Here is a 58353-nt window from a genome sequence, read left to right as displayed (position 1 = left end):
AAATTTCTCAATCTATTCCAACCATTCCACTGTCAACACATTCCACCATTCTGGAAATTCAAACTATAGTTTTTCCAACAAAAAAATTCCAGGATTTTCCAGAATTCCTGCTTTTCCAAAGCCCTATTTCCACCGTTTTTTCTGGCGACTACTCTTACCACATTTTTCAACCCACTTCAACCGTTCCACCGTCAAAACATTCCTCTTAAACAGGACAAAAAAAATAATTGTTTTTTGAACTGGAAAAATTCCCAGTTTTCCCGAAATTCCAGGAATTCCGTAATGCCATTTCAACATTCAACATGTTACTACTTCAACATTTCTCGACCGATTTGAAAATTTTCAACACCAACCATTTCAACTCATTCAGACCATTCAAGTTTTTAACCATTTTCCAAAAAATTCCCGCCATTTTCAGAAATTCCCTTTTTTTTAAAAAATTCCCATTGAAATCAATGGGACATTTTTCCAAGTTCCACAATTCCCTAATTTTTCATCTGATTCAAACTGTTCCAACTTCAAAATATTCAGCCTGTTCCGGAATTGTGTGCTCTACTTCAACAATTCTAAAAAAATTCCCGGATTTCCCCTAATTTCTTTTTTGTTTTGCATTTTCCACATTCAAAATGAATTGGCCATTTTTCAAACTTCCATAACTCCCACATTCTTTAACCCATTCAAACCATTCCACCTTCAACACATTCAACTCATCCTGGACATTCAAACTACCATTTTTCCACATTCAACAAATTTCCAGGAATTCACGTTTTTTTGGTAACCTATTTCCACCCTTAAGTTCGACTACTCCTTTCACATTTTTCAACCCATTTCAACCATTCCACCGTCAAAACACTCATCATATTGAGGACAAAAACCAAGTTGGTTAAGGAAATTTCTCAATTAAAAAGTGTTACTAATTCAACATTTCTTGACTGATTTAGACAATTCCAACACCAACCAATTCAGCTCATTCAGGACATCTATGCTCCTAATATTTTTTTTTTAAACCGCTTTTCCCAAAATTCCCAAATTTCCAGGAAGTTCCCATTGAGATTAATGGGACATTTTTCCAAGTTGCACAATTCCCACATTTTTCAACCTATTCACACCATTCTAACATCAATACATTTCACTCATCCTGGACATTAAAACTAACACTTTCCCAAGTTCCAAAGCAAATTCTGGTTTCCCTGGAAATTTTAACTCTTCAACATTCAAACCATTCCAACATTCAAACTATTTCAGCGTTTAAACAATTTCAACATTTAAACCATTTCTACATTCATTCTATATTCCATTAGCATTTCAGTTCAGCGTCTGCTTTTTAAACTATTCAAACTATTCCAACATTCAAACTATTCTTACATTCATACTACATTCTTTCAGCATTTCAGTTCAACTTCAGCATTGGAGCATTCACACGCAATTCCTTCAGGAGTTGCCTCTTCTAGTTTATTGTTTTATTTGTATTTGATCATTATTTACTTGCTCATTTGTATGTTTATTCACTGATTTATGTATTTAGTCATTGCTGTGTTACAGAATTTGCGTAATAACAAATGTGTTAGTAATTGGTGATACGAAAATAAGCTCTGCTTCTTCCTACACCTTTTCAGACATGTTTTAATGAGATACTGTAATTATGTATTGTACTATATTGTAATTGCATACATGTTTGGAACAAACTAACACCATAAACAATATTTACCCAGCAAAAGAGTTTTGGACAACAAACGTGTACATTTTGTTGTAATGATATAGAACTCACCGACTATTAACTTTTGTCAGATAAAAATAGTTGAGTCATCCCTGAACAATGTAAATCTTCTTTTAAAACCTGTCTTTACGTGACTGTCAACACATTTCTGCTGTAATTATATTTTATTTGCCACTTCTCCCAAACAACAAATAAGAACTTATCACACGGTATTGTGTCTTGCAATGTCCGGAAATGTTAATAAAATAAAAATAAACTCTCCCAAAAGATTTTAAAGACGACTTTCAATCCTATTTGAAATCCATAAACATCTTGACAATTTTGTCAATTACACAAGTTTGTGTGTGTCAATTATAAAAGCTTTTGTGGACACAAAATGTATGTCACTGAAATTTTTGTATTTGTTTTGTGTTATTCGATATCATTTTAGACGTTTGAAAAAATCAGTTTGTTTTGGAATTCAGTGAGTAAAAATACAGTGTAAATAAAAGAGCTGCAGAAAAACTCTGTAAAAAAAATCGTTGTGTAAAAATTCAGAGTAAAAAAATTCAGTGTAAAGAAATTCAGTGCACAAAAACTGCAATGTACAAAAAAATCAGTGTATAAAAATTCAAGGTAAAGTGTAAATAATGTGTTGTATAAAATATCAATGTATAAAAATTCAGTGTAAAAAATCAGTGCAGCTAAACTCAGTGTAGAACAATTCAGTGTAAAAAAGTATTGGTGAATAAAATTTCAGTGTAAAAAAAAAATTGGTGTGTAAGAACTCAGTGTACAAAAATTCAGTGTAAAAAAATTCAGTGCAGAAATTTTTGGTGTAAAAAATTCTGTGTATGAAAATTGAGAGTGTAACAATTTAGTGTAAAAAAATAATTGTATAAAAATTCACTGTAAAAAAATGAATGCAGAAATATTTTTTGCTTCAAAACTCAAGACCCACTTATGGTGAATTTAAGACTGAAGCACTTCATTGGCTGGTTCTGAGACAGGATCGGTTGCTTCATTCTTAATTGATCAGAAGTGAGTCTTGAGTTTGGAAGCAAAAAATATTTCTGCACTGATATTTTTTCACACTGAATTTTTATACAAAAATGGGCCCTAGTGTGTGGATGTGAGTGTGAATGTTGTCTGTCTATCTGTGTTGGCCCTGCGAAGAGGTGGCGACTTGTCCAGGGTGTACCCTGCCTTCCGCCCGATTGTAGCTGAGATAGGCTCCAGCGCCCCCCGCGACCCCAAAAAAGGGAATAAGCGGTAGAGAATGGATGGATGGATGGATGAATTCAAAAACACTATATTTTAACACACACCATTTTTAAACACACACACATTTTGGTCACAACTTTTTATTCAATGAAAGTGTAAAAATTGGCGGGGCTCTCCCTTAGAGATAGGGTGAGAAGCTCTGCCATCCGGGGGGAGCTCAAAGTAAAGCCACTGCTCCTCCACATCGAGAGGAGCCAGATGAGGTGGTTCGGGCATCTGGTCAGGATGCCACCCGAACGCCTCCCTAGGGAGGTGTTTAGGGCACGTCCGACCGGTAGGAGGCTGCGGGGAAGACCCAGGACACGTTGGGAAGACTATGTCTCCCGGCTGGCCTGGGAACGCCTCGGAGTCCCACAGGAAGAGCTGGACAAAGTGGCTGGGGAGAGGGAAGTCTGGGCTTCCCTGCTTAGGCTGCTGCCCCCGCGACCCGACCTCGGATAAGCGGAAGAAGATGGATGGATGGATGGATGGATGGAGTGTAAAAATTCACTAAATTCAAACACAAAAAAATCAGTTACCTAAATTCAGTGTAAAAAAAAAAGTTCATAATAAAGACACACATTTAACTAGTCAATCTCTTTGATAAAAAAGCTTGTTGTTTATAATTGGATTTTTCATTTGTTTGTTTTTGTTGTGTACACATCTATTGTTCCCATATCTTTATGGTGATTTTTTTGCAAATTTTAATGCAGTGTTTCTTTATAAATAAAATAAATATTAACAGTATAAGATAAGAAAGCCTTGGTTATGGATAGTTATTGTTAATTATTTGATTTAATTTAGACGACCCCGACTTAAATTGCTGTTAATATATTTATTTGCTTTTTCTGCATTGTTTGACGTTGACCAGTGACGTCATTGGCGTGACTTCCGCTTGTCTACCGTAATAGAAGCTACCCAGACTAATCGGCGTATTTGTACGTATAAAGTGACACCAAAGTTGAAGCATAATGTATACTAGACCAAATAATTGCATCTTGGTTTACAAATGAACAAGACACGTATGTAAACATGTTTAAAGTGGATTAACGGTCATTAAGTGACTCCGCCTACCGGTGGTTGACCGAGCGCCACGTACTGGCTGGCTTTGAGCGGCGAGCGGGTCGCCTGATTGACAGGGACAACGGTCCAATCAGCTCTCACCGCGACCGCGACCCCGAGACCCCGTCCAATGGTGTTAGCCGGTGGGCGTGGCGTCGCCATGGTGACAGCGGCCAGCATGTCCGAAGCTGCTCGCGGCTCGTATTGGAGGCGGCAGGTGACAGCAGTAAACAAACAGCTAGCAAGAAGCTCTCTAAACAGTCCAAAGTGAAGCTCCAAGTAAGTCTCGCCTCACAAAATGAACATTCTTTTACAGCACCTGTGTTTTGACGTCACAAATGTGACGTTTAATTATGCCGTGAAGCTTTTGTTGCTTTTAATCTGTTTTAGCGAACCAACATATGGGACAGGTGCTAGTTGTGGCAAGTTAGCACGTCTGCAAGCACAGGATCATGTCAACAGTTGTTGTTTTTACCTGTTCATTCAACTAGATGGTGATGCTGGGCGGTAAAGCGCTGGCCCACTGTGCCCTGGTTCTGCTCAGTCTGTGGCTGTGCATCCACTCAGTGCCCATCAGTGTGGACAAGAGCAAAGAGAAGCCCCAACAGGAAGACCTGAAAGCCCCAGAAAGTGCTGTGAGTCACACAGGTGCGGCGTCCAGGCGAGTTAAAAAATACTAACGCTTTTCGTCCACGTCTCAGGACACCGGACTGCATTATGACCGCTACCTCAGGGAAGTCATCGAGTACCTGGAGAAAGACCCTCACTTCAGGGAAAAGTTAAAGAACACCAACATGGACGACATCAGGGTCAGTCTGCGATTTTACCCAAATGGAAAAAAAACAAACATCTGTTGACTCACACGCTGTACTGAACTGTGTCCACCCCCGCAGCAAGGCAAACTGTCCAAAGAGCTGGACTTTGTCCACCACAGCCTGCGCACCAAGCTGGACGAGCTGAAGAGGGAGGAGATGACCAGGCTGAGGATGCTCATCAAAGCCAAACACGACATGGCGGCAGGAGACGGTAATTAAGCAGTGGCGTGCCAGCAAGGCCTTCTCTGCTGGCCTAACATAACCAGAAATCATGATCATAATTAAAGATAAAAGTCATTTTTTTATTTACTTTCCCTAAATATCTAAAAGTATTCATATTCTCTTCATGTCATATTATGCTCCTTCCAGCGTTGTTGTTTTTAGGTTAGAGTTTGTATCCAATCAGAATTCAGCTAGCTTATGTTGCCATGCTGTACCAAATCTGCCCGAAACCTTCCGTATCAACAATGCTGGCGTCCGTGCACTCGAAGTCAGTGGTTCTTAACCTTGTTGGAGGTACCGAACCCCACCAGGCTCCTATGCGCATTCACCGAACCCTTCTTTAGTGAAAAATAAAATGTTTTTTTTTCAAATTCAAGACAAAGTTATATGTTTTTGGTAACACTTTAGTATGGGGAACATATTCTAAGTAACAAAGACGTAGTTTAGAGTTATTTGATGAAGGTTAGGGTTAGGGTTAGAGCAGTGGTTCTCAAATGGGGGTACGCGTACCCCTGGGGGTACTTGAAGGTATGCCAAGGGGTACGTGAGATTTTTTTTTAAATATTCTAAAAATAGCAACAATTAAAAAATCCTTTATAAAAAAAAATTATTGAATAATACTTCAACAAAATATGAATGTAAGTTCATAAACTGAACATCAAATCAAGTAGGCTATTCCATTCATTATGCAACAATGCAATATTCAGTGTTGACAGCTAGGTTTTTGGGAACATGTTCCATAAATATTGATGTTAAAGATTTCTTTTTTTTAGAAGAAATGTTTAGAGTTAAGTTCATCAATTCCAGATGGATCTCTATTACAATCCCCAAAGAGGGCGCTTTAAGTTGATGATTACTTCTATGTGTAGAAATCTTTATTTATATTTGAATCACTTGTTTATTTTTCAACAAGTTTTTAGTTATTTTTATATCTTTTTTTCCAAATAGTTCAAAAAAAGACCACAACAAATTAGCAATATTTTGCACTGTTATACAATTTAATAAATCAGAAACTGATGACATAGTGCTGTATTTTACTTATTTATCTCCTTTTTTCAACCAAAAATGCTTTGCTCTGATTAGGGGATACTTGAATAAAAAAAATGTTCACAGGGGGTACATCACTGAAAAAAGGTTGAGAACCACTGGGTTAGAGGGTTAGGGCCAGGGTTAGAGGGTTAGGGTTATAATAAGGCCTTGCCGAATAAGGCATTAATAAGTACTTAATAATGACTAGTTAAGAGCCAATATGTTACTAATTTGCATGTTAATAAGCAACTAATTAATAGTGAATATGTTCCCCATACTAAAGTGTTAGCATGTTTTTTTTTTTACTGGTGCACAAAATGAACCGTGCATGAACATCACCTTGTTCAAAGAACAAAACCAACACTGTGCATAAACTCACAACAAATTACACACCTGCAAATCAGTCTGACTTCTGCTGTTGCCGTATCCGTAATACGCCGCTAGGGAGAAGTTTTTATTTACACGATGAATCATGTGTGTCTTGACCTCCGCCGAACCCCTGAGCCCGACTCACCGAACCCCAAGGGTTCGATCGAACCCAGGTTAAGAACCACTGCTCTAAGTGAACGGGAACATACAGTTGACAGACAGTTGCGATAGCCAACCAGATCACAAGTTGTTGTCAGTAAGGCCTTCTCGCTGGCCTAAGGCGGATATATATTGTGACGTAGGTAACATAAGAACTCCATTACCCAGCATGCCACAGTAGTGAAGCGCATGCGCAGTAGCTGCGTTCAGCCATGCCGGCAGCGGGATGTTTTTGATGAGCACCTTGTGGAGTAAACTTTAAGAACTCAGCCAACACGCCTCGTCTGCATCTTTTATGATTAGACAAGACAACACATATATTTGCAAGGCCATTTTCAAGAAGGATATTTAAAGAGAAACTACATCTTGTGAGACCATGTCGGCCAACCCCGGAAGTTCCAATGGGTTCTACAGATTGTGAGTTCAGATATTTTATTTCTTTATTTTTTCACGTTTAATATGTCTTTTTGCCATTTTAATTTTGACAGTACCAAATAAGATATGTTTTAATTGCTGATGCAGGTTTATTGATTTTTAAACGCGCCATAAAATAACCCTTTATGTACACTGTTGGTGGTGATCCAATGCCCAGTAGTGCGTAAATGTGTTTTTGTTTAGTATTTCTCCAGCAATGGTCATGTGGCGACATAAATTATGTTTTTTTGAGAGGATAATCATTGAAGTCTGACATCACTGAAGGCCTAGGTGGGAAACGCACGGCCCGCCACTGTAATTATGGAGTGATTGTTGCACAAGGCAAAATGTGGTAATGAGACGCGCGCAGTGTTGAAACAACGGACGTTGTTTGGAAATGAAATACAGGAACGTCAATGTCAACTTTTAAAAAAAGAACGTTAAGAAGAGAAAAGAAAGTAACAGAGGCAGGAGTCAACATGTGTGTAGCATTTTTAAAGGAAAACATTCACATGCAACTGTCAGTTTTGGCTTAAGTCAGTATTATCTTCTGTTATGTCGCACCCCCCACACTCACACGCGGCGATAAATAGTATAATTTGTCTATTAAATTGTTATAAGAACACCTCTGCATAACATTGTATCCTTATTCGCAGGCAGGAAAACACACCGGCCTTTCCTCGTCTCCCACTGTAGTCACAGTGAAGCCTTCGCCATACTGTAGTACGGCAACAAAAAAAAAGCATGTTCCTCGAGGTCACACGCCCGCCCAGTGGGGCCAGCTCCACTACTGGCTTAAGTCAACATGGAGAGACAAAGCTAGAGACGTTCCCACAAGGACAAACACTACTTAAAGGGGAACTGCACTTTTTTGTCATTTTGCCTATCGTTCACAATCATTATAAGAGACAAGAAGACAAAAGTTTTTTGTTTTTTTGCAGGCGAACATGTACAAATTGGCTCGTTCGAGGTGGCTAGCAATGCAGTGAATAAGAGCAATCAATTCTACCTCTAAAATACTTTAAAAGTGCATTTAAAAACAGTCAACAATACTTGAATTTACATTCCATAACCTGCATAATAACTTAACTGTAGCGACATTGTTTTTGTAAGAGCGAACACTGAGGAACTTTTTCTTTAGCGTACTAACACATCGGCATGTTTCGGTGTTAGCCGTAAAAGCAAACTACGGAAAGTGATAAGCTAGCTTCAACGTCAGTACGAAAGGCGTTTGAGTTTGTAATGCACAACACAATGCGATAGGACACCAATTTGTACTAAATGAAAAACATGCACAATCATATTGCAGTATCTGCAAAGTATTATTTCATGTTTTGTTTGTACACAGCTCGCCAGACAGCATATGTACTGTAGTTGTAATAACACGCATGACGTGCTGCGTGTATCATGATCGATATTTAAAGTGTGACTCACTCAATGGACAGTTGTGCATTTGGTCGGAGACGTTCCTGTTGATTTTCGGTAAGCAATCCATTTATGTCGAAATAGCTCGTGTCCAAGTTCCACATAGCGTCAAAGTCACTTTCACCTCACTCTCTCGGCTTCTGTCTGCTCTGACATCTCACCCTTATTTCGTGCTGGTTTCTAGAAGCAGCAATTCCTCCTCAGTATATTCAGCTTCAAAAAGATAAAGTTGTCAATCCTCATTTGTCCAAAAATAATCGTCTTCGTTGTCTGTTATTGATTCTGGCATGATAAGAACACACACGGCTTTGTTTTCAGAAGTAGGAACACACATTTGTTGCCAGAAGTCTGATGTGTGTTGCTATGGAAACAGAAACTGATTAAAATGACCAAAATACAGTAAATATTGTACATATTACATATTGTTATGAACATGTCTGTTACTACATTATATATATATATACTTGCAGAGTGTATATAAAACGTTGGAGGGTTTTGAAGTTGTCTTAGAGGGCTTTGAAGGCTACAAAAGGTGACTCATTAGCCGCATCTTCCAAGCGATTTTTATCATCTTTAAAATAATTTTTTTTTAAAAGACATGCGTTATTGTCTCTGATTGTGAATGATAGGCAAAATTAAAAAAAAAAGTGCACTTCCCCTTTAAGTTTTGACATACAGCGTAATATACACATAATATACATAGGTTATACAGAAAAAGTTGAATAATTTATTAAAATATACTCAATAAATTAAATAATTTGTTTGTGAATAAGTCAAATTTAATAACTAATAATTATAAAAACAATCAAGCATATTCAAGAAATTTTGGCCCTAAATTAAAGATGCCCTAATATACAAAATCTATTTTTCTTACCTATTTGTACACACCGTTGTGTATTTGGGATCTGAAAATGTAATTGCGTAGATATTTATAAAATAATCTTGCCTTCCTTTTATACTTCCGCCAAATGAGCCATTTGGATTTTGCAAAACCTGTGACGTTTTTTTGCACTGACGACACCACTGGATTATTCATATATGATATAAATTCACCCAGGTGCTTTGCGGGAGTCCGCCATCGTTGAGACGGTCAAAAAGTGGCTTGAAAACAGTCCGCAAAAAAAACATAATCTATGCAAAATTTTGACCAAAGAACCAACGTTACATGTTATGTAGACCACAGGGAAGTGTTATAAATGTAGAAAAATTAAACATGATAGGACTCCTTAAAATGAAATACAGGAACGTGAATATCAAGTTAAAAAAAAAAAAAAAACTTAAGAGGAGAAAAGAAAGTAACGGAGGAAGGAGTCTGAGTTATTTATTTTTATTTTTTAAGAAAAAAACAAACAAATACAGCTGTGTCAGTTTTGGCTTGAGTCAACATGGGAAGATAAAGCTAGAAAGTTCCCACAGCGACAAACACTACTAAAGTTTGGATATACATTATAATATACAAATATAATATATATACGTTATACAAAAAAGTTAAATCATTTACTTTAAAAATTTAATAATTATTTTGTTAATTGTAAATACTTTTTTTAAGCATAGTCAAAATTTTGCCTAAATCAAGTGTTAAATTAACTCCTATGTATGTCTTATAATGTATGTATTGCAGTACTCTATTTGGCTTATTTTCTATTATGTTGTTGTGGTGATTGATAAGGATATTCACCAAGCAGGACGTCTGTTTCCGGGCTATGGGTGAACGATACCAACAACACGGCGGCTATTCTCGGCGTTATCTTCACCGCAACAATCAAGTTGACCAACTTTTCGCAGAACATCGTACATTTCCATGCACTCCATCTTCAACTCCTGCCTCCTCAATAGCACATCTCCACGTTTGTGAGCCTTTGACGCGAGCGAAGGCTGGAGACGTAGCAGTGTGTTATTTAATGCTAGTAAGAATGCTATCAGCAGCTGTCCAAGCAACGTTAAGGGGGGATGATCTCTGTTGATGCACTTCATCTTCGGTATCATCAGTTTCATCTGTAAATGTTTGAGCGATGTGGAATGACAAAACGGCACACGCAATGCCAACAACACGGCTAATGGTCGTAGCTGCGACAATCAAGTGAACCAACTTTTTGCAGAACAACTCGCGCCCGTGGTTTCAGCCCAGTTCTAATTTAAAGGAAGTACCCAGGAAGTGACAAAGTATTTCCAGGTAGTTGCTGGGTTGTAGTGGCCTGGTGAGGCTTAAAGGATCATCCAGGCTCCCAGTGAGTACAGTAGTCTGTCATCATCGGCGGTCACTTGAAAGAGTATGACGATCCTCCTGGTAGGGGTGTGTCCCTTTATGGAGGATGCCTGTGCGTGACTTAGTTTAGCGTGGGGAGACTGGTGCACAGACAGTCACCACACGATCCTTGACAGAAATCGGGTCAGGGTCCAGTGGCATGGAGTCCAAGATGACTGGGGATCCTTTTCTGCTGCAGCCTTTTTCCGCCATCACAGCCATTGTGGTAGTATCTTAAATCTACCGTCTTCCACCTGCTCCGCCGTTGAGGTCTTCACCGTATCCCTGGCTAGGGGGCAGTCAGGTACTAGGCCTTTGCCAAGGGCCACTTGGGGTAACAGTAGTAAAGGGGTTAACCTCCTAGTGCCCCAAGACCCCATAGAGGAGCCTCCACTGCCGGATGCACTTTAAAGTCATGCCCAGGACACAGTCTACAGTAGAACACACCCAGGGCTACTATTTTGGGTGAAACGAGTGCAAAGGTGACCATATGGGTCTTATTTCATGTTTAGAGGGCTGTAATTATGTTTAAAAAAAAAACATATTTAGAAGGTTACGTTTTTTTTAATGCTCTATCTATAAGTAACTATTTATTAATAACAATCTTACCTCCAGAAATGTGTTTTAATGACCAATTAGCCGCGATAAACAAGAGGCGACTGTAAATAACAGAGTTGTCAAAGCTAACACGCTAACGCATGTGATCAATTACAAAAATAAAGCGCTTCAAAATAAAGCCACACCGGACATAAGCAAAAAAAATGACGTGAATTTAAGTAAAATATTTGAAAAATGTTCGGGCATGACATTCTGACAATTTAATTGCAATATTGTTTTGTTTTTTTAAGTGTATTTAAATTATGGAAGCAAGTAATTTATTGTGGTTAATCAAAATTCTAAAGTTTGATTGTGATTATGAAAATAAATAGTTTGACAACATTTAAGATAACATAAGATTGATGTATTTATTCAAAAGAAGAATACATTTATTTGTCTGTATATTTATAGCAGTGGGGGACCGATGTCCCTGAAGTCCGGATACATGCATAGAATAATACAGGTCCAATATACAAACAAATTACAATTTAATTAATAATTAATAAATACATGATAAAATATATTGTTGCGTTTGGACCAGTTGGACAATGGGCATGTGTTTGGGCTGGAGGGACAAGACTGCGAGAGTGGGAGGGAGAGAGACTTGATAGAGGAGAGGGTTTTTCCATTGGAGGGGGGCAGACCATCTTAGCTGCGCGATTGAATGTTCTATGCTGGACTGGTCTCATTTATATTTACAAAATTTTGCAAATATATTACAAAATACCTATTCTGTCTCTGGTGGTTCTTTTACTCAGCTCTGACAATATATATACTTTATTAAATAAGTTGTTCTTACAGGCTGGAAAGTGGACCACCAGGCTCTGCTGAAACAGTTTGAGCACCTCAACCACGACAACCCGCACTCGTTTGAGAGCGAGGACCTGGGCCGCCTCATCCAATCGGTACTGTCCGCCATCGTCAGAGTGTACCAGGCCGCGCATCAGAGCGTTTAGTGACACGCTGCTTCCCCGCAGGCCACACAGGACCTGGAGAACTATGACAAGGAACGCCACGACGAGTTCAAGCGCTACGAGATGTTGAAGGAGCACGAGAGGAGGGAGAAGCTGAAGAGCATGACGGAGGAGGAGCGGAAGAAGGAAGAGCAGCACCACCAGGACATGAAGAAGAAACACGCCGACCACGACAAAATCAACCATCCTGTAAGTCACTAAGTTAACACACTTAACCCTTAAGGATCCCCCAAATGTGGTGAACCTTAAAAGGTCCTAGGGACCCGAAAGGGTTTCAGCCATAAAAGTCTTATACATCATTCTTTTTTTACCTTCGATGTTTAAATATCTAAATCAACTTCAGATCTGTCTGTCAATAAAGTTTTTTGAACATTGACCGTTTTTAATAAAAATCTTGTGGACCCTCAAGGATCCCACTCATAAAAGTGTTAAAAGTAAGTCATATATCGATATTTTCTTATACTTTGAACACTTGAATTCCTTGATCAACTTCAGATCTATTTTTATTTTATTTTATTAAATTAAAGTGTTAAATATATATATATATATATATATATATATATATATATATATATATATATATATATATATATATATATATATATATATATATTTAACAATGGTACAGTCAGTCTTCGCTACATAGTGCGTCAAATGTTTTTTTTTTTCATGTTTTAATTTTTTTTAAAGCCTTCTCTACCATTTTTTGGTCCTAAAGTAAGCATTTTCAAGCACAAAAATGACTAAATAAGCTAAAAATATAAATATTGCCGTAGTATTGGCCACTATAGGAGGCCAACCAATCAGAGATCGCTGTTTTGTACCGTGGCCACTGATTGGCTCATGCTCCGGCAGCACTACTGTATGGGATTAAAGGAGTGTAAAGGTGTTTTTGTCTAGAGGGTTCTCTCTCATAGTGTTAAAAAAAACTTTTTTTAGAAGGTCGTAAACATGTTTTTTTTGCCTTAGCTATTAAAATGTCTGATTTATGAACAAGGGATTCCTACTTCAGAGAAATGTATTCATCGTGGTCATGTCTGTAACTGATAAACAGCAACAAACTAGGGATTACTGTCCATAAAACCTCATGTTTGACGTCAATTAAAGGTGTGTGTGTGCGTGTAGGGAAGTGAGGACCAGCTAAAGGAGGTGTGGCAGGAGTCTGACGGTTTGGATCCGGACGACTTTGACCCAAAGACCTTCTTCAAAATCCACGGTATCCTCAGAAGCCATACTTTTCAGACTAGTTTGTAGATCATGTGATCACCGTCTTTACGCACAAACATGATATTGATGTTCTTGGAGGAACATGTGTTCATATGTCCATGGCTGTCACTGCACAGACAGCAATGGTGACGGTTTCTTTGACGAGAACGAGCTGGAGGCCCTCTTTGCTAAAGAGGTGATTGTCTTTAGCGTTTGTGTTCTACTTTATTGGCTTATTAAGTGTCATCTTCCGATGTGTGTTTGTGTCTGTCTGTGTGCTGAAGCTGGATAAGGTCTACAACCCCAAGAATGAAGAAGACGACATGGTCGAGATGGAGGAGGAGAGACTGCGGATGAGAGAGCATGTGATGAACGAGGTATTATTGATAGCTACATTTTTATGATCATATTTCTCATTATTGTTACTAGAATTTGAAATCCCGTTAGGAAAACCGGGAATTTTAGAAAATATTGATCCTACCACAATTGCCCTAGATGATATGAATGGGTTGGTGTTAGAATTCTGGAATCGGTTGAAACATGTTGACGTACAGTAGTAACAGTTTGAATTTTAATTGGTATTTTGGAATTTCGGGAAAACTGGGAATTTGTACGGGAAAAAAAAGATAACTTTTGTTGTCCCCACGAAGAGGAATGTTTTGAAGGTGGAATGGTCAAAAACGGCTGAAAATAGTGAACTGTGAAAACTTTCCAGAAAGAGGTGAAAATAGGGCTTTGTAAAACCGGGAATTCCTGGAATTTTTGTTTATTTGGAAAATGGTACTTTGATTGTCCAAGGTGAGTGGAGTGTGTGGATGCTGGAACGGTTCGAATCGGTTGAGAAATGTGGGATAGGCAGTCGATTGTATATGTCCCATTCATTGTCAATCGGGAGAAAATTACCGGAAATTCTGGGAAAACCAGGAATTTTGGGAAAGGGACAACATCTTTTGCGTTCCACATACGTGAAAAGCAGTGTGGGATAGTGGTTAAAAGGTTGGAATAGAGGAAAAATGGCACAACATTTTGAGAACTTCGGGGATTGTATAACTATGAATCCGTCCATTCATTTAAATGGGAATTCCCTGGAAATTTGGGAGTAACAGGAAAACCGGGAATTTTTGAAAATAATTCCAAGATTGTCAAAGGTGAGTGGAGTGTGTGGATGGTGGAACGGTTCGAATCAGTTGAGAAATGTTGGAATTGTTCATGTTCGAAAAACGGCCCATTCATTTTCAATGGGCCAAATTACCCGAAAAACCGGGAATTCTGGGATATTTAAAACCATTTTTTGGGGGGGCATTCACGATACCCGATCAAGCCGAAGGTTTTGATACTTGCAAGGTCCCGATTGGATGAAAACTGTGGGCTGTGGAGCGCGGCAAAGTTTTTGGGCGGAATAACGATAAATAGATGATTTTTTGGTCCCGACGGGTTTTCGCTGATTTTTTTTTTCCGTGATTGTCGCAAACTCGCAGCAGCTTTTTCAGAATGTTGCGGCAAAAGTTGCGACATTTTGAGGCACATTTAAAAAAAAAATTGAATCAACTTGTGAGTTTATGAATTTGTTTTCGATATTTCAATGGTTCCTCGTAACAATTGGAAAACAGTGTATTGATGTTTTACTCTTTTAGTAGACACTAGATGGTAGTACACACTCAAATCAATGTCAAATTACTATACTGTTTTAATTCATTGTCTTACCGTGGATGAATACATGTTAAATACAAAATGTAAATGTAAACTCGAAGGGAAATGGTTGTGTAATACATTACCCAGAAGGCCTAGCGCTGTAGACAGGAACAGGATGTAGGTCTGAGCTATGCAGGACGACGACAAAGAAAAAGTGCATATATTGTTGCACCTTGTTGTTCCTGCTCTGTCTAGACAAGAAACAAACATAAGTTTTGATTCGACAGTTGACGTGCACGTTTGAGCGCCGCTGAGAGACAAGTTCGATTGGAGAAAATGAAAATCCAAATCTCGGGTTTCCCAGAAATCCACATTTTCTGGTCCAAAAATTTGTATTGGACATCAAAGTTCTTTTTTCCCCCTCTCTTTCAATTTTCAAACCTTTTCAGCAATGAAACAGTCCCAAGTTCTCCAAAGTCTGCAGGGTTTCCTCACTTTTGGCCCCCTGTCCCAATATTTTAGTGTGAGAGCATGACGTGTGGGTCTCTCGCTCAGGTGGACACCAACAAGGACAGACTGGTGTCGCTAAGTGAGTTCCTGGCCGCCACAAATAAAGAAGAGTTCCACCAAAAGGAAGAGTGGGAGGTATGACGCCCGCCTTTTTTAAAATGTATTCTTTACAAGCCAATCAGAGGCTTCTTCTCCTTCCTGATGCCTTCTACTTCACCAGTGTCAAGCTAAAGATTCAGGCGCCAGATCTGGCCCGCCACATCCTTTTATATGGCCGTAAACGCCTTAAAGAAATATGCGTCAATAAAGTATTTTATCTTTTTTTACTAAAAGTATTCGAACAAAATACATGTGCCGCATGCATTTGCACCCAAACGTTATTTAGCAATGCAACAGATATAGTTTCATACATTCAAAAAAAAAAAAGTTTTCCGTAAATAAATACCTAAATATCTGCTTGACTTATGGTTTTAAAGCAAGTTATCCATCACATTAATGTTACACTGTAAAAATTCTAATAGATTTTAAGGTAAAATTCAGGTGACTGAACTGCCAGTTTTTTACCTTAAAATCTGAGCGGACACTTTTTTACTGTAAAAATGGTACAGTTTTTCTGGGAAAAGACAAATGTAGAGTTTTAAGTAAAAAACAAACAAACATTGGTACTGTTTTTACATTTAGTAATATGCTGTAAAAAACAAACAAAAAAAGAACACTTAATTTGATTGTAAAATTCTAGCAATTGAGCTGACAGTTTTTTTTTTACTGTCAAATTTACGGTGATTTTTACAGCATATTACTCTAAATGGAGAAACGGTACCACTGTGTTTTTACGATAAAATTCTGGCAACTGAGCAGCCATTTTTTTTATTGTAAATAAGGGTGAGAAAGTTTTTACATTTACAGTAATGCACCGGGGAAACAACAAACATAATTTTACCGTAAAAAACATTGGTATGGTTTTTACATTTACAGTAATATGCTGTAAAAAAAACAAAAAAAAAAAAACACTGTAAATTTGACTGTAAAATTCTGGCAGCTGAGATGCCACTTTTAGGACTGTAAGATTTACTGTGATTTTTACAGCATATTACTGTAAATGGAAAAACAGTACCACTATTTTTTTTACAATAAAATTCTGGTGACTGAGCTGCCATTTTTTTTACCGGTACTCTAAAAAGGACAGTGATTTTTACAGCATATTACTGTAAATGGAAAAACAGTACCACTGTTTATTTACGATACAATTTTGGCGACTGAGCTGCCAATTTTTTACTGCAAAATCTATGGTGATTTTTTTTACAGAATATTACTCTAAATGGAGAAACAGTATGTACGATAAAATTCTGGCAACTGAGCGGACAATTTTTTTTTACTGTAAAAACTGGTGGAACCGTTTTTCAGGGAAAGAACAAATGTAGAATTTTACCGTAAAAAAAACAACTATTGGTACCGTTTTTACATTTACAGTAATATGCTGGTAAAAAACACCATCAATTTGACTATAAAATTCTGGCGACTGAGCTGCCAGTTTTTTTACCGTAAAATTGAATGTGTTATTTCATAGCACAAAGAAACAGTACCACCTGTTTCAGGATAAAATTCTGGCAACTGAGCAGCCAATTTTCACTGTAAAAAAAGGAAGACCCTTTTTTCATTTACAGTAAAACACCAGGGAAACAACAAACGTATAATTTTACGGTAAAAAAACATTGGTACGGTTTTTACATTTACAGTAACATCCTGTAAAAAAAAACACATTTGACTGTAGAATTATGGCAACTGAGCTGCCAGTATATACCGCAAAATTTACGGTGATTTTTACAGCGTATTAGTGTAAATGGAGAAACATTACCGCTATTTTTTTACGATAAAATTCTGGCGACTGAGCTGCCAATTTTTTACTGTAAAAACTTAAATTTGACTGTGGAATTATGGCAACTAAGCTGCCAGTTTTGACCATAAATCTAACAGTGATTTTTACAGCATATTACTGTAAATGGAGAAACATTACCGCTATTTTTTTTACGATAAAATTCTGGCGACTGAGCTGCCAATTTTTTACTGTAAAAACGGTGGTACCATTTTTCAGGGAAACAAACGTAGAATTTTACCGTAAAAAAACATTGGTACTGTTTTTACATTTGCAGTAATATGCTGTCTTTAAAAAAAATAAAAAATGACTGCAAAATTCTGTTGTCTTAACTGCTATTTTTTGCCGTAAAATATACATGTTCTTTACAGCATATTACTGTAAATGGAGGAAGAGTACCACTGTTTTTTATGATAAAATACTAGCAACTAATAGGCCAGTTTTTTTGTAAAACATGGTGGTACGGTTTTCGGAGAAACAACAAACGTACAATTTTACCTTAAAAAAATATTGCTACTGTTTTTCCATTTACAGTAATATGCTGGAAAAACACTGTATATTTCACTGTAAAATTCTGCTGACTGAGCTGCAGTTTTTTTCCGTAATTGAGGCAATTTTGTAATAATATCATTCCCAGTTAGATACGGCCCTCAGAGGGCAGCCATAACTGCGATGTGGCCCCTCAATGAAAATAACTTTGACAGCCTTGTTCTACTTGGACAGACCTTGGAGCACAACTCCCTGTTCACAGAGGAGGAGCTGACAGCGTACGAGCAGCAGCTGGCCAACGAGGAGAAGATGATCATAGACAAGGCGGCTGACCTGCAGAAGCAGAGGGAGGAGCTCCAAAAGAAGCAGGAAGAACTAAACGCTCAGAAGCACGATCTTCAGCAGGTCCCTAAACACCTCACCGGCATTGAGCTAATGTCCGAAGAGCCTCACTCTGCTGCTGTGCTCTCCTTCCAGGCCGTGGATGATCTGCAGAGGAGGAAAGTCCTGGGCTTAAAGTCCGAGGACACAGGTCAGTAATGATGTCGCTGCCAGAACTTGGCTCCATGAGTGCATTTAGAGTCTTCTTTGGCTTTTTTGACAAGTCGACCTGTAAATGTATTAAAGAGGGAAAATGTAACGATAACCGTAGAACCCAAAAGAGTCTGGCTGCTCATCCAGAACAGATTGGGTTGGACTTGAGTCATCTGAGCTTTTTGGAGGCTGTCCAGCAGAGGGTGCCACAGATATCAAAAATGAGCACATGCTGAAAGTAAGTACATAGTGCGTTATAAAACGAGTAAAACAATACCATCAATCTTCTACCGCTTGTCCCTTTCTGGTTCGCGGGGGTGCTGAAACCTATCTCAGCTGCATTTGGGCGGAAGGCGGGGTACACCCTGGACAAGTCGCCACATCAACGCAGGGCCAACACAGATAGACAACATTCACACACTAGGGCCAATTTAGTGTTGCCAAGCAACCTATCCCCAGGTGCATGTCTTTGGAGGTGGGAGGAAGCCGGAGTACCCGGAGGGAACCCACACAGTCATGGGGTGAACATGCAAACTCCACACAGAAAGATCCTGAGTCCGGGATTGAACTTAGGACCTTCGTATTGTGAGGCACATGCACTAACACCTGTTCCACCGTGCTGCCCAACACATACAAATACAATATTTGTTTTTCAGTTTGTGTTGAAATCTTGTGCTTTCTGAGGTGAAGGTTACTAGGATTGATAACCAATTCATAACAAATCAAGTTGATTCAAAGTCATTGAGACAAAAATAAGCATCAAAACATTGCAACTTTTGCAGTCAGGTTGTGAAAAAAGCTGTCGCGAATTGCAGCACTTTATAGGACACAACAATCACAACAACCAAACAGTGAAGTCTTGGAGGGACAGACTAATCGTAATCCATTACTCACCGCTTTTTCTTCTGTTCTTTTTAAGAGTGAACTGCGTCACTTTATGTTGGAATATTGCTGTGTGAGAAGAACTGTATTACTTTGAGTGATATACTGTATGGTGGCTACAGCTAGGCTCAAATGTCATTTTTTTTGGTGTGTATTTGTGTTATAGCGGAGTCTGTAGTAGCTAAATGTCATTTTTTTTGGTGTGTATTTGTGTTATAGCGGAGTCTGTAGTCGCTGGAGGCGGACCGGCGCTAACCATCCAGCAACAAGACCCACCTGTGCCTGGACAGTCTTAACGGGCCCAGCTGGCAGGGAGTGTGCATGTGTTTGTCTCGACTGCAATGTTTCCTCCTTTTCCTGTATTTCCCTTCTCTTAACACCACTGGTTTAAGACAGGCCGACATGAGCCAATACTGCAGGGGTGTCCAAAGGTATTATTGGCAATATTCTACACACAAAATGAAACATGGTGGAGGAGGATTAGGGCCGCATTGGGGGGAAAAAAAAGGTGACAAAGTTATCAAAATAATCATACTTCATTGGTGTCTTACACTGGAGTGGTTTAAGTGTCTTCAGTAGAAATTAAAATATATATTATATATACATAGGTATACATATTTATGTCTTATATATGTAATAAATATATTTAATATATATCGTGGTTGTAATGTGAGAAAATATGGAAAACTTTAAGGGGGTAAATACTTTAACAAGATTTATATATGTTACATATGATATATATAAAATTGTGTGTGTATATATATATATATATATATATATATATATACACACACACACAATTACACTGTATATATATATATATATATATATATATACATAGTGTAATATATACAAAATACCTGTGTATGTGTGTGTATATATATATATATAATTATATATTTATAAAATATATATGTATATGTAATATATATTATATAATCTCTATATATAGAGATATGTCTCTCTCGTATTTTTCCTTGAATGAGGGAAAGTTTGGACACCCTTTCAGTTTGGAACAAACCTGTTTTCTGTACACTGCCATCATGCAAACTCAGAAGAATGTAATTGATTTCAAATATGTATTTATTCATGCCAGCTAATGGCGTTTATTTACGCCTAAAGTCTGACAATCATGTAGCTGATGGAAGAATTGTCTTTATTATTATTTTCAAAGCGGCCGCCAAACTGCACACCTTTTGATTTATTTACCACAAAGTTTCCATTTGGCTTTTATTGTTATTAAGTTCAATATGGCTACCGTTGTCATGACAACCACAGCAATGAAGACTACTTTAATACCAATGTTTGCAATGAGTGCCAATGTCTTGTGCAACTAGCACTTCCTGTACATTCCACCATGTCATGTCTCCCCGTGGCAATAAAGTGAACGAGGCTGCAACTTTTCACACGCGCGTACAAACCATCACCAAAATCATCACCTAGCAGTGCAGCGACGTCCAACACAGGCGGCGCTAGCGCTACTGGGCGTACATGTAGCCCAAGCGCTCAGCGACGTAGGCGCCAAGCTGCACCGGCGGGTACTTGTCGGATCCGTCAGCGCAGACGACAACGGCTTTGTCGTCCGGCATGAGGAAGAAAGACAGAGACTGCCGTGTGGTGGAGTCGCCAGCAGGGGGCAGCACGACTCTGTGGACCTGATGGACAGATTGAACAGCCAATGAGGAGCCTTCATTCAGAGAAGAAAATGCAAATATATAAAGAACACTAAATGAATGAGAATGGGGGGAAAAAAAAGACAAAGGGAGGTTAAGGACAACTCTGACAGCACAAAGCTAACAACATCTGCACACGCAGGAACTAAGTACACTTATTAAAGTGCACTGAAGGAAGCATTCTAGTGCAGCACGAACGCGACACATATTTTGTATACGCTCACTTTCCACAAAATGAGCATTAAAAAAAAAAAAGAAGTGAGATTTCTGACCAGAGAGACAAACTGGCCGCTGGTCCAACGCTGCATCATGTCAGCGATGTTGACCAGTATGGCCCCGGGGATGCAAGGAGCAGTGATGAACTCACCAGAACCTTCCAGCACCTGGAATGTCAGAAATAAACAGGAAGTTATGTCACATGTAAATCAGTCAGACTAAGTTAATATTGTGGTATTATTACCACTGCTTCACTTCTTTTGTATGACACTTCCTGTTAGCATGTTACCTCAAACAACACTCCACGGTAGGATTTAGTGTTTACATTTCACAACTGTTTATCTCGCGCTCTGCAACCAAACGACCTCCAACGCTTCAATTGATGCCAAGCAATTTTTTTCCCAGGTGGGGTCATGTTTTATTCCCGGTTTACTTTCCAGTCTCTTCAGGATTTTATAGGCTTTTTGTGTGATTGTTGCGGCCTAGAACGCCCGAATTCACAGCAGCTTTTTCAAAATGTTGGGCCAAAAGTAAGGATGGTTTGAGGCTTTTTTTTCCCTCTACAATAACATTTTACCAATTTGTGATTTTATGAATTTGTTATCAATGTTCTAGGTGTTCTTGTTTCCTTAACCTCAAAAAGAACAAAAACAACTACAATTAATTTTAGCTAATAATAGTAACAATAAGGGGTGTGTATCTTTGGGCTCCTGACAATTTGAACCGATTACAATCCCTGGGGTGACGATTCAATTCAGAACTGATTCTCGATTCAACATGATTCTCAATGTAATATTTGATATAATTATAATGAAACTTTTCCAAAACAGGTTACAGGTTAGAAAAGCTCTTTTTGGTTGCATGGAGATGACCTAAAAACATATTTTAGAAAATTGATTATAAGAAATAAGTGTGTGGTTATATACATATACACTATAATATTCACACATATATATACACACGGTATATACACACACATACATACATACATACAGACACACATATATACTGGCTGCAGTGTCCTCAGCTGGTTGTTCAGGGGAGTGTGTAGGTCACATTTATTTGTACATCTGGTTTGTGGTAGGAATGTCTCATCGACACAAAAGCAAAAAAGCTATCCACATATGCAAATTCAATACAAATACAAAATCAAGCATATTTATATTCAAATCTCAAAAATATATATACAAATACCGTATTTTCCGCACTATAAGGCGCACCTAAAAACCACAAATTTTCTCAAAAGCTGACAGTGCGCCTTATAACCCGGTGCGCTTTATATATGGATAAATATTAAGATTCATTTTCATAAAGTTTCGGTCTCGCAACTTCGGTAAACAGCCGCCATCTTTTTTCCCCGTAGAAGAAGCGCGCGGTGCATGCTGGGATATGTGACGTTTCATTTCCATTTGTGTGTTTATGTAAAGACCCCAAAATGGCTCCTATTAAGTGTGTTGTCTGTCTAATTATAAATAATGCAGACGAGGCGTGTTAACTGAGTTCTCAACGTTTACTCACAGCGTGCTCATAACCACATTCTAACTCCCAGCATACAACAACGCTTCTCAGGGCTACCGTGCATGCTCGTCACTATCGTTGCATGCTGGGTAGTGTAGTTGTTATATTTGCTAGCTCATAACATCACATTAAGAGACACGCTTACGCGCTTAATTCAATACTCGCCGTCATTCCGGGTAGATTGACAAAAGACCTCCAGCCGCTAGATATTGGTGTCAACAGGGCATTCGAAGCTAGACTGCTAACTGCGTGGGAACAGTGGATGACAGAAGGCGAACACACGTGACGTTCACCAAGACAGGGAGGCAGGGAGACAGCGCCAGACGACATTTTGGATCCCACATTCGCCCAACTTTTCAATTCGGACAACGAAGGAGAATAATTCGAGGGATTTATGAATGAAGAATAACTTCAGAAAGTGAGCGTTATGTTTATTTTGTGTGTTGTGACATTAACGTTCGAGCAACATTATGTTGCTATTGCTCTGCACTATTTTGAATTTTACTATGTTTGTGATTGCACATTTGCGTACATTTTGGGAGTGAACAGAGTTGTTAGAACGCTGGTTTTTAATATATTATTAAAGTTTGACTGACCTATCTGACTGTTTTTTTTTTACATTCCTTTAGCGCAGTTAGATGCGGCTTACAACACCGGGCGGCTTATAGGTGGACAAAGTTTTGAAATATGCCGTTCATTGAAGGCGCGGCTTTTAACCCAGGGCGCCTTGTGGTGCGGAAAATACGGTACACGTTTATTTATACAAATTCTTGATTTATTTGTATGTCACATTTTTATATTTACAAAATTTGTATATATTTTCAAATCTCAAAAATATATTTACAAATAGTAGTTTATTTATACAAATTATTTACTTATTTGTATATCACATTTGTATTTGAATATTTATTACTATATGCATATGTATTAATATCATATTCCATCCATATATAAATTGATGTGAGACAATTCTACTTCCATAGCTTAGTGCTGTAGGACAGGCTAAAGGGGAGGACAACAATTGTGCATTTAAGAAATAGGTAGTGGATATTGTTACATGTTAGATGGTAGGTTGGGGACTGCATGTTTTCAGAAAGGTTTCCTCACCTGCAGACCTTCAGAATCCTGGAACAACAAGGTAATGCTCCCGTAGTCGGAATGCTGGCCACATCTCAGCTGGCCCTCCTTGGCCACTTCTCTGTGGACCGGAGGGTAGTAGTTGGAACGGAGCGTTGTTGGGTTCTCATCATCTGCAGAATAAACATACTATACATGCTTTCATCAGGATGTCACTCAGTTTCTGTTCACCACAGCTCTCCCTGGTGGCCGCTATGCTAAAAACAACAACATGGAGATGTGAGGACCGGCACGTACTTCCAATCAGGCGGTGAGCGCTCAGGAACACGTTGGGGTCCAGGTCCAGACCGTGGGCTATCACCTTCAAAATCCGCAGACTTAGCTCTTTGCAGCGCTGGTAAAAGGCAGTCATGGTCTCCTGGAATCCCGCCACAACCTCAGAGGGGGGCCATTTCTACACAAGATAGTGGAATAGGATTCTTGAAACTTTTGGCCTGAAGTTGATAAATTCTCAATGGAATCCACATTGTATTGGAGCCTCTGAAGATACAAGACCCAAAACAGATGGTAGATAGATGAGAAAATCCATGATCATTAGTTGGTTTGCTTATGCTGAGTCACGATTGGCTAAGGTTTGGGCAAAACATTCCGACAGGCCAATCAGAGGCGAGATAGGGCGGAGCGTGACGCTTTAAAACCAGGAATCAAAATCAAAACAGTCATGAGGCGAGGGTCTTGTTGAAATAATTATGTTTCTTCCACGGCGCAACAATATGCTATTTATTGGTACTTTTATTCATTGAAATAATTTTTAACATTTTATAACCTGTTTTGTTCTGGCTAACTTGACAGTGCACAGATGTGTGAGCAAACACTGGTATAAAAGTTACAAAGGAATCCAGTCCTGGCTCAAAAATATGTTCCCTTTTATTTATGTTTGTTCTTGTAAAAATGGAGTTTGCTCATGTCTGTTTTACACTTTTCCCTTGGCCAGGTGATTGTTATTTTGCCCCCAACTTTCTGTTGAAACAGTCATTTATCCATTTGTTGATGCCTCCTAGTAGTAATAAGTGTACCTACCATGTAAGGATTAAAAAAAATAGCATGTATCAGCAGCAATAATTGTACTATTAGTGTACTGACTTTGCCAGAATATCAACAAAATAGCATGTACAGTATTAAGTGTACTTACCATGTCAGAATGTTGAAAAAGTAGCATTTAAGTAAGTGTACTTACTGTTTCAGCACGTTAAATAGGTATCAGTAAGTATTGTTGTGATAAGTATACTTACGATGTCAGAATGTTAAAAAGTAGCATGTACAATGTTATTGTGTTAAGTATACTTACAATGTCAGCATGTTAAAAAGTAGCATGTATTAGTTAGTATTTTAGTGCTAAGTATATTTACTATGTCAGCGTATTATTGTGTTAAGTATACTTACTATGTCAGCATGTTAAAAAGTGTAGCATGTATCAGTTAGTATTATAGTGCTAAGTTTATTTATGTCAGCGTATTATTGTGATAAGTATACTTACTATGTCAAGATGTTAAAAAGTAGAATGCATCAGTATTATTGTGTTAAGTATACTTACTATGTCAGCATGCAGCATGTACAATATTATTGTGTTAAGTATACTCACTATGTCAGAATGTTAAAAAGGAGCTTGCACAATATTATTGTGATAAGTGTACTGACTTTATCAGGATGTTAAAAAGGAGCATGTGCAGTATTATTGTGATAAGTATACTTACTCTGTCAGGATGTTAAAAAGTATAATGCCTCAGTATTATTGTGTTAAGTATACTTACTATGTCAGCATGTTAAAAAGTGTAGCATGTATAAGTTAGTATTATAGTGCTAAGTTTATTGTCAGCATATTGTGATAAGTATACTTACTATGTCAAGATGTTAAAAAGTAGAATGCATCAGTATTATTGTGTTAAGTATACTTACTATGTCAGCATGCAGCATGTACAACATTATTGTGTTAAATATACTCACTATGTCAGAATGTTAAAAAGGAGCTTGCACAATATTATTGTGATAAGTGGACTTACATTATTAGGATGTTAAAAAGGAGCATGTGCAGTATTATTGTGATAAGTATACTTACTCTATCAGGATGTTAAAAAGTAGAATGCCTCAGTATTATTGTGTTAAGTATACTTACTATGTCAGCATGTTAAAAAGTGTAGCATGTATCAGTTAGTATTATAGTGCTAAGTTTATGGTCAGCATATTGTGATAAGTATACTTACTATGTCAAGATGTTAAAAAGTAGAATGCATCAGTATTATTGGGTTAAGTATACTTACTATGTCAGCATGCAGCATGTACAACGTTATTGTTAAATATACTCACTATGTCAGAATGTTAAAAAGGAGCTTGCACAATATTATTGTGATAAGTGGACTTACATTATTAAGATGTTAAAAAGGAGCATGTGCAGTATTTTTGTGATAAGTGGATTGACTTTATCAGGATGTTAAAAAGGAGCATGTGCAGTATTATTGTGATAAGTATACTTACTCTGTCAGGATGTTAAAAAGTAGAATGCCTCAGTATTATTGTGTTAAGTATACTTACTATGTCAGCATGCAGCATGTACAATATTATTGTGTTAAGTATACTCACTATGTCAGAATGTTAAAAAGGAGCATGTACACTATTTTTGTGATAAGTGTACTTACTTTATCAGGATGTTTAAAAGGAGCATGTGCAGTATTATTGTGATAAGTATACTTACTCTGTCAGGATGTTAAAAAGTAGAATGCCTCAGTATTATTGTGTTAAGTATTCTTACTATGTCAGCATGTTAAAAAGTGTAGCATGTATCAGTTAGTATTATAGTGCTAAGTTTATTGTCAGCATATTGTGATAAGTATACTTACTATGTCAAGATGTTAAAAAGTAGAATGCATCAGTATTATTGTGTTAAGTATACTTACTATGTCAGCATGCAGCATGTACAACGTTATTGTTAAATATACTCACTATGTCAGAATGTTAAAAAGGAGCTTGCACAATATTATTGTGATAAGTGGACTTACATTAGTGGATGTTAAAAAGGAGCATGTGCAGTATTTTTGTGATAAGTGGATTGACTTTATCAGGATGTTAAAAAGGAGCATGTGCAGTATTATTGTGATAAGTATACTTACTCTGTCAGGATGTTAAAAAGTAGAATGCCTCAGTATTATTGTGTTAAGTATACTTACTATGTCAGCATGTACAATATTATTGTGTTAAGTATATACTCACTATGTCAGAATGTTAAAAAGGAGCATGTACAATATTATTGTGATAAGTGGACTTACATTAGGATGTTAAAAAGGAGCATGTGCAGTATTATTGTGATAAGTATACTTACTCTGTCAGGATGTTAAAAAGTAGAATGCCTCAGTATTATTGTGTTAAGTATACTTACTATGTCAGCATGCAGCATGTACAATATTATTGTGTTAAGTATACTCACTATGTCAGAGTGTTAAAAAGGAGCATGTACACTATTTTTGTGATAAGTGTACTTACTTTATCAGGATGTTTAAAAGGAGCATGTGCAGTATTATTGTGATAAGTATACTTACTCTGTCAGGATGTTAAAAAGTAGAATGCCTCAGTATTATTGTGTTAAGTATACTTACTATGTCAGCATGCAGCATGTACAATATTATTGTGTTAAGTATACTCACTGTGTCAGAATGTTAAAAAGGAGCATGTACAATAATATTGTGATAAGTGTACTCACTTTATCAGGATGATAAAAAAGAAGCATGTGCAGTATTATTGTGTGAAGTATACTTACTTTGTCAGCATGTTACTGTGTCAAGTATACTTACTATGTCAGTGTATTGTTGAGTTAAGTGTACTTACTATGTCAGGATGTAGTGAAGTCATGTTGAACGACTCTTTTAGATCTGCTGCTGGTGTTCCTGGATCCACCCTCAAAATAAAAAATAAAAAATATATATATATTTTTTTTTTCAAAGAAAATAGATTATGTGAATATTTCTGGGCATATGTAACAATAATTAGCCATTTCCTGCAGGAATAGTGTGGAAGATAGTCGTGTTATTACCTTTCCGTCTCCATGGGGATCCAGCCGTGCAGGGGACAGTTGGGCACGCTTTTCCTGATGAATGCCTTCTTGAAGCGGTCTGGCTGCAGGAAGAACCTTCGGGAAGCTTCCATGACGTCATCCACCTGGACGGCACACGACACTTTACAATGGATTGATTGATTGATTGGAACTTTTATTAGTAGATTGCACAGTACAGTACATATTCCGTACAATTGACCACTAAATGGGAATAGGTTTTTCAACTTGGTCCACGTTAATCAATTCATGGTAACATCCGCGCTGTCGTCGTCGTCGTCGTCTCACCTCCGCCTGCGTGACGCCTGTGTTGTCCAAAAAGACGAAGCCCACTCGGGTAAAAGCTTCTTTCACGTCCCTGCTCAGGCGGTCCAAGTCTGCCGGACAAATGTCTTCCACGTCGAGGGTGAAGGCGCTGAAGTCCACAACAGGGAAGCTCATTGTTTCGAAAGTCTGTTTTTTTGACTTTAAGAACTAAAAACTTGGGTCTTTTAAAAAGACAATTTGGGGTGGGGTGGGGGCAGCTTCGTCACGTGACCCGCCTCAGCCAATGCGAGAGGAGCAATCAGCCGCTCTCGTCTTTTCAGGTGTCAGCCATGTTGAATGTTTTCACACTACTCTATGAACTTGTATTTAGACTTACTACAAGATTATTTAAATGTTAACCTGAATTAAAGCGGCTTTTTGAACTTTTACATGGATTTATTACAAGATTATTTCATGGTTGACCTGAATTAAAGCTGTCGTGTTTAGGTAGCTGCTCGCTCAATCTTCAGTGGGCTCCGCCCCCTTCTGAGTCCAAACCACGGAATTTACGCCCCCTCCACGGAGCAATAACACATCGCCACGTCGCATGGGCGATGTCTGGACTCTGGTGCGATACATGGCGCCCTTTGAAACCTTTTGTAAATCCTCTAGTGCGAGAGTTTCCTCTCCAGTGGGTCGGCAGACGCCGTGGGGCATGCAGTGATTGACAGCCGGGAAAGCCAATCACAGACGAGTTTAGTTCGGCCCGAGCGGAAGTGGGATGATGTACATTGTTGGATTGATTGATTGATTGATTGATTGAAACTTCTATTAGTAGATTGCACAGTTCAGTACATATTCCGTACAATTGACCACTAAATGGTAAAACCAGAATAAGTTTTTCAACTTGTTTAAGTCGGGGTCCACGTAAATCAATTCATGGATTTCCGTCAAAGATTCCATAATAATGAAAAAAACTTATACTTTAAATTATTAGTAAGTGGCGGTGAAAAAGGAAGGGGGCGGGGGGGTAATTTTTTTTCTTTCTTTTTTTTTCTTTTCATAAATACAATCATGTGTGCTTACGGACTGTATCCCTGCAGACTGTCTTGATCTATATTGATATATAATGTATATATAAAAAAAAAAATATATATATATTATTCTTTATTTTTTTTAATTTCTTGTGCGGCCCGGTACCAATCGGTCCGCGGATCGGTACCGGGCCACGGTCCGGTGGTTGGGGACCACTGCATTAAGGCACCTCTCAATTTTGGTGATCTCAGTCAATAAAGTGTTGAAACTACAAGTCAAATACTTTTTTTTTTTTTTACTTTCAACACTTTACTGTTATTTTCAGATCTACATGTTGACTTAAAGTTTTTATTATTTTAATGTTTTATGCCCTTTTTTTTTTCAACCCCCCTCCCCACTGTTTTTTATGGCAAAAACACAAAATATGCAGTATTTTCTCCAAAACATTTTCCCCAAATGAAGTATTTGATGTGAAGCAATTAGAGCCAAAAAATAGGTAATTATTCACAACAACACTGCTTTCAAATGATTATTTTTTGAACAATGACAGTTTAAAAAATCAGGCTAAAAATCCAAAAAGCCCAACTCATAAAAGTGTTAAAAAATAAGTCATTTGTCAATATATATTATTTTTGGCTTGACGCTTACATCTCAAAGTCAATATCAGTTTTATCCATTGACTATTTTTTACTTTTTATTTTTATTTTTTGAGCAATAAAAACAACTGTCAATATTGCAACATTTTCCTGTTACATTGCATCTATTTTCTTTTATTCCACTTTTCATGCTTTTTTTGTAATAATATTTTTCAAAATGTGCCGCAGGCTGTTAAAAAAATTAGCCACGGGTCGCAAATGAACCCGCCGGTCACACTTTGGACACCCCTGAACTGGCGTCATTGACACGGCACAGAACTCTCCCTGAAACAATAACATACTTTGTTTTTTGCATATAATATAATAAAATATTAATTATATTATTTTTTACAGTGGCCTAACAAACACAAAACATCCAAAATATTCCCAATGTTTAAATAACGACCACTGTAATTATTTTATTTGTATTCATGATGTACTCCATCCTGTGCCAACAATGTAATTTCAGTTCTTATGCGTCTTATACATGTTAAAGATTGGACAATAATAAAGCATCCCGAATCCTGATTATTATTATTACTGTAGCAGCATTTTATTTTGAAATATAAAAAAATGGAATTAAATAGAATGCTTGAAGGGGTAACATTTATCAAAAATAAACAGTGTTTGACATATTGATGAAAAATTTCAATATGTCTACATGAGTCATTTTAAATATTGTAAGCTAATATGGGAGTGTCTCTCACTCATCAGCACCATTTTCTGTATAATATTTCATATTTTAATATCCATCTGCGTCATATTGCAGGCTTACAACAACAAAAAACTCTCTAGGAACGTTGTTACATTTCTTCATTTTGATACTTTCAACACATTATGTTTTTTTCAACTTACATAATTTTTTTTAATGTTGCTGTCATGGTAACTCCCGCAGTAGGTCCTCTTTATATCGCCATCAAGAAGTGCTTTTAATGAGGATTAGTTTGATGATGATTTTACATCAATAAAATAAGCATATACACAAAATATCACCATAATCACATTCACACCACTCAGCTCACAAACATATATTTATTGCATTTTAAATTGTTTATTGCCAGGACTTTCAGAGTAAAAGCAAGTACATCTGTTTTGAAAAGGGTTTCTAGTCCCATCTAGTGGTGGATGTTGGTCATTACATCTGAAACTAATATTGTATTGTATTTCACACCACTCAGCTCACAAACATATATTTATTGCATTTTAAATTGTTTATTGCCAGGACTTTCAGAGTAAAAGCAAGTACATCTGTTTTGAAAAGGGTTTCTAGTCCCATCTAGTGGTGGATGTTGGTCATTACATCTGAAACTAATATTGTATTTCTGACAGATTCATTCAGTATTTATGGCAAAATATAAAAACACATCAGGATTTGGTCAAATGAGTCAATAGTCCAATCCTCACTGATGACATTAGGAGGAACATGTATTTATTAAATATACCTATTTTATTGTAAAGTTTTATTACGTTTTGTGGTATTTGTAGTTTATTTTAATTTATTATTTGAGGCCACGAGGGAAAACATGTATTATATTTTACAAAATAAATTTAATTTTTTTAAGTCGTACATTATTCTAATCATTCCTGAATTATATAAAGAAAATGGATGGATGGATGGATTATATTTTATTTTTATTTGAGATCCTTTATAAAAAAAAAAAAATACTTATATATGTTTTAATAAATATTAAATTGTACCAAAGGAATTTTTTTAAAAGTCTTACATAATTCTAATTATCCCTGAATTATGTATTATCATCATATTTTATTTTTTATTTAAGGTCCTTTATAAATGTATAATAGTGATATGCTAATGTTTTAAGCTCATTTTAGATGCGTATGCTTCACAGTCATGACTTGGTACTTGATGCATTGTTATCATGCCAACGCTAGCATTTAAGTACGGCTTGCACATTTCAGCATTCACGCGCATCCATCCATCCATTCATTTTCTACCGCTTGTCCCTTTTGGGGTCACGGGGAGTGCTGGAGCCTATCTCAGCTGCATTTGGGCGGAAGGCGGGGTACACCATGGACAAGTCGCCACCTCATCACAGGGAGACAAACAATGTTCTAATCCGGGATGAGGTTTTTTTTTGTCTTCAGAATGTGTCGCAGGCCAATAAAAAACAAAGTACGGGCCAAAAATGGCCGTATCTTGAACGCCCTTGTTTAAAAAAAACAAAACGTTTCAAATGCTAGCCTTCTAACGTTAGCATGCATCACGTAAGAAAATATTACTAAAGGTGCATGCCTACAAAATTAGCTTAATAAAAGCTAGTATACTAACTAGGGCTGTCCGATAGTATCGGGCTGCAGATATTATCGGCAGATAAATGCTTTAAAATGTAATATCGGAAATTATCGGAATTGGTTTCTAAAAGTAAAATGTATGACGTTTTAATACGCCGCTGTGTATACGCACGTAGGGAGAGGTGCAGAGTGCCAATTAACCTTAATGGCATTTCCTTTGCGTGCGTGCCGTCCGAGTCTCATGCAATGCATACTTGGTCAACAGCCATACAGGTCACACTGAAGGTGGCCGTATAAACAAGTTTAACACTGTTACAAATATGCGCCACACTGTGAACCCACACCAAACAAGAATGACAAACACATTACGGGAGAACATCCGCAACTTAACACAACATAAACACAACAGAACAAATACCCAGAATCCCTTGCAGTACTAACTCTCCCGGGACGCTACAAGATACACCCCCCGCTACCCCTACACAGTTTTGGACCCGCTCTTGTCCAAGTATTTAGATGTGCGCAAAAAGCTTTCGATTGCCTCGATTTGTCTAAAAAGTTTACAAATATGCTAATGCTAATACCCGGAGCAGTGTGTCAAGCCTGGCCATAGGAGTCGCCAAACCGCTCGGTGAGGTAAGCGCCCCCCTTGACTGGGGGGTACCTGTTGGATCCGTCGATGCAGGTGATGACGGCCTCGTCGTCCGGCTGCACGAAGAAAGCCAGAGACTGTCGTGTACTGCAGTCGCCAGCAGGGGGCAGCAAGACCTTGTGGAGCTAACAAACAGGTTGAACATCCAATAAGGAGTCTTGATTCCCAAAAATAAATGTTCTCAACTAAAACTGTTTTTTTAAGAGGTTGTTCATAACATTATTTTACGGCATAATAGTACGATTTTATGGGCAAAGATGATGAAAGGGGTGTGTGCTTACCACAGAGACAAAGCGGTCACTGGTCCAGCGCTGCATGAGGTCGGCGATGTTAACGAGAACCGCCCCGGGCACACAAGGAGCACAGGTGTACTCACCTGAGCGTTGGCGCACCTGAAAGACGGACAGGGATCAGTGTCATTTGTCAATTTGCTTTGGCAAAAATTCCGCATTAACTTATAGCTAAAAATCGATATAGCGCTCGTTTCCCAACCGTGGCAACGGGAAAGAAGTGGATGATGTTCATTGAATGAATATGTTCAGCTATAAAACTGGTTTAAAATGTTAGCATACTCCAATGCTAACAGTTAGCATGGGTCGAGTACAAGTCATATGACTTTTAGGTGTTCGGCTAAAAACGTTAGTAATTTATTGTTAGCATGTGTCAAGTACCAAGTTATAGGACTCTGAGATGTTGGGCTATAAAATTGGCAAAAAACAGTTAGCATGCTTAAATGCTAACAGTTAGCATGGGTCAAGTACCAAGTCAAATGACTTGAGGTGTTTGGCTGAAAAACTGGCTGAAAAGTTAGTAAGTTAATGTTAGCATGCTAACAGTTAGCATGTGTCAAGTAACAAAGTTATTAGTCTGACGCGATCGGCTGCAAATTTGGCTAATAAAATTAGCATGCTAATGTCAGTAATGCTGCCTGAGGCTGAGCCAATCAATGTCCACGATACTAAACAGCACGGTCTCATTGTTTTGGTCTCGTCTCGTGGCCAATACTACGGTATTGATATTTTTAGTTCATTTAACCATTTTCTAGCTTGAATTTGCGTATTTAGGCCAAAATTACGTAGAATATACTTTGTTACCGATAACAAAAAGCTAAGATACGGATGTTGTGTTCAGATAGATGAGAAAATATTGTATTGATTGATTGATTGAAATTTTTATTAGTAGATTGCACAGTACAGTACATATTGCGTACAATTGACCACTAAATGGTAACACCCGAATAAGTTTTTCAACTTGTTTAAGTCGGGGTCCACGTAAATCAATTCATGGTATCTACAGTATATTGTATTGGTTTTTAGTATCGAATGTACAAAATGTATCAAAATAGCAAATATTCCGGGTTGGAGCCTCCTTATTGCCGGTTGGCGTGGCGAAGGTCACAGTGAAACCCGTGAGAGCCCATCAAGCAAACCCGGTCTTGTTAGCTCGCATTAACTTATAGCTAAAGATCGATAGAGTGCTGGTTTCCCAACCATGGCAACGGGAAAGAAGTGGATGATGTTAATTGAATTAATATGTTCAGCTATAAAACTGGTTTAAAAACTTAGCATGCTCGAATGCTAACCGTTAGCATGGGTCAAGTACCAAGTCATATGACTCTGAGGTGTTTGGCTATAAAATTGGCTAAAAACGTTCGTAATTTATTGTTAGCTTGTGTCAAGTACCAAGTTATATGACTCTGAGGTGTTGGGCTATAAAATTGCCAAAAACAGTTAGCATGCTTAAATGCTAACAGTTAGCATGGATCAAGTACCAAGTCAAATGACTGAGGTGTTTTGGCTGGAAAATTAGCTAAAAAAGTTAGTACGTTAATGTTAGCATGTGTCAAGTAACAAAGTTACGGTCGGCTGCAAATTTGGCTAAAAAAGTTAGCATGCTAATGTCAGTAATGCTGCCTGAGGCTGAGCCAATCAATGTCCATGATACTAAGCAGCACGGTCTCATTGTTTTGGGTTTGTATCGTGGCCAATACTACCGTATTGTTATTTTTAGTTCATCTAGCCATTTTCTAGCTTGAATATGCGTAATTTAGGCCAAAATTATGTAGAATATACTTTGTTACCGATAACACAAAGCTAAGATACGGATGTTGTGTTCAGATGGATGAGAAAATATTGATCTACAGTATATTGTATTGTTTTTTAGTATCGAATGTACAAAATGTATCAAAATAGCGAAAATTCCGGTTTGGAGCCTCCTTATTGCCGGTTGGCGTGGCGAAGGTCACAGTGAATCCCGTGAGAGCCCTTTAAGCAAATCCGGTCTTGTTAGGTCGCATTAACTTATAGCTAAAGATTGATATAGCGCTTGTGTGGCACTAAGTGATTTACTTGGATTAAAATAGTTGCCCCTCCCCCCCATTAAAAACTCTTTAAGGTCAGAAAACTTGATTTAAATACTATTTATAGACTAATTGTTTTGTGATGTCAAGGTTTACTATGTATTTCTATGCAGCATGCGATATTTAGTTACACCAGCAGAGGGCGCTTGGTGCCTTTGGTATCAATAGCTGGCCTGTAGAAGAAGTCTGTCAGTACCTGATATGAAAAAAAGCAGATGCATCAAGCTCCGGTTGTAACGCTGTTTTAATTGTTTTGCAGGTAAGCTGGTTTGCATATAACACATAGCAGTAGTATAATTTATTCTGTACCTTTTGGAGTAAGCAATGTTTTTATGCAGTGCAACTTCCCTCACCTGCAGACCTTCAGAATCCTGGAACAACAAGGTGATGCTCCCGTAGTCGGAATGCTCGCCACACCTCAGCTGGCCCTCCTTGGCCAGTTCTCTGTTGACCGGCGGGTAGTACAGCGAACGCAGCGTCGTTGAGTTCTCATCGTCTTCAAGAAAAATAAACAGCGGGTGTTTTTCACCACAGCTCCCTCTGCTGGATGCGGTGGCTCGCTGCCCTAATTGGCCGCTATGCTAAACAAACGCAGAACACGGAGACGCGGGGACCGGCGCGTACCTCCGATCAGGCGGTGAGCGCTCAGGAACACGTCGGGGTCCAGGTCCAGACTGTGGGCCATCACCTTCAGAATCCGCAGACTCAGCTCTTTGCAGCGATGGAAAAAGGCCGTCTGGGTCTCCCGGAATCCCGCCGCAACCTCAGGGGAAGGCCATTTCTGTCCAAATGGCGGAACAATTCTAGAACCTTTTGGCCTGATGCTGACATCACTGACTTGATGAAATGAATACAAATGAAGGAGTGACTGATTCATTGAGTGGCTTTATCAGTGAGGTTGATGCACGCTAAAGAAGCTGGGACTTTGTATCCAAAACAGATAAACCCAGATCTGTGGTACTCAAAATAAAAACATCCCGGATTAGAACATCACACAAAAAACTAGAATAAGCAATTTTCAAAGAAATTGCGTGTAAATACTGACATGTACAAGCCGTACTCAGTGACGTGCGGTGAGGTTCATGGCTGGTGAGGCACTGACTTCATCACAGTCAGATTTACAAACATATGAACCCTAAAGAGTATCTTATTCACCATTTGATTGGCAGCAGTTAACGGGTTATGTTTATAAGCTCATACCAGCATTATTCCCTGCTTGGCACTCAGCATCAAGGGTTGGAATTGGGGGTTGAATCACCAAAAATGATTCCCGGGCACGGCGCCGCTGCTGCCCACTGCTCCCCTCACCTCCCAGGGGGTGATCAAGGGGGTGGGTCAAATGCAGAGGACACATTTCACCACACCGAGTGTGTGTGTGACAATCATTGGTACTTTAACTTTACACATACAAACTGTAGCACACAAAAAGGCACATTTAATAAAAAAAAAACTTTATTATGGTCTTACCTTTACTTATAAATGAAGTCCATGCGCCGCTCCTTTTGAACAAAAGCATTGATAACTTGTTTATAGAAGTCTTCCTTATCTTTCTTCAGTTTTAAAAGTCTCTCTGTCTCGATGGAGATCTTCCTTTAAGTATTACCTCCTGCTTCGATTGAAAGTCCAGTTTAGAAAACTGTTTTATTTTAGATATGTAATCCTCTATGTTAATAGTCCAGGCAAGAGGAAAAAATAAACGATCGCTGCTAACTGTTGCTGCTTGTTGTCACTTCTTCTGCAGCAGAGTAGTCGCAAAAATGATCTCTGGGATCACTAGCGCCCTCTACCACCAGGAGGCGGGATTACTGCGAGCCTCACCCAGTGCGTCTTCGCAGCCGTTTTATGATTGCTCAGCACAAGAAATACGTTACACACATACAGTTGTTGACAAAATACACTGTACATTATATACCTCAGCTAACTAAACTATGGAAATGTATAATATAATTCATATAGCAATACGGTCTCACTGCACAGCAGGCCAGCAGTTAGCCGAGTCATTGCGCAATCCATGGTGAGGCTCAACTCTGTAACGTGCCTCAACTGGCTGCTGACTCACCGCAAGTCTCTTCTCAGTATTTGAACGGCAAATGTGAAAATTCTGCGATTTTGAATAAAAATAATCTAAAACTGGTGAAAATAACTTTATAGTATAATCACTGGATACATAACAATTTAATTTTTTTTTCTTTTTACATTTTTTTTTCTTTCCATGATGGCACGTGAGGCCCCGCCTCACCTGCCTCCCCTGACTGCACGTCACTGGCCGTACTTAAATGCTAACGTTAGCATGCTAACAATTAGAGTGCGTCAAGTTCCAAGTCATATGACTGTGATGCTTATATATCTAAAATTAGCTTAAAAGTTAGCATGCTAACAATTAGCATTATGTAACGTACCAAGTTATAAATGCCTGTGTTATAAAAGTTATAAAAGAGCATGCCAACAGTTAGCATGTGACAAGTACAAAGTCATATTGTGGCTTTATCAGTGAAGTTGATGCTTGGACTTTGTACCCAAAAACAGATCAAACCTGGTCTGTGGTACTCACTATGTCACGATGCAGCGAGGACATGTTGAACGCTTCTTTTAGGTCTCCAGGCTTTTGTGGGTTTAACCTGTAGATGACAATTAAGTCGGATCTTACTCCAGTATTCACTTACTAATTAATTCCCTTAGCACAGGTGTGAAACTCAAGACCTGGAGGCCAGATCTGGCCCGCCACATCATTTATTGTGGCCTGCGAAAGCCTGGAAATAATATGCGTCAATAAAGTACTTTTTTTCCCTTTTTGACATGAAAAAATACATTTACTGCACGCAATTGCATATATTTTGAACTGCAATATTATCTCATAATCCAACAAAATATTTCATTATCAAACATGGAAAACAATTTTTGTTACAGTAAAAATACCCTATTTTCCCACTTTTTTCAAACCCTGCGGCTTACAAAACCGTGCCGCTAATTTATGGATTTTTTATTCGCTAATGTTCATAAAACACAGAGAGAGACACTAAAAAAGTGTGTTATTGTTTGTGCTTTGGTGCCGTCTTTTGGATGAGTTCGCTCACTGCAGGTGAGGCGGGTTGAAAATGTACTTCCTGTTTCGTGCCTTGAACCGAATGTATAACCGTCCATTGCGTTTCTGCTCGAAAGGATTCTTCATTCATCACTCCAAGCAACGTTTGTAAGTTTTACAATATACCTAAAACAATTCATACAAATTAAACCGTCCCATGTGTGATGTCTGTCGGAGTGTTATTCTATATTTGTACTTGCTATTGTAATGTAATCATTGTTAGCATTAGCTAATATGCTAACACGTTTACGAGTGTTTACGTTAGTATTATTAACTTACAATGGCATTCTTTTTGTATTGTTTCAGTTTCGTAAATTTACCAAAGCGTCACTGTGGAGTTATTGAGTTTGTTCAGCTGATTGGAGAGCTAGCTTCCGCAACCAGTGGGTCCATGACAATGACTTCTGTTTTGTTTGACCAGCCCTTTTACTGCCGTGTTACAAGCACTGTTTGGAAAAAATTACGGTATGTAAATAAACAATTACAAAAGCCTTCGTACCGGTGTATATCTCCGGTTTATAGTCCGCTGTGGCTAACATATGCTAAAATTTGGTGGGTACAGCTTCAATACCGGTGCGATCTTTAGTGCGGCAATATGCGTTAATAAAATACTTCATCTGGTCTTACTAAAATTATTCATTCTATCCATTTGTCCTTTAAAAAAACACATGTACTCTATGCATTTGCATATCTTTTAAACTTTAATAGTATCTAATAATGCAACAAAATATATTATCATAAAAACAAATACATGTTTTTGTTAGAATAAAAGAAAGACTTGAATAAATATCTGCTTAATATATGATTTCAAAGCAAGCTATCCATCGAATTGTACACTGTAAAAATGACTACAGATTTTACGGCAAAATTCTAGTGACTGAGCTGCAGTTTTTTGTTTTTTTACTGTAAAAACAACCTTGGTACCGTTTTTTTAAATTTACAGTAATACACTATAAAAACAACCGTGGATTTTACGGTAAAAAACTGGCAGCTCAGTTGCATGAATTTTATCGTTAAAAAAAAACAAAAAACTGTAGTACTTTTATTCCATTACATTTACAGTAATATGTTACCGTACAATTCTGGCAACTGACTGACAGTTGTTTTTGCAGTAAACCCCAAAGATTTTTTTTTTTTAACAGTACACGTAAAAAATAAATAATAATCAAATGCATAGACAATTATGTAATATCATGCGGCAAATCCCCATACATTTATTATTCATATACAAACCCCGTTTCCATATGAGTTGGGAAATTGTGTTAAATGGGTTATAAATGATGAATGGGTTATACTTGTATAGCGCTTTTCTACCTTCAAGGTACTCAAAGCGCTTTGACAGTATTTCCACATTCACCCATTCACACACACATTCACACACTGATGGCGGGAGCTGCCATGCAAGGCGCTAACCAGCAGCCATCAGGAGCAAGGGGTGAAGTGTCTTGCCCAAGGACACAACAGACGTGACTAGGATGGTAGAAGGTGGGGATAGATTAGATGTAAATATAAACGGAATGCAATGATTTGCAAATCCTTTTCAACCCATATTCAATTGAATGCACTACAAAGACAAGATATTTGATGTTCAAACTCATAAACTTTTTTTTTTTTTTCAAATAATAATTAACTTAGAATTTCATGGCTGCAATACGTGCCAGAGTAGTTGGGAAAGGGCATGTTTACCACTGTGTTACATCACCTTTTCTTTTAACAACACTCAATAAACGATTGGGAACTGAGGAAACTGATTGTTGAAGCTTTGAAAGTGGAATTCTTTCCCATTCCTGTTTCATGTAGAGCTTCAGTCGTTCAACAGTCCGGGGTGTCCGCTGTCGTATTTTACGCTTCATAATGCGCCATACATTTTTGATGGGAGACAGGTCTGGACTGCAGGCGGGCCAGGAAAGTACCCGCACTCTTTTTTTACGAAGCCACGCTGTTGTAACACGTGCTGAATGTGGCTTGGCATTGTCTTGCTGAAATAAGCAGGGGCGTCCATGAAAAAGACGGTGCTTAGATGGCAGCATATGTTGTTCCAAAACCTGTATGTACCTTTCAGCATTAATGGTGCCTTCACAGATGTGTAAGTTACCCATGCCTTGGGCACTAATGCACCCCCATACCATCACAGATGCTGGCTTTTGAACTTTGCGTCGATAACAGTCTGGATGGTTCGCTACCCCTTTGGTCCGGATGACACGATGTCGAATATTTCCAAAAACAATTTGAAATGTGGACTCGTCAGACCACAGAACACTTTTCCACTTTGCATGAGTCCATCTTAGATGATCTCGGGCCCAGAGAAGCTGGCGGCGTTTCTGGATGTTGTTGATAAATGGCTTTCGCTTTGCATAGTAGAGCTTTAACTTGCACTTACAGATGTAGCGACGAACTGTATTTAGTGACAGTAGTTTTCTGAAGTGTTCCTGAGCCCATGTGGTGATATCCTTTAGAGATTGATGTCGGTTTTTGACACAGTGCCGTCTGAGGGATCGAATGTCACGGTCATTCAATGTTGGTTTCCGGCCATGCCGCGTACGTGGAGTGATTTCTCCAGATTCTCTGAACCTTTTGATGATATTATGGACCGTAGATGTTGAAATCCCTAAATTTCTTGCAATTGCACTTTGAGAAATGTTGTTCTTCAACTGTTTGACTATTTCCTCACGCAGTTGTGGACAAAGGGGTGTACCTCGCCCCATCCTTTCTTGTGAAAGATTGAGCATTTTTTGGGAAGCTGTTTTTATACCCAATCATGGCACCCACCTGTTCCCAGTTAGCCTGCACACCTGTGGGATGTTCCAAATAAATGTTTGATGAGCGTTCCTCATCTTTATCAGTATTTATTGCCACCTTTCCCAACTTCTTTGTCACGTGTTGCTGGCATCAAATTCTAAAGTTAATGATTATTTGCAAAAAAAAAAAAGTTTATCAGTTTGAACATCAAATATGTTGTCTTTGTAGCATATTCAACTGAATATGGGTTGAAAATGATTTGCAAATCATTGTATTTCGTTTATATTTACATCTAACACAATTTCCCAACTCATATGGAAACGGGGTTTGTATTATTATTACAAGCGGCTCTCTGACGTCAAACCTAGCTGCGCTGTGGCACTCAATAAAAACGAGTTTGACACACCTGACCTAACACGTGAATGAACTTTTTAAAGACAAAATATTATATACAAGCATGAAGGCCTGACCCCTTTCACGGGAAAAAAAACAAAAAAACACCTTTCAGTTTCCAGGGATACCCAGCCGTGGTTGGGAGAGTTTGGGAATGTTTTCCTGCTCAATGGCTGCTTCAGGTGGTCTGGCAGCAGGAAGAACCTCCTGGAAGCGTCCATGACATCCTCCACCTGCACAGAAGCTCACCTTTATAACTATAACCCTCAGAAAAAAGCACTTACTCTCATATCTTATACTTGTATATTTTCAGTTTGATAATTAGTTAAGTTCCCTGGGCCACCTGTGTAAAGTTGCCCCCCACATCACTGCAAATATTAAAATAACACTGCCATTAGTTTTTGCTATTTTTTTGCTGTATTTTTTGTTTGTTTGTGCCGTTATCAACTTTAAGTTATTCTAAAATACATTTTCTGACTAGTGACATATTCCAGCTCCCCCATCTTGTCAACATCTCCCTAAACTTGTCCCATTTGTTTGTGCTGCAATTTTCTTTGACTAAGTCGGGCTCCCTGGAGCTTTTTCAAAAACATATGAAAATGAAAAAAGATGAGGAAAAAAATATATTTTTCGTTTTAATATGGTTTCTGTAGGAGGACAAACATGTACAACTTTCCTTGATGCTGCCACAGAAAGACGTGTTTTATGCCACTCCTTCTTCGTCTCTATTTGTCCATCAAATGTTTTATGCATTGCGTGAATCCACAAAGGTGAGCTTTGTTGACGTTATTGACTTGTGTGGAGTGCGAATCAGACTATTTTGGTCACTGCATGACTGCAAGCTAATCGATGCTAACATGCTATTAATGCTAGCTGTATGTACAAACCCTGTTTCCATAGGAGTTGGGAAATTGTGTTAGATGAAAATATAAACGGAATACAATGATTTGCAAATCATTTTCAACCCATATTCAGTTGAATATGCTACAAAGACAACATATTTGATGTTCAAAATGATAAACTTTTTTTTTTTTGCAAATAATCATTAACTTTAGAATTTGATGCCAGCAACACGTGACAAAGAAGTTGGGAAAGGTGGCAATAAATACTGATAAAGTTGAGGAACGCTCATCAAACATTTATTTGGAACATCCCATAGGTGTGCAGGCTAACTGGGAACAGGTGGGTGCCATGATTGGATATAAAAACAGCTTCCCAAAAAATGCTCAATCTTTCAACATATGTTGCCATCCAAGCAACGTTACCGTGGACGCCCCTGCTTATTTCAGCAAGACAATGCCAAGCCACGTGTTACATCAATGTGGCTTCATAGTAAAAGAGTGCGGGTACTAGACTGGCCTTCCGGTAGTCCAGACCTGTCTTCCATTGAAAATGTGTGGCGCATTATGAAGCCTAAAATACCACAACAGAGACTCCCAAACTGTGGAACAACTTAAGCTGTACATCAAGCAAGAATGGGAAAGAATTCCACCTGAGAAGCTTAAAAAATGTGTCTCCTCAGTTCCCAAACGTTTACTGAGTGTTGTTAAAAGGAAAGGCCATGTAACACAGTGGTGAACATGCCCTTTCCCAACTACCTTGGCACGTGTTGCAGCCATGAAATTCTAAGTTAATTATTATTTGCAAAAAAATAAAGTTTATGAGTTTGAACATCAAATATCTTGTCTTTGTAGTGCATTCAATTGAATATGGGTTGAAAAGGATTTGCAAATCATTGTATTCTGTTTATATTTACATCTAACACAATTTCCCAACTCATATGGAAACGGGGTTTGTACATAATGCATCGTATTTTAGGTATATTTGAGGTAATTCTATTTGTAGTTTCCGTTTCCTTCAACTTGAACACACACATCTTTACCTCATTCTAAGCCGGTAATTTCCAGGAGTTATCACACCCTCTGAAAAGTTTTCCAATGTTGTAAAAATGTGTAGAATAAATATTACATTTCAACATTTCTGTCAACAAAGACTTGCATCAGCCTGCGACACATAGTCATTTTGATAGCAGTCTAATATAGCTGATATAGACACTTAGAGAGCCAGCTCCAGCTCGTGGTGCCCAAGACGAGACCTAAAACCAGGGGAGACAGGGCCTTCTCTGTGGTCGACCCTAAGCTCTGGAACACTCTGCCCCTCCATGTTCGAACTGCTTCCGCAGTGGAGTGTTTTAAGTCTCGTCTTAAGACCCATTTTTATTCCCTGGCTTTTAACACTACGTGAGTTGTGTGGTCCTCTGTGTTTTTAAATTTGTATTTCTATTTATTGTTTTAATTGGTTTTACCCTTTAAAATCGTTTTTAATCATATTTATTTTTATATTGTTTTTATATGTATTTATTTTGTTTTTATTCAGTCATTGGTGGAGCGAAGGATAGTATTTGAATCTTGTTTTTAATATTTTTGTGCAGCACTTTGGAAAGATGTTTGTTGTTTAAATGTGCTATGTAAATAAAATGGATTGGATTGGACTTACATCATGTGTTGCCTTCATTATAACACTTATATAAGACAATGCATCTCTATCCTCCTTCAAAACCGCACTAAAAGAACACCTCCAGTCAACTACAACCCTAGCCTAACCCCCCTCCCCCCACAACATCCCACCTCCCCGGATTGTTAATAATCAAATGTATATACTTGTTCTTATGCTTTCTGTGGTCACTATGTTCACTGCTCGCTGTACATACAGTATCCTACGAAGTCAGACCTACACTGTTACAATGTCAATTTCTCAGATGATATAATTGCTGATGACTGAAGTGCTGATAGCAACCAAACCTAACCCCCCCCACCCCAAACCCCTCCACATCCCACCCCCCGGATTGTAAATAATTCAATGTATATACTCTGATGATTAATTTGTGTGATGACTGTATTATGCTGATAGTATATATTTGTACCATGAATTGATTAACGTGGACCCCGACTTAAACAAGTTGAAAAACTTATTCGGGTGTTACCATTTAGTGGTCAATTGTACGGAATATGTACTGTACTGTGCAATCTACTAATAAAAGTTTCAATCAATCAATCAAAAGCTTTACATTTTTTTTGCAGCTCCAGACAGATTTTTGTTTTGTACTTTTGGTCCAATATGACTCTTTCATCATTTCGGGTTGCCGACCCCTGGACTAAGTATTATAGTGTTTATTTTAATATTATTTTCTAATTAATTATTTTAATATTTGCAATGATAAGGAGGGCCTACTTCACACAGGTCTCTGACCTCTATCAAGACAGGCAGATTTAACCTTTAGGGCCACCGTAGTTGTTCCGTCGCCAATGCGGAAGTAAATTAAAACCTGCCTGACGTAGCGAAGTGGTTTTAGGTTTGTTTTTTTGTTAGAATTAGGCATTACATTATACTTTTACACACAATTCCGACATCTGCACTAAGTATTACACACTTATTGAATGCAAACGCCGATCAGAGAGAGAAAAACGTTCATGACCATAGACATCTTATAAGTAGACGCAGCATCGACCGCTACTGCCTACTGGCACTGACGAGGCGCGGGGCCGCCATCTTGGAGTGGTGAGCCGCTCCACTCAGTGCAATTCATTTGGCAGGAGCAATGAACTGTCAGCGCATTTAATTCATCTTACCTCACTGAATACCGCTGATTTTCACGCGTTATTTTGTCATACGTGTAGCTATGATAAAGGACACATGTTTTATTATTCATAGTTTGCTTAACAGTAATAGAATATTCTTATATGCTATAAGTGACCAGACGTCCGAGATCAAAACTGGGGATATATATTCCCAGAGAAGGGGGAAAAAAAACGTTCAGCTATTTTTAAGTTCAAGAAACAATATGATTAGTTTATATATACATGCATATATCCTACATAAACAATGTATGAATACATTAGATATCTATATATCTTAGGGACCTATATACTGTATCTCTGTTGCTGCAGCAGCAGAGTTTATTCTGTCTTGACACTTTGTATTGATATTTTGTATTACATTCTTCCCTTAAATGATAATGTTTAAAGTGATTGTTATATATGTATTTTTTTATGTATGTCGCTTTGGATAAAAGCGTCTGCCAAATACTTAAACATAAACATATATAAACACCTGAAAGTCTTTATATCAGCTAAAACGGCGTGGCGAAGTTGGTAGAGTGGCCGTGCCAGCAATCGGAGTGTTGCTAGTTACTGGGGTTCAATCCCCACCTTCTACCATCCTAGTCACGTCCGTTGTGTCCTTGGGCAAGACACTTCACCCCTTGCTCCTGATGGGTGCTGGTTAGCGCCTTGCATGGCAGCTCCCACCATCAGTGTGTGAATGTGTGTGTGAATGGGTGAATGTGGTAATACTGTCAAAGCGCTTTGAGTACCTTGAAGGTAGAAAAGCGCTATACAAGTATAACCCATTTATCATTATCATTTAAAACCACCAATCTGTTTCACTGGATTCAGAATAAAACCAAATTCTGTCTTACCCAACAATATTAGTATTTGAATATTGTTACTTTTAGACTTTTTCCTGGTTACAATTATACTGTTAAGAAAGTATTGTCTTATACTTTGCCTAAAATGAGAATGCATCATGGCGGCTGGTGAATTTTGTTTTAGGTGGGATTGAAAGTTTGTAAACCAAACCCCTGTAGGGAGGTCTTCCTCCCCCAGAAGATTCCCCCTCCCACACACACGCACACACACACAATCTGGACGGTGGTCCTAACTTTTACCCCTGTTGGCTTTTACAATCTTTATCTTCATAATTTATTTCAACTTTATTTTATTCAAGTATGACATTTTTAGAGTGTAATTAATTTCATTCACAAGCAATTCTATCATGGTCATACTCTTGTTTGCTAGCGGCTACGATTTCAGTACTATTGAAGATCTTTGCTCCTTTTTAACTGTGTGGTAATATTCTTTTCACAAAATACAACGTTAATGTTAAATCTTACTTGTGAAAAGTAATCCCCCGATTCCTATTTTCAGCAGTCCGCTCATTTGAGCAGGAAAACGCTGAACACCAGCCCGGTGTTGTGCCGGTGTTGTGCCGGAAAACGCACCCCTGCCATAATATGCACCCCCTGACGCGGGAGCGCGCTTACGTCACTCGGTTGCATCACTCGTCTCGAAAAGTATATCTAACTCGGCTGTTGGCCGAAATCGCCTCTTTGAAATCGCCTCTTTCGGCATAAAAAAGTACATAAAGTGAAATAATCCAAGTTTTCTTTACTTGTGCTTTACTTGTGGATGAATTAAAAATGGGCATAAAAAAGTACATAAAGTGAAATAATCCAAGTTTTCTTTACTTGTGCTTTACTTGTGAGCCTTTAATGATTTCGCCGTCATTCAAGTGGCTGAAATCGCCTCTTTCGGCATACTAAAGTACATAAAGTGAAATTATCCTTACGTGTGGATGGATTCCAAATTGTGAGCATTTAATGATTTCGCCGTCATTAGATCAGATAAGGCGAAAACAATAACCAATTAATATTGGAATATTTGCTGTCCCGAAAATGTAGTATTGCATGTCTACCTTGACAGCTATACTGTAAAGAATATGTACACCAAAGTAAACCTCTATATGTACTTTTTTAGAGACATCAAGAAGAACGAATGTTTGCTGCTTCATTCGACGTGTTGTCGTGATCCAATACTCGTATTTTAAAAATATGACATTTTCTTTAACTTTAAGGAGCTCATGATCATGGGTGGATGGATGAATAAATAAATGAATGCATCTGATATCTACCTTTGATTTGGTTTTAAGAAGTTTCAAGTTGAACATTCACAAATAACGTTACCAAAAGTACCCGAAGTACCAGAGGCGGAGTTATAAAATGCACCCCCCATCTATCTCTGGTTAGGAAGGTCCTAGAGACATGAAACTCACCCTGGTTACTCATCATAGCCCCCCGGGTATACACTGAAAACCATGTGAAAATTGGACTACCAGAACTGGAGTTATGGGGGGGGGGGGGGGGGGGTGCATTTCACACCTGCCACAGAATGCACCCCCCATCTATCTCTGGCTAGGAAGGTCCTAGAGACATGAAACTCACCCTGGTTACTCACCATAGCCCCCCGGGTATACACTGAAAACCATGTGAAAATTGGACTACCAGAAGTGGAGTTATGGGGGGGGTGCATTTCCCACCTGCCATAAAATGCACCCCCCATCTATCTCTGGCTAGGAAGGTCCTAGAGACATGAAACTCACCCTGGTTACTCATCATAGCCCCCCGGGTATACACTGAAAACCATGTGAAAATTGGACTACCAGAAGTGGAGTTATGGGGGGGTGCATTTCCCACCTGCCATAAAATGCACCCCCCATCTATCTCTGGCTAGGAAGGTCCTAGAGACATGAAACTCACCCTGGTTACTCATCATAGCCCCCCGGGTATACACTGAAAACCATGTGATGATCGGACTACCAGAACTGGAGTTATGGGGGGGTGCATTTCCCACCTGCCACAGAATGCACCCCCCATCTATCTCTGGCTAGGAAGGTCCTAGAGACATGAAACTCACCCTGGTTACTCATCATAGCCCCCCCCCGGGTATACACTGAAAACCATGTGAAAATTGGACTACCAGAACTGGAGTTATGGGGGGGTGCATTTCCCACCTGCCACAGAATGCACCTCCCATCTATCTCTGGCTAGGAAGGTCCTAGAGACATGAAACTCACCCTGGTTACTCATCATAGCCCCCCGGGTATACACTGAAAACCATGTGATGATCGGACTACCAGAACTGGAGTTATGGGGGGGTGCATTTCCCACCTGCCACAGAATGCACCCATCTATCTCTGGCTAGGAAGGTCCTAGAGACATGAAACTCACCCTGGTTACTCATCATAGCCCCCCCGGGTATACACTGAAAACCATGTGAAAATTGGACTACCAGAAATGGAGTTATGGGGGGGTGCATTTCCCACCTGCCATAAAATGCACCCCCCATCTATCTCTGGCTAGGAAGGTCCTAGAGACATGAAACTCACCCTGGTTACTCATCATAGCCCCCCCGGTATACACTGAAAACCATGTGATGATCGGACTACCAGAACTGGAGTTATGGGGGGGTGCATTTCCCACCTGCCACAGAATGCACCCCCCATCTATCTCTGGCTAGGAAGGTCCTAGAGACATGAAACTCACCCTGGTTACTCATCATAGCCCCCCCGGGTATACACTGAAAACCATGTGATGATCGGACTACCAGAACTGGAGTTATGGGGGGGTGCATTTCCCACCTGCCACAGAATGCACCCCCCATCTATCTCTGGCTAGGAAGGTCCTAGAGACATGAAACTCACCCTGGTTACTCATCATATCCCCCCGGGTATACACTGAAAACCATGTGAAAATTGGACTACCAGAACTGGAGTTATGGGGGGGTGCATTTCCCACCTGCCATAAAATGCACCCCCCATCTATCTCTGGCTAAGAAGGTCATAGAGACATGAAACTCACCCTGGTTACTCATCATAGCCTCCCGGGTATACACTGAAAACCATGTGAAAATTGGACTACCAGAACTGGAGTTATGGGGGGGTGCATTTCCCACCTGCCACAGAATGCACCCCCCATCTATCTCTGGCTAGGAAGGTCCTAGAGACATGAAACTCACCCTGGTTACTCATCATAGCCCCCCCGGGTATACACTGAAAACCATGTGAAAATTGGACTACCAGAAGTGGAGTTATGGGGGGGTGCATTTCCCACCTGCCATAAAATGCACCCCCCATCTATCTCTGGCTAGGAAGGTCCTAGAGACATGAAACTCACCCTGGTTACTCATCATAGCCCCCCGGGTATACACTGAAAACCATGTGATGATCGGACTACCAGAACTGGAGTTATGGGGGGGTGCATTTCCCACCTGCCACAGAATGCACCCCCCATCTATCTCTGGCTAGGAAGGTCCTAGAGACATGAAACTCACCCTGGTTACTCATCATAGCCCCCCCGGGTATACACTGAAAACCATGTGAAAATTGGACTACCAGAAGTGGAGTTATGGGGGGGTGCATTTCCCACCTGCCATAAAATGCACCCCCCATCTATCTCTGGCTAGGAAGGTCCTAGAGACATGAAACTCACCCTGGTTACTCATCATAGCCCCCCGGGTATACACTGAAAACCATGTGATGATCAGACTGCCAGAAGTGGAGTTATGGGGGGGTGCATTTCCCACCTGCCATAAAATGCACCCCCCATTTATCTCTGGTTAGGAAGGTCATAGAGACATGAAACTCACCCTGGTTACTCATCATAGCCCCCCCTGTATACAGTGAGAACCATGTGAAAATTGGACCTCCAGAGGTGGAGTTATTTGCATTTTCAGGCAGGACGTTCAGGCCAGCTGCCTGAGAATGCACCCCCTATGTTTTTCTTGGTATGTACAGTGTCCCCAGCTCTTGGTACATGGGACTTCTCTAACAAAGTTTACCTCACAATAGAGATAAAGTCCCTGTCACACCAAACATCATAAATACATCGGTATTACGATAATATAATCTGAAACCAGTCTTGTAATTAAATAGGTTTTTTCAGGTCAGAGGATAAGAAATATAATTTCTTATCAAACAAGGTATAATGCAATTTATTTGAATACAAACAAATAACAAAATCCACCAATAGTTAAATAATTTATATATACAATATTCAAAGTCAAACGTCAAATAAAGTGAACACAAAGACATACATTGATACACAATAACGTAAAATCAACTATGATTAGTTTATTCAAATGTACTCTAGAGTTTAATCGAGAAAAGAAAACGTAAATTGTGAGAAGTTATATGGCTTCCTATCAAACTCATTGGCAAATAAAAACAAACGCAGTAAGTTTGGTATAGGTTTTTATTTATTTTGTGTTACATAGAAATAACACTGCACTTCTTCTGAATTGGAACATCCAAAAGGAACCAACTTTGAAACCATAATTTTCTTTTCTTCTGGAAACATGTTAAGAGACCAATAAATTGTGTTTTGGATTGACACAGCAGTGTGTGTGTGTGTGTAATATATATATATATATATATATATATATATATATATATATATATATATATATATATATATATACACACACACATATATAGACATTTTTAGAACAGCAATATCCCCCCCACTGCAAGGAAAGGGCTATGATGAGTTCCCATGGTGAGTTTCATGTCTCTAGGACCTTCCTAGCCAGAGATAGATGGGGGGTGCATTCTGTGGCAGGTGGGTAATGCACCCCCCCATAACTCCACTTCTGGTAGTCCAATTTTCACATGGTTTTCAGTGTATACCCGGGGGGCTATGATGAGTAACCAGGGTGAGTTTCATGTCTCTAGGACCTTCCTAGCCAGAGATAGATGGGGGGTGTATTCTGTGGCAGGTGGGAAATGCACCTCCCCATAACTCCGCCTCTGGTACTTCGGGTACTTTTGGTAACGTTATTTGTGAATGTTCAATTTGGAACTTCTTAAAACCAAATCAAAGGTAGATACCAGATGCATTAATTAATTTATTCATCCATCCACCCATGAGCTCCTTAAAGTGAAAGAAAATGTCATATTTTTAAAATACGAGTATTGGATCACGACAACACGTCGAATGAAGCAGCAAACATTCGTTCTTCTTGATGTCTCTAAAAAAGTACATATAGAGGTTTACTTTGGTGTACATATTCTTTACAGTATAGCTGTCAAGGTAGACAATACTACATTTTCGGGACAGCAAATATTCCAATATTAATTGGTTATTGTTTTCGCCTTATCTGATCTAATGACGGCGAAATCATTAAATGCTCACAATTTGGAATCCATCCACAAGTAAGGATAATTTCACTTTATGTACTTTATTATGCCGAAAGAGGCGATTTCAGCCACTTGAATGACGGCGAAATCATTAAAGGCTCACACTTTTTAATTCATCCACAAGTAAAGCACAAGTAAAGAAAACTTGGATTATTTCACTTTATGTACTTTTTTATGCCGAAAGAGGCGATTTAAAAGAGGCGATTTCAGCCAACAGCCGAGTTAGATATACTTTTCGAGACGAGTGACGCAACCGAGTGACGTAAGCGCGCTCCCGCGTCAGGGGGTGCATATTATGGCAGGGGTGCGTTTTCTACCTGTCAACTGTCACTTTAGGCTGCTCGCCGGCTCCTCATCACCACTTCAATTTCTCGCGTCACAGCAGCCAATGCTGCGTCTACTTACAGGTATAAGATGTCTATGGATGCAAACGCCGACCAGAGAGAGAAAAACGTTCATGACCGTCAACCGAGTAGCAGAAGAGGAGGAGCTTAAACTTCATAACTTCCGCTAATTGTATCGTCTTTTAAACTTTTTTTTAAGTCTCACCTCCGCCTGGGTGATGCCGGTGTTGTCCAAGAAGACAAAGCCCACTTCGGTGAAAGCCGTCTTTAAGTCTCTGCTCAGAGGCTCCAAGTCTGCGCGGGAGATGTCCTGCACTTTAAGGCTGCACACGCTGAAGTCCACCACCGGAATGCTCATTGTTTCAAAATAAAAAGGTTTGTGTCGAAAATCTTGACTGACACTCGACCAAAAATGTTGTCCGAGTCGAGACAATCTTCTTCTTCTTCGTCTTTTAAATGAAGACACACGGACCTGGGTCGTAACATTGAGTCACGTGACCACTCTCAACCAATCCGTAGGGGTGAGTAGATCCAGCCAAACATCGGTAGGGTAATTCACGAGTGACATTAAATTATAATTTTTCAGTTCTCTTTTTTCCCCCAAATTTGTGTTTTAGTTGTTGTTATGATACAATTGTTACATTTTTGATGTTATTTACAACCTCATGAAATACATTTAGTACAGGATGTCGTTGGGGTCAAAAAGCCAAAGGATTTGAATTGGTTACTTTTCTTTACCTATTTTGTACTATAGGTTTATTTTGGTAAAACAATGATATGTCATAAATTGGAATATGTTGTATTGTCTTATTTCAGGGGGATTTTTTTTTATACTCCCCCCCCCCAATTTTTCCACAAATGTAAATATCTTTAAATACACAATGAGATCGGTAGGTTGTGAGTTCAAACCCCGGCCGAGTCAAACCAAAGACTATAAAAATGGGACCCATTACCTCCCTGCTTGGCACTCAGCATCAAGGGTTGGAATTGGGGGTTAAATCACCAAAATGATAACCGAGCGTGGCCACCGCTGCTGCTCACTGCTCCCCTCACCTCCCAGGGGGGGTGATCAAGAGTGATGGGTCAAATGCAGAGAATAATTTCACCACACCTAGTGTGTGAGTGACAATCATTGGTACTTTAACTTTAACTTAACATTGATCCAACACACTGTAGTGTAGTTTCGCAGTGGCATTGTATATCCATCCATCCATCCATCTTCTTCCGCTTATCCGAGGTCGGGTCGCGGGGGCAGCAGCCTAAGCAGGGAAGCCCAGACTTCCCTCTCCCCAGCCACTTCGTCCAGCTCCTCCCGGGGGATCCCGAGGCGTTCCCAGGCCAGCCGGGAGACATAGTCTTCCCAACGTGTCCTGGGTCTTCCTCGTGGCCTCCTACCGGTCGGACGTGCCCTAAACACCTCCCTAGGGAGGCGCTCGGGTGGCATCCTGACTAGATGCCCGAACCACCTCATCTGGCTCCTCTCATGTGGAGGAGCAGCGGCTTTACTTTGAGCTCTCCCCGGATGACAGAGCTTCTCACCCTATCTCTAAGGGAGAGCCCCGCCACCCGGCGGAGGAAACTCATTTCGGCCGCTTGTACCCGTGATCTTGTCCTTTCGGTCATAACCCAAAGCTCATGACCATAGGTGAGGATGGGAACGTAGATCGACCGGTAAATTGAGAGCTTTGCCTTCCGGCTCAGCTCCTTCTTCACCACAACGGATCGATACAGCGTCCGCATTACTGAAGACGCCGCACCGATCCGCCTGTCGATCTCACGATCCACTCTTCCCTCACTCGTGAACAAGACTCCGAGGTACTTGAACTCCTCCACTTGGGGCATTGTATATAATAAATTTAATATACTCATGTTAGCATTTAAGATAGGTAGCGATTAGTGCTCTAGTTGCCAGTTAGCGATTAGTGTCGCTGGTTGCCAGCTAACGATTACATAATAGGATAGAACGCTTTGCTGTCATCAAACATGAGAGCATGACGAAAACACAGGTGGCTACTCTGTTCGATGCAGTGGAAATACAACATAAACAATAAATAGCATGTTAAAAATAAATACCAGTAAGAGCAGCAGTGATCCAGTGGAAAAACAGCGTAAGCATTAGGGACAGATTCAGTTGGCCGATAATCTTCTCCGCTGTCCTGGCCACCACACTCCGATGGTTGTCAGCTAGCGATAAGCGTGCTAGTTGCCAGCTAGCGGTTAACGCTCTAGTGGTTAGCTAGCGATTAGCAGCGCTAGCTGACAGCTAGACGTTAACACACTTGTTGCCAGATAGCAATTAGTGCTTTAGTTGCCAGCTAGTGATTAGTGCCCGAATTGCCAGCTAGCTAATAGCGGTGATACACTGTATTATTGGAATATCTTAGTACTGCACAATAACAAGGTACCTTTAGGACTAGTATTATTTGAATACATTGCGCAATAACAAGGTACATTTAGGGCTACTCTGTTCAATGCAGTGGAAATACATCCATCCATCCATCCATTTTCTACCGCTTATTCCCTTTGGGGTCGCGGGGGTCGCTGGAGCCTATCTCAGCTACAATCGGGCGGAAGGCGGGGTACACCCTGGACAAGTCGCCACCTCATCGCAGGGCCAACACAGATAGACAGACAACATTCACACTCACATCCACACACTAGGGCCAATTTAGTGTTGCCAATCAACTTATCCCCAGGTGCATGTCTTTGGAAGTGGGAGGAAGCCGGAGTACCCGGAGGGAACCCACACAGTCACGGGGAGGACATGCAAACTCCACACAGAAAGATTGATTGAACCCAAGACTACTTAGGACCTTCGTATTGTGAGGCAGATGCACTAACCCCTCTGCCACCGTGAAGCCCTAGTGGAAATACAATACTAACAATAAATAACATCCATCCATCCATCCATTTTCTACCGCTTATCCCTTTCGGGGTTGCAGGGGGTGCTGGAGCCTATCTCAATACCATGTTAAAAATAAATACCAGTAAGAGTAGCAGTGATCCAGTGAAAAACAGCGTAAGCATTAGGGACAGATTCGGTTGACTGATTATCTTCTCCGCTGTCCTGGCCACCACACTCCAATTAGGGCGCTGGTTGTCAGCTAGAGATTAGCGTGCTAGTTGCCAGCAAACAGTTAACACTCTAGTGGCTAGCTAGCCATTAGCGGTGCTAGCTGACAGCGAGATGTTAACACTCTAGTTGCCAGATAGCAATTAGTGCTTTAGTTGCCAGCTAGCGATTAGTGCCCTAATTGCCAGGTATTTAATAGCGGTGATACACTGTATTATTTGAATATCTTAGTATTGCACAATAACAATGTAGCTTTAGGACTACAGTATTATTTGAATGTCTTAGTATTGCACAATAACAAGGTACATTTAGGACTAGTATTATTTGAATATATTGCGCAATAACAAGGTACATTTAGGGCCCTGATGGCTGCCGTCCTCTGCACTGGTGTCCCTTCAGGTGAGTCATCAGATATTCTCACTCCCTCTTTGACTCTTTCATCATCCACTGAATCATACTTCTTCATTCTGCTTACTTGTTTGAATCAATTTCAGAACATAATTATATTTGGTGTTTTTATATTGTTGTCTCATTGTTTTATGCATTCATGGGTGAGGTGCGTGGACCATGTAAATGTTTCTGAGCTGATCAGCATATACAAGTTAAGTGTGTCCGCACTATCATTTCAAATTGATTTGGAAGATTAAATTAAATTGTCTTGTTATTAATCCATTCCAAAAGTTTTGTCGAAAACCAAAATGTAAACACATCTCTATATATTAAATGTAAAAAATATGTTTGATTTCATTTCAAAATTATTACATAAATTATGTTTTGAACAGTCAATGTACGTGTGTGTAGTGTATATATATATATATATATTCTTTAACTAATAATTACTTAGAATTTTTGTATGCGTATATTCCTGTATGAATGTACAAACATTACATTTTTAATTTATTATTTACATATTTTATTTGTAATATTTTTAAATTTATCGTTATCTTTCTACGTAAATATTTTTATATTTATGATATAATATTGACATAATGTATTACTTTAATAGATGTTTTTTTTAAATTATTTATATTTATATTTATATTATATATATTTTTTCACCAAGTACTCTCCAAGTACCATCATAATGGTAAATGTAAATGGTAAATGGTAAATGGGTCGTACTTGTATAGCGCTTTTCTACCTTTTTTTTAAGGAACTCAAAGCGCTTTGACACTATTTTCCACATTCACCCATTCACACACACACATTCACACATTCACACACTGATGACCAAGATTAAAACAATGTAGCGTAATAGGCCTAAATATTCATTTAAAAAAAGGCAGATGTTTTACTTACTATTTTGACCAATGTCACATTAAACACAGTTTGAACAGTAACACTGTGTTCGAATATTTAAGTGACTCTTTGGGCTTACCACAGTTTGAGAAACATTGGGCTAACATATATATATATATATATATATATATATATATATATATATATATATATATATATATATATATATATATATATATATATATATATATATATATATATGTATATAAAATTTAAAATATGGAACAGAATTATTATTTAATTATTAAATTATTTAAATTTAATTTTAAACTTTTTTCAATATATTTATTTGTATATTATTTTACATGTACTATTTGACTATTTGTAGTTATAAAAAATAAAAAGATGGATATATATAATTTTATATTACATTTTTTTCACTTGTTTTACATAGTTTCATATACATTCATTAATCATATTGAATTTTCCAAAATTATCAACGTCATTATTTTGTATGTATTTATAAATATTAAATGTACAGTGTAGTATTTTATTTTGTAACTAATAATTAAATAGAACTGTGTGTGTATACATATATGAATGTAAAAACATATTTTCTTTTTGATTTGATTTATTGTTCGTAAATTTCTATGCAAGTCCTTTTATATTTATTATATTTTATTGACATAAAAATGTGTTTTTACATTTTTTTAATTTATTATTTTAATAGGTTTTATGTTTATAAATGTAAATGTATAGGCTAATATATATACACACATATATATATATACTGTATGTATATATATTATATATATATATATATATATATATATATATATATGTATATGTATATATATATATATATGTATATGTATATATATATATATATATATATATATATATATATATATATATATATATATATATATATGTATATGTATATATGTATATATGTGTATATATATATATATATATATATATATATATATATATATGGAGCCAAGAGGGGCAATGACCCATCAGATCCAGCATATGGCGCTGTGGTACAGGTTATATTTGAACTAGTATAGTTTTAGTGATGTCCTCTGTGTGTTCCAATGGGTTTGTGGTATATGGACCGCCATTTTACTTTAAAAATGGCTTCTTATGGGGAAAACATGTGTTCCTCTCGTTAGTACTATCTAGTACTAATAATTGTCATGTGGCTTGCAGTAAGTAGTCGCAGGCCGTGTGAACTCGACTCACCCTCTCAACCTCCCCTCCCCTTTGCACTGTGTCCTAACGTCAACATGTTATGAACACGTAACTCTTGAACCTTTTCAACCGGCAACTATCCACGATAGGTCATATATATATATATATATATATATATATATATATATATATATATATATATATATATATATATATATATATATATATATACACACACACAGTACAGACCGAAATTTTGGACACACCTTCTCATTTCAATGTGTTTTCTCTATTTTCATGACTATTTACATTGTAGATTGTCACTGAAGGCATCAAAACTATGACACCTGTGAAGTGAAAACCATTTCAGGTGACTACCTCTTGAAGCTCATCGAGAGAATGCCAAGAGTGAGCAAAGCAGTAATCTGAGCAATGAGTAACTATTTGGAAGAAACCAGAATATAAAACATGATTTCAGTTATTTCACCTTTTTTTGTTGAGTACATAAAATTAATAATAATGGATTGGATTTTATATCACACTTTTCTATTATTAGATACTCAAAGCGCTCACAGAGAAGTGAGAACCCATCTTTCATCCCCACTTCTGGTGGTGGTAAGCTACATTTGTAGCTGCCAGCTGCCCTGGGGTAGACTGACAGAAGCGAGGCTGCCAGTTTGCACCTAAGGCCCCTCCAACCACCACCTATCATTCATTATTGTGAGCGGCACCGGGGGCAAGGGTGAAGTGTCCTGCCCAAGGACACAACGGCAGCGATTTGGATGTCAAGAGGCAGGGAGCGAACCTGCAACCCTCAGGTTTCTGGCACGGCCGCTCTACCCACAACGCCATACCGCCCCACATGTGTTCATTCCTAGTTTTGATGCCTTCAGTGACAATCTACAAAGTAAATAGTCATGGAAACGCATTGAATGAGGAGGTGTGTCCAAACTTTTGGCCTGTACTGTATATATGTCAAAATAATCATCAAAAAATACCTTTATTTTTGAGATATTCTTTAAATGAATATCTCAACTTCATATATTATATTATATACATATATATATATATATATATATAGTATCTTTATTTTCTGAGAAATTAAGGGAATATCTATACACTCTTATTTTCTCAAACCTTTTTAGATTTTTTAAAAGTGAATATCTTGACTTTTAATTATTTTTATATATATATATATATATATATATATATATATATATATATATATATATATATATATATATATATATATATATATATACACTGTGTATATATATATACATATATATACACTGTATATATATATATACACTGTATATA

The 58353-nt window shown here is 38.5% G+C and overlaps 3 protein-coding genes and 1 long non-coding RNA gene across 6 annotated transcripts; 1 reads left to right on the top strand and 3 right to left on the bottom strand.

Annotated features, from left to right (window-relative positions):
- Window positions 1-3063: 3063 nt before the first annotated feature.
- On the bottom strand, window positions 3064-4879 carry LOC133572109 (uncharacterized). Its single transcript, XR_009810490.1, has 3 exons — window positions 4703-4879; window positions 4497-4635; window positions 3064-3469 (listed from the first exon to the last, which is right to left on the bottom strand). It is a non-coding gene; the product is annotated as an uncharacterized lncRNA (long non-coding RNA).
- LOC133572106 (nucleobindin-2-like) lies at window positions 4204-20163 on the top strand. The gene is made up of 13 exons (XM_061924816.2): window positions 4204-4300; window positions 4513-4656; window positions 4723-4830; window positions 4915-5047; window positions 12098-12201; window positions 12274-12459; window positions 13396-13486; window positions 13614-13672; window positions 13761-13853; window positions 15664-15753; window positions 18215-18385; window positions 18458-18512; window positions 19616-20163. Exons 2-13 carry the CDS (start codon window positions 4513-4515, stop codon window positions 19690-19692), a joined length of 1311 nt encoding a protein of 436 aa, XP_061780800.1. The 5' UTR covers window positions 4204-4300; the 3' UTR covers window positions 19693-20163.
- A 298-nt stretch (window positions 20164-20461) lies between these two features.
- On the bottom strand, window positions 20462-28944 carry LOC133572107 (uncharacterized). Its single transcript, XM_061924817.2, has 7 exons — window positions 28268-28944; window positions 27962-28086; window positions 27757-27826; window positions 24178-24334; window positions 23911-24053; window positions 21342-21452; window positions 20462-21051 (listed from the first exon to the last, which is right to left on the bottom strand). Exons 1-7 carry the CDS (start codon window positions 28418-28420, stop codon window positions 20875-20877), a joined length of 936 nt encoding a protein of 311 aa, XP_061780801.1. The 5' UTR covers window positions 28421-28944; the 3' UTR covers window positions 20462-20874.
- Window positions 28945-30618: 1674 nt separating this feature from the next.
- On the bottom strand, window positions 30619-51950 carry LOC133571841 (uncharacterized). Of its 3 annotated transcripts, none has more exons than XM_061924348.2 (7): window positions 51733-51950; window positions 41482-41606; window positions 37711-37777; window positions 35784-35940; window positions 35513-35655; window positions 33082-33192; window positions 30619-32925 (listed from the first exon to the last, which is right to left on the bottom strand). In XM_061924348.2, exons 1-7 carry the CDS (start codon window positions 51883-51885, stop codon window positions 32746-32748), a joined length of 936 nt encoding a protein of 311 aa, XP_061780332.1. In that variant the 5' UTR covers window positions 51886-51950; the 3' UTR covers window positions 30619-32745. The 3 variants fall into 3 exon arrangements, with proteins under 3 accessions (XP_061780332.1, XP_061780333.1, XP_061780334.1); XM_061924349.1 differs by lacking the exon at window positions 51733-51950 and adding an exon at window positions 51589-51650; XM_061924350.1 differs by lacking the exon at window positions 51733-51950 and adding an exon at window positions 46325-46401.
- Window positions 51951-58353: the final 6403 nt, after the last annotated feature.

Source organism: Nerophis lumbriciformis, linkage group LG29, assembly GCF_033978685.3.
Source record: "Nerophis lumbriciformis linkage group LG29, RoL_Nlum_v2.1, whole genome shotgun sequence".
Lineage (NCBI taxonomy): Eukaryota > Metazoa > Chordata > Actinopteri > Syngnathiformes > Syngnathidae > Nerophis > Nerophis lumbriciformis.
Note: the sequence above shows the minus strand (reverse complement) of the source record. Positions and strands in the feature narration are given on the sequence as shown.

Bases quoted from the DNA above. Each gene is read 5' to 3' on its own strand.
- LOC133572106 (XM_061924816.2), top strand. From the start codon at position 4,513: ATGGTGATGCTGGGCGGTAAAGCGCTGGCCCACTGTGCCCTGGTTCTG. The intron at 13,854-15,663 runs GTATTATTGATA...TCTCTCGCTCAG, and splicing joins GAGAGCATGTGATGAACGAG to GTGGACACCAACAAGGACAG. The intron at 15,754-18,214 runs GTATGACGCCCG...CTACTTGGACAG, and splicing joins ACCAAAAGGAAGAGTGGGAG to ACCTTGGAGCACAACTCCCT.
- LOC133572107 (XM_061924817.2), bottom strand. From the start codon at position 28,420: ATGAGCTTCCCTGTTGTGGACTTCAGCGCCTTCACCCTCGACGTGGAA. The intron at 28,087-28,267 runs GTGAGACGACGA...TGTGCCGTCCAG, and splicing joins CAGGCGTCACGCAGGCGGAG to GTGGATGACGTCATGGAAGC. The intron at 24,335-27,756 runs GTAAGTACACTT...TATCTTGTGTAG, and splicing joins CTTCACTACATCCTGACATA to AAATGGCCCCCCTCTGAGGT.
- LOC133571841 (XM_061924348.2), bottom strand. From the start codon at position 51,885: ATGAGCATTCCGGTGGTGGACTTCAGCGTGTGCAGCCTTAAAGTGCAG. The intron at 41,607-51,732 runs GTGAGACTTAAA...GCTTCTGTGCAG, and splicing joins CCGGCATCACCCAGGCGGAG to GTGGAGGATGTCATGGACGC. The intron at 32,926-33,081 runs GTAAGCACACAC...CCTGTTTGTTAG, and splicing joins GTGACCGCTTTGTCTCTGTG to CTCCACAAGGTCTTGCTGCC.